Below are 72,089 nucleotides of genomic sequence, written 5' to 3'. Positions count from 1 at the left end.
TGGGTGATAAGTAGCTAGGAGGCCTTAAGGAGTCTTGATCTAACCTCCTACAAGCTTGATCTTTCAAAGAAATCAAGAACACAAAAAATAGTTTCAAGAAATTACTATTCACCATCTCTTTCCTTGATTTACTGGAAGAGATTTATAAGGAATTGAAAACTTAAACTCCTAGGATATACTTATCTAATCATAAGGAAGCGTACATAATTACCTTGGATTTGATTATGGAGTGAAATTTGGAGTTTGCAATTTTTTTTCTTCCTTGAAGCAAAGGGGCCGAGAGCTTGTTCTTGGAAAACAAAGTCAACTTCTAATTTTTTGTGTTATGATATTTTGATTGCTTGCTTCCCTTTTTGGCTTGGCTAATTTTTTTAGAATTTACCATGGTAACTTTTACTTGGCCAATAATCATCCAACAAAACAATTCTACTTGTCATGCTTATATCATCATGATTATGTCATCTTTGAACACATATCTTCTCCTTATGGTGTGATGACATCATCATCCACTAACCTCTTTGATTAACCCTTAATTACTTGGCTAATGACCGCTTATTTGTTATACGGTTCGCTTAACTTTCATTCTCGTTCGTCGTTTGAGGGATCATATCCGGGATCTTATTACTTGGGTTCCCCTAAACCTTTCTCAATATTTTATATTCCTTTTATTATCCTCTCTTATAATCCTTAAATTTAAATCCTTTTAATCATGTTACCTTATACTCAATTCTTTCGGTATCTGGTGGATTTTTGGGAAAAATCAAAGTGTTCGAATTTGGATTCTGAAGATCTTTACATACACTCATATACTCAGAATATCAATAAAAGAACCCCTACATAGTATGGCATGAAAAATTTCTTTAATCAGCATAATCATCAAATTCAGTATTCATAAGGATTACAAAAAGTCCAAAATTTTTGGGGTTATTACAGTTGCCATAAGAGTACTTACAGTTGCTCTTCTTGTCTTTACACCATCATCAGGATTTCCAATGATCAGATCAGGAGTATGATCTTTAGTCCATTTTCTGGTACTGGGAAGTGTCCTTCTGGAGCTAAATGCTCCTCTGAATTGTATGCCTCTTCAAATGCATTTGAGGCTCCCCTTGAATCTGTTGTGTTAACTCCTGATGAGATATTGGGACTTAACTCATGTTCATCTGATGTTGAATCAACATTGGATTCTGAGAGATTAGATTGAGAAGAATCTTGAGATGATTCTTTAGTGTTAGTACCATCAGCCGACCCTTGCTGTTGGTCCCCCTCAATATGTGCATGTTTATTAGTAGAGTGATTATCTTTAGAATCTAAAGTAGTGTCAGGATTTGGATCATCAGGATTTGACAGTTCATTAAAGTTTGATCCAGATTTCGATAATGCATTTTCATTTGCAAAGATTAAGCTTTCATGAGTGTCTTCTTCAAAACCAGGAATCTTTTTATCATCGAAGGATACATTTATGGAGACTACTACAGTGTGTGTTCTTAGATTGAACACTCTGTAAGCTTTTGATGGTGAGTATCCAACAAAGATTCCTTCATCAGCCTTTGATTCAAACTTTCCAAGCTGATCAGTATGAGTTCTCAAAACAAAGCACTTACATCCAAATACATGAAGATGTTTGAGACTGGGCTTCTTTCCTTTTTATTTGATAAGGAGTAACACCATGTCTGTTTATCAAAGTGATATTCTGAGTATAATATGTTGTGTTTACTGCTTCAACCCAAAAGTAAGTGGGTAGTTTTGCTTCCTCTAGCAGAGTTCTGTCAGCTTCAATCAAGGTTATGTTCTTCCTCTCAACAACACCATTTTGCTGAGGTGTACCAGGAGCTGAAAATTGTTTCTCTATGCCTTTGTACTTGCAGAATTCCTCCATCTTTGAGTTCTTAAATTTAATGCCATTATCACTTCTCAGGATTTTCACTTTGTGAGTAGATCCATTTTCAATTTGCCTTATGTGGTCCAGAACAATTTCCGGAGTTTCATCCTTCTTGTGAGAAAATAGACCCATGTATATCTAGTGAAATCATCAACAATTACTAGTTAGTACCTTTTCTTGTTGGTGGACATTATGTTCACTGGTCCAAGAAGGTCCAGGTGCAGCATGTGATATGGCTCAGAGATAGAGAATTCTGTTTTGCTTTTGAAAGATACTCTTCTTTGTTTAGACTTTTGGCAAGCATCACAAAGACCATCACTTGAGTATAGCATGTTTGGAAATCCTCTTACAAGCTCCTTCTTGGTAAGTTCATTGATTGAATTGAAGTTGAGATGTGAGAGCTTCTTATGCCAGTTCCAGCTCTCATCTACTGATGCCTTAGAGATAAGGCAAGTAGCTTCCTTTTCAAGACTTTCATGTAGCCTTGCTTTATAAATGTTACCATATCTGTATCCTATCAAGACAATTATCTTTGACTTGTTATGAACAACTTCACAGTGTGAGTCATAGAATACCACATGATAACCTCTGTCATTGATTTGACTGATGCTCAGAAGATTATGCTTCAGTCCATCCACCATAGCTACATTCTCTATCGCCACTTTTCCAATTATCAAGTTGCCATATCCCAGAGTATGTCCTACATTTCCATCTCCATAAGATACATCTGAGCCAACCTTCTTCTCAAATTCTGAAAGCAAGGATTTATTTCCAGTTATGTGTCCTGAACATCCACTATCCAGGATAAATGTATTTTTCTTGTTACCCTGCAATCAGAAGAATAATTAATTAGAAGAATTTTTAAGGACCCACGCTTGTTGGGCCCTCTTTTTGGACAACTTAAGCCTTTGTGTGTCAGGAGTACTTTTGACAATTTTTCCTTTGTCAGGATTTGTCTTGTTAGAAGAAAATTTAGTAAAACCAACAGAATTAAGCACACAAGCAACTTTATTAAACTTAGGCAAAGGTTCATAGTAATTGTGATATAACTTGCGATAAGAACTACAAGTATAAATCGAATGGCAACTACTACCACAATGAAAATAAGGATTTTATGGTTTATAAAATACTGATCTACCCTTAACATTAGACTCAGGAATAGTAGTTTTCTTTTTCTTATTCTTCTTGCAATCAATAGAAAGATGATTAGTATTTCCACAGTTAAAACAAGTTTTACTAGGAGCATTGGGAACAACCTTGTAATTTGAATCCTTAGAAATACCTTGCTTACCATTTCTGTTTCTTTTAGGACTTTTTACTTGAGGTTTGTCAGTATCCTCAAATATTTTCTCTTTCAATTGTCTTGCTGACAAAAATCATATGTTCTTTTCTTTCTTAACAGACATAATGGTTTCCTTGCTTTCCTTTCTTAGAGTTTTATCACTTACCAGTTTTTCTTGTGATACTGATGTTGAACCCTTTTCAAAAGTGGATTTGGGTTCATCAGCTTCTGAAGAGATAAACTTAACAGGAGTTTTAAGAGTAATTTTATTTTCAGTGTCCACATCCTTAACTCCATCTTTATAGCCTAAGCATTCTTTCCAGTTTTTCTTTGAGATTATCTTATGAACCTTTTTGCCTAAAACAGTCCAGGCTTTAAGAGTTTATTTCCTAGATCCTTTTCTAACATACTGTATCTAGCCTCAAGAATCTTAACTGAATGTTTAGCTCTCTCACATTCTTTCTTCAATTCTATCTGATTTATTAAGTCAGACTCTAACTGTTCATTCCTAGACTTCCGGATCTCAATTTTAGTTATAAGTCTATCATTTTCTAGGGTCTTATTCTTAAAATTACCATGCAAAGATTGAAGAATAGATTTCAATTCAGATATGTTTTCAGTATCAAAAGAGATGAAAGGAGTTTGTACCTTAGGCTCAGAAGCAGCAGGATCATCAAGACTGGCCATCAGTGCATATCATGTGTCTTCATCTTCAGAATCAGAGGAGTCCACCCAATTCTTGCTTGATGTGATCAGGGCTTTGCTCTTCCCTTTGTCATTCTTTATTTTCTTGCACTCTGTGGCAAAGTGACCAGGTTCATCACAGTTGTAGCATTTAATCTTTGTCCTGTCTACCTTCCCAGCTCTAGAGTCCTTTCCATCTTTTCTCCCAGTTGGCTTCCTTTCACTTCCAGTACTTCTTCCTAAAGCTTATGTTGTTTTTAGACTTCCTGAATTGCATCCTCCTGAAGCCCCTAACCAGCAATGCGGCCATTTGCATGACATTAGAATCCTTCATGTTCTCATTAGTTTCAGAATCAGTATCATCATCAGGATTTGATAATGAATCATCAGTATCCGATTCTAGCAAATTGTTCTTTCTTGCAGCTCCAGCAGACTTTTCTCTTGAAGCTTTATCATTCACTTTCAAAGCAACAGATTTCCCTTTGTTACTTTTCCTCTCTCTCCTTTGTTGAACTTCCAAATCATGAGTTTTCAGCATGCCATAGACTTCATCCAGAATAATTACTTCCGGATCATATTGTTGTCGTATGATTAAAGTCTGAGTCTCCCATTCTTCACTCAAGGCTCTCAGAAACTTAGTGTTTGAATTTTCTCGATCATACACCTTTCCCACCAAAGACAGATTATTTAGCAGGGTCAGATATCTGTCATATATGTCAGTGAGACTTTCATCAGGCTTGGCCTCAAAGTGTTCATATTCTTGAATCAGAACAGCCCTTCTGTTCTTCTTGATGGCCATGGTTCCTTGACATTGAGTTTCAAGAGCATCCCAGATCTATTTGGCAGTCTTGTAGGCTATAACCCTGTTTGACATCAAAAAATCAAGACTGCTATATAACGACTCGTGTATTTTCGAATTATTTAAATATGTAATTGTGGAATATTAATTAAATAAAATATGTGTCTTGGTTTTGGCAGCAGTATGTTGATATATACTATTTGTCTGTGATTTATGGGTGTAAAGGATTGGAATGTGTAGATAAAGACTGAGATATATTGTTATGTTTTACTTTTAAAGGTGATTTTATTACAGTTTTAAATCCGTAAATATTTGGATTCTCTCTAAAATTAGTTTTATGACTTTATAATTTCAATAATTATTTTTGGGATTTTACAAAATTTAGAAATCAATATTTTATCAATTATTTAACCCTGTATGATTTTCTGATTTCATTTATTTGTAAAACCTATATTTAATTCCAGAATTCTTCAAAAATTATGAAACTCGTATTTATTTAAGTTTGGAATATTTTGAGAATTTTAAAATTATTTTGGGAATTTTGGGATTAATCTCACCCGCGCGTTGTTTCGTTTATTCGTTAAAGGCGGGTATAAATTGCAATTCAGGAAATATTTTTAAAAATTATGAAATTTATGTTTTTATTAATTTCAGGATATGTATGATATTTTAAAATTAATTTGGTAATTTTCTAAAATTGTTTAAAACGCGACATGATTCGTTACTTGCGAATTTTGTGTTAAATCGGGCTGCTTTATTTTGGCTACGTGTCTAAATTATATGAATGATAGTACACGTGTAGTTCTATTGGAGGGAAACTGCAGAAAATTTATAATAATAAAATAAGATAAACATAGACCCAATTGAGCCTGTGTTCATCTCCTACCCCAATTAATCTCTCTTGCCCTCTCTACACTCTTAATCTCTCACAACCTCCCCTGTTATTTTCTTTTCTCATTCCTTGCTTCTCCCGTTTTTCTTTTGTTTACTCACCCCGTTTCACATGTTTCTGGTTATTCCGGTAAGAAGAGAATCGCCGCCTTGGTTCTTTAATTTCCGGTCTGTTCCCGGTTGTTACCCATGACTGGCTTCTTGTTGTCTTTTTCTTCCCGTATATATATGTATACTGTATATATATATGTGTTTATATGTGTAGCAATTGTGTAAGTGTGTGTTTTGTGTGTGTTGGCGGTGATCTGTTGCCACTCTGCTATTGTTTCCGGTGCCTGAACTTTTGTTTCTGCCGAGCTGCCGCCGGTTTTCCGGTGAGGTGGCCTGTGTAGAGGGTTGCGTGACATACACGCGCGTGTGGTGTTCTATTTGTGCAGGGATGTATTGTGTTAGTTGCTGTCTCTTGTGATTCTGCTTATTCTGAAATTTAATTTTTATTTTGCAGGATATTGTTTGAATAAATTTCATGATATAAAAGAATAAATAAATATTCCGTACCAGGAAATTTATTTAATTGGTAGAAGTTGCGTTGGAAACCCGAAATTTATTCGGGTACCCGCGAATTTTACCGCTGTCGGCAATGAGCCTCGGCGAGCCGACGGTGGGCGGTGATGAATTTATTCTGAGTCCTAATTTTATAAAATAAATTAATAAAACGAGTCATGTAATTAATTTCGTATGTGAATAGTTGTGGAACTGTGAAAGAAATTGGATTGTGATTTGTTGTTATTGACGTCGATTGATGTTTCGACGGGTAGTCCGATAAACAAAGGAGACGCTTCCCGATTTCCGGGAAATCAACTATGGAAATGCGGGAGCATATCCGATAATTATCGGGACGTCGAATGAATATATATACCTATACTTTATACGAGCGTGATTGTATGTTGGGATAAATGTTCTGTCCAAAACTCAGTAACCCTAATTTCGTAAAATGACAAGTATACGTATTTTATGAAAATGAACACTGAACCGATTTCGAAAATGTGAACTCTAATTGTGGTTTGAGTTATTACAATATGAATGATTACGAGTCAAAATATACTATCGTATGGATAGGTGATTAGCGAGGATATGTCAAGCATAACTGGGTATCTAATATAGAGTATTTCGACCCTGTAGGTTCTAGTCGGAAAACCGAAAGTGGACAATGGACTAGAGATAACCTAGTGATTAGTCGGCAAGCTCAGTAGAGTTTTAACAGAAATTCCTGAGTGTGGAAGTCGAATCCAATGGGATCTAGTGGTTGGACGTTAGAGCCTGATCAACAGAGTCGGCTCAGAGTTGATCAGTAATAGTTGTAAAGCCTTGTAAGGCAAGTATTCTGAACTTTTCTTCAAGATATATTACCAATGTTTTCGAACTGTTTCATAACATGTTGCTATTATTAAACATAACTCCTGTTTTATAATGCATATGCTTCAAACTATTTACCCTTAAACCCTGATTCTTTATTGATCTTGAGCCGTAAACCTTATTCTTTGCAAACCGTCATTTGTTGATCCTCAGACACCAAACCATACAAATATAATACTACTCTTCAATAGTATAACTACCAAACACTAAACACTGAAAGAGAATGATTTGAAACACTGAAACTTTTATATTTCAATCATTCTTTATAACATCAAAGAACCATATCCTGAAAAATCATTATTGGTCTAATACCTGATCCTTGTACAAACTGAAAACCGTTTCTCATACATACCTTGATATACCCTTGAGATATCCATGAGATTCCTTACGTTTTTATTCAAGTATTTAACCATCATTGGTTATGATTTTGTTTTATCGAATTATATTGTTTATCATATTGAACTGCTTTAGGATTGGATAATTTTTATATATGAGAACCAGATTCGTGGTCAGACCATACCAATGGTCAAGTTAGGCCAATGTGTGCCTTGGATCCAGTAATTAGAGCAGTGCTGTGTGCTTGCTCGGGGTTAGTGCGTGACTGATCAGCAGCCTAACCTTGATTTTTTTTAAAACTTAAAATGGATATCCAATTCTAATGATTAGTTAAAAAGAAACTTGATTCCTTTGAATCATCTCATTTGATCATTTTTTAACCTCAATTATCGTTATCATGACTTGCTGAGCTAGTTAGCTCACTCTTGCAAATCTTTTTATATCTGTTACAGTTGAAAATGATATGGATGATAGTGAAGTTCCTCAGTCCAATGTGCGAGCTAAGGTTCCAGTTTCAGTTGGAGCGAGCTAGCATGATCTTCATTCAGTTAAGATATAGTAAGATTGTAAGAATCATTTGTATTATCAGTTGTAAGTTAAACTAGTTGGGATTTGGTACGTTGTAATAAAAGTTAAGGTTGTGGCTTGTTTTCATACTTTAACCTGTTGCGATCCGTGGATTTATGAAGCAGGGTCATTATAAATAATATTTCTTATATAGGTTAATATATTGTGTATATGTTGTGGACCCCAAACTTCTGACCCAGGTTTGGAGGGCGCCACAGGTTGGTATCAGAGCTACAGGTTATAAGTCACTGAAACAAGCCTAGATTGTCGGGATTGGGTAAAGGGTTAGGAATAGGAAATAGAAAGATAAGTCATCGTGAGGTTGAGTGCAACTGTACAGTAGGTCTCCGGCACGGTTCGTGTTGTGATTCAGGACTCTTAATTTACGACGTGATTTCCAGACAACGGCAATGGCAGATCTTGATTTCTCCGTATCATCTGATCGTTTGGATCTTTCCATTTGAGGATCATCATCTTTTCTCAAATATGATTTGTACCATGTTCGTCCATCAGTATTAATGGTACTACCTTCCGTTATGACAGTTGCCCTTCTTCAAGCTGTTTTACGCTATTTTATCACTTCTTGATACGAGACTACCTATTCAAGAACCTCCATTTGCTTATTCTTGTTTTTCTGTACATTTAACTATGAAGGTATCTTTTCAGTTTACCCTATACCATACATATTCTATGCCCTCAGTTTAAAACCCATCTTATGGAGCAATAGTATTCACGAGGATGGATTCGATAGCTACATCAAATGGTAAGTGCACGAGATATTAATAAAGGCGAGAAGGAGTTTAGAAAGAAAATTCACGTGTTTTGGAGGATAGTCTCTACCAGACTTAAATGGAGCCACGAGTGAATAGATAGACCACCTGTGATTAGCTTGTGGATGGATTGGATGAATTTTGAAAAAAAAAAAAATTTAGAAAGAAAAGTGTAAATCTAGAATTTTCGTAAAATTAGATGATGGTGCTATGATAAATACGATATGTAAAGTATTGATGTGATGTGATATGAGCAAATTTTGTTCTATGAAATAGATTTGTTGACTATTGAATAACCTGTTCTACTTAACGACTGCAAAGTGGATGACGGGAGTATTGCCAGGATGGAAATTTTGATGTGAAGCTGTGAATACAATAACATGTAACGCCACTTGAAGTGATCGTCGATTAAGGAAGGCAAATGGACCCAGTCAAGGAGGGAAGGTAGATTGAAGTGAATGGACCTTTATATGATCGTTCCATTAATTTGGTACCTTGTTATAGGTCGGAAGGACAACAACCAACTCATATAGTAAGGACAACCAGATTCTGTGATTTTCAATTTTTTTTAAACAAGTTTTTCGAAAAAGATTTTCCCTTATAAAATTTCTAAAAGCCTTTTTGAATAAAATAAGTTTTAAACATTGGTTGTCAAGTTACTACTTGAGTTTCTTGTTTGTTAAAAGACCCGGATTACCTGGAAGAATACTTGTTTCAGACTTAGTATTGTTAATTCAGAGAACACAGTAACCCGTGATTATGAAGAAGTTGATTATTCCTAATGGTAAGGTGTAAATATTGTTTGACAAGGTTAATAACAGAATCCGCGTATGGAGTAATTATTCATTCAGTTGCAGAGACCATTAAAGTTCAAGGAATTCATTGATTTAACAGGAGCCTGGGTATGACCGAAGAAGATTGGAAAGATTCCCAGACTTTTCTAAAAGAAGAATATTATTAGCAAAAGGATCGTTATGCTAAAATGATTTGTGGTTATTCTAAATTAAAGAGAGGAAACTCAAAGTTATTTGGTAGGAACGCCAGTATGATCAAATTGTTAAAGTATTATACATGTAGGTACGATGTTAAAGACGTAAGACTTAACAAGTAAGAATCTACCATAATGCTTAATTTGCAAAGGCATTTTAGCGCACCTTCTAAAGTTATTATATGACACGATTGAGATATGATCGAACAAGCTCAAAAGATGAATACAAGTGAAATGTGGATGGTGACCAATGGTATCATTCTTGTCTTCAATATTACAGCGTATATTCCTTTTTGATTCTTAAATAAGTATGAACTTCTTTTCTTAAATAAACTCTTTGCTATAACCTCGATAAGGAGGATATTGCATTCCTTTCAAATTTAATTATTTCCCTCAAGTTTTGCTTTCTGATTGGGACAAACAGTGTTATGGTGAGACACTTTGTCAGAATGACGAAGAGTCGGGTGGGACACCACCTAATCATGTGTTGTATGCCGTATGGTATGAAAGACTGGCCATCTTAAGTACCAATGTGATTGTCTCATTCATATTCAAATCCTTGTTTCTTCTTTCTTTTCAACTCTAATTTTTGTTGAATTATGAATCCTTCTAGTTGTTTCGTTGTACTGTCATTCTTTGCAAGAGTTTTTCCCAACAGAAATCAACGTAATATGGACCAAGCGGGAAAAGTTCCATCTACCTCTTACGCATGGAAAGCAAGCAAAGGTATATGACAAGAATTGCAAATCATTAGCCCCAGTCAGGGATGCACTAAACGCCAATGGAATCTACTCCAATGAGGAATACGTCTCCAAGAATGAGAAATTACGATTTTCCTGTGAAATATGTTATCCAGAACACGGGGGTGGTGATGTGAATGATTATCGTGGATACTTTATACGTTAAAGTATTAAAAGATGCGAGAGCAGCTTGATTGTTTAGCTCCCAAGGTTTTGTTGATAAGATAAATTACCCTATTGAATTGATAAGATTATGATTAAAGGACTAGCAAGTCAAGAACGTGTAGTTGTTAAATGAGTGAGTATAAATAGTGGAATTGAGATTTCTGGCAATAAGTTGTGAAGAATTGATACCATGGAAGATAAGAGGACTTGACCTTATTCTAAGGAATGGATTAAATATGGAAGTATGATGCCCAGACGAACCGTCGTGATGAAAAGATAGTCCTGAAGACGTTAATGAGGACATGATGAGGCATAAAGGAAAAAGAAGAGTTAAGAATTTGTTAACGATGATTACGGCGACCAAAAGGTAAGCACTATGGTGATTATGGATATAAGTCAGGAGTAAATAGAATTTGAAGATTTTATAGTTTCAAGATATGTTTCTAGACGAATTACCAAAATTATCTCCAGATAGGGAAATGAAGCTCGCGATTGACTTAGCACTTGAAACGAAGCCAGTGACCAAGGCCTTCCACAAAATGGCACCAGTTAAAATGAGGAAATTAGCAAAGAAGATGCAAGAGATGTTAGAAGAAGGAACAATTAAACCTAGTGTACCCATAAGGTGCACCGGTATTAATTATTAATAAGAAAGATGGAAGTAAGAGATTATGTGTCAACTAGCGGAAGCTCAACAAGTCTACTATCAAGAACAAGTATCTGTTAGCTCAACCCAATGATTTGTTTGATCAAACGAAAGAAGCAAAGTACTTTTATAAGATTGATTTAAGACTTGGTATTTCACCAATTGCAGATTAAACCTATGGATATATCAAAGATAATTTTCAGAACTAAGTATTGTTCTTGAATTGCCATTTGGATTAACCAATATACCAGTAATATTTGAACTTGATGGATAGAATCTTTAAGGAACATCTGGATAGGCTATAGTCGTGTTACTTAAAGTCAACAGAGGAAGCATAAATAGTCATGGAGGAAAAGGCAAAAAGGGAATCTAACCGGGATTAAAGTTACTATGAATGAAGAAAGGCCAAAAGCACCAACAAAAGTAAGAAGTTTTACCCTGAACCGATTATTATTGAAAATTTGTGCAAGATTTCTTGAAAGTTGCAATACCCTTGATGAAGCTAACCAGGAAAAGCAAGAAGTTTATATGAAGTGGAGAAGGGTGAAGAAAGTTTTGTGGAGTTAAATGAAAGAATGGTTACGTCACATGTTTTATCACTTTGAAAGTATCAAGGAGATTTTGTAGTTTATAGTGATACTTCTCATAGGGGAATAGGATGTGTGTTGATGCAGCACAATAAAGTTATTGTATATGCATCCAGACAACCGAAACCTTATGAGCAGAAGTACCCTACTCATAATTTGGAACTAGAAATAATAATACTCGCTTTGAAAGATTGGAAAACATTATATGTATGGAGAAAAGTGTAAGATTTATACGGACCATAAAAATTTGAAGTATGTATTCACGAGGAAAAGCAAATGTAGTGGCAAGCGATAAGCAAAAAGGAGAGAACGAACATAGAGACTGCACCGGAAGAATTAACTATAGAATTCTAGAGATTGAAATTGGAAGCTAAAGTTTATAACCCAAAAGGAACAAGGATGGATAGTATGACCTTTCAGTTGAGGTTGTGAAGAGAAAGATAAGATGTCAAGAGAAGATAATGGATCACGATGTTAGTAGTTAGTAAAAGGAAATTTATGCGCCCAGGAGAACGATCATGATATCTCCAGATTTTCCCAAGCACTTGGATGCTACAAGTAGAAGAATTAAGAAATGAGATCCCACATGGAATTCACAATATTAAGTATTTAAGTTATTGAAGAGATGCCAAGATATACGTAAATTTAAAGAAAAATAGTAACGACCAGGTATAAAAAGAAAATTTCAAAGATGGATTAGGAAGTGTTTGATATGTCAAAGAATTAAGGCGAAGCATTGGAGGCCTAGTAGATAAGGCAGACCCAGGGAGTGGTTTTACAAGAAGTGAATCGTGAAGGTTACCAGTGATGTTCATGGAGAAAAGGAATGAAATTATGAGACTATGTACTGATTATCAGGAATATAACAAAACAATGAATAAGAAGAAGTGAGACCCTATAAAGAATTGATTACTTATGAGACCTGATTCAAGAAGTGTGCTATGTATTAAGAATTAACTTAAGATCCGACCCGAGGACATAACAGAGATTACGATTAAAATAAGTTATGAATATTGCAAGCTCCGGTGATATTATGTGAAATAACAAGTGTATCAATTGTCTATAAGGAATTAAGGAACATGTTGTATAAGGAGTACTCAGATAAGTGAATTATATTTATTGATAACATCTTCAGCTATTTAGGGAACTATACGTTGAGTCTTCAAGAATGAAATTTTGACTAAGATTAACAAAAGATTCTGAATTGATCCATTAACAACTACCTAAGCAAAGCTGTATGGTAATAAATGCATTATGCCGACATAAAGGATTGGATGTAATTAAGACCACCGAGGAGTTAATAAACGAATTAGAAAGAGTGAAATCTGAAGTTCAAATACTTAAAGGTGATAATACGTGAATCTATGGGATTACGTTTTAGCCTTAACTGATAGAAAAAATTAAGAGATGTTTAAATGTTTGGAAATCAAGTTGAAAACGAGCACTGCCTACCATCCTTAAACGGAGAGTCAAAGTACGGAAGTGATTCAGGAAATGTAAGATATGTGGAGAAGTTGAATTTTATGGAAACACTGGAATGATCATTTATCATCGATGTCAGCACTGGAATGCCACTTTATTAAGCTTCATGTGAACGCAATTGTAGATCCCCATTTCTATTGAGATAAAGTGGGAGAAAGAAAGTTGTCAAATCCTACGTTAATTCAACACATCAAGGGCATAATGATATTGATTGAAGCAGCTCGGAGTGGACAAAGAAAAAAAAATGGATTTGTATCGAGAGAGAGTAAGAGTATAGAAATAGGACCAGTAGTGTTAGTACAAGTTTCATCTTGTAAGAGACTGAATAAGTCTGAATAGAAGGGACATGTTAAGTCCTAAAATTTATAAACCATTCGGGGTATTGATAAATATAAGTAAAGTTATTCATGAGTTGATGTTACCGTTATAATAGTGTGTAAATATAACATGTTTGACCTGTTAATGTTAAAGCGATATGTATGTGATTTGAATTAAGTGACTGATTAAGAGCCAATGGGCTCTTGTCCAAGCGTGTTCTGCATATAGTGATCGATCCAAATTCTTGATCGTTAAAGACAAGTTCTTGAAAATGAGAGTATATCCATAGTAAGTACGTTTGAAACCCTCGAGTAGAAGAATCTACTTGGGAACTAGAGTCAGATATGCTTGACAAATAACCTCACTTGTTTAGTTAGACCAGATTCTGAGGACATAATATTTTTAAGGGGGAAAGGATATAACGACTCGTGTATTTTCGAATTATTTAAATATGTAATTGTGGAATATTAATTAAATAAAATATGTGTCTTGGTTTTGGCAGCAGTATGTTGATATATACTATTTGTCTGTGATTTATGGGTGTAAAGGATTGGAATGTATAGATAAAGACTGAGATATATTGTTATGTTTTACTTTTAAAGGTGATTTTATTACAGTTTTAAATCCGTAAATATTTGGATTGTCTCTAAAATTAGTTTTATGACTATAATTTCAATAATTATTTTTTGGGATTTTACAAAATTTAGAAATCAATATTTTATCAATTATTTAACCCTGTATGATTTTCTGATTTTATTTATTTGTAAAACCTGTATTTAATTCCAGAATTCTTCAAAAATTATGAAACTCATATTTATTTAAGTTTGGAATATTATGAGAATTTTAAAATTATTTTGGGAATTTTGGGATTAATCTCACCCGCGCGTTGTTTCGTTTATTCGTTAAAAGCGGGTATAAATTGCAATTCAGGAAATATTTTTAAAAATTATGAAATTTATGTTTTTATTAATTTCAGGATATGTATGAAATTTTAAAATTAATTGGGTAATTTTCTAAAATTGTTTAAAACGCCACATGATTCGTTACTTGCGAATTTTGTGTTAAATCGGGCTGCTTTATTTTTGGCTACGTGTCTAAATTATATGAATGATAGTACACGTGTAGTTCAGTTGGAGGGAAACTGCAGAAAATTTATAATAATAAAATAAGATAAAGACAGACCCAATTGAGCCTGTGTTCATCTCCTACCCCAATTAATCTCTCTTGCCCTCTCTACACTCTTAATCTCTCACAACCTCCCCTGTTATTTTCTTTTCTCGTTCCTTGCTTCTCCCATTTTTCTTTTGTTTACTCACCCCGTTTCACATGTTTTCTGGTTATTCCGGTAAGAAGAGAATCGCCGCCTTGTTTCTTTAATTTCCGGTCTGTTCCCGGTTGTTACCCACGACTGGCTTCTTGTTGTCTTTTTCTTCCCTTATGTATATGTATACTGTATGTATACATGTGTTTATATGTGTAGCAATTGTGTAAGTGTGTGTTTTGTGTGTGTTGGCGGTGATCTGTTCCGCCCTGCTATTGTTTCCGGTGCCTGAACTTTTGTTTCTGCCGGGCTACCGCCGGTTTTCCAATGAGGTTGCCTGTGTAGTGGATTGCGTGACATACACGCGCGTGTGGTGTTATATTTGTGCAGGGATGTATTGTGTTAGTTGCTGTCTGCTGTGATTCTGCTTATTCTGAAATTTAATTTTTATTTTACAGGATATTATTTGAATAAATTTCATGATATAAAAGAATAAATAAATATTCCGTACCGGGAAATTTATTTAATTGGTAGAGTTGCGTTGGAAACCCGAAATTTATTCGGGTACCCGCGAATTTTACCGCCGTCGGCAATGAGCCTCGGCGAGCCGACAGTGGGCGGTGATGAATTTATTCTGAGTCCTAATTTTATAAAATAAATTGTGGCGCCCTCCAAATCCGGGTCAGAAGTTTGGGGTCCACACACACACCTTAATTATAACCTGCTTATAACAATAATAATGATAATAATATATGCAGTGACCCTACTTACCAACCACCACGGACCGCAACAGGTTAAAGTATGCACACAAGTCAAACACACTAATATATTACAAACCGTTCAAATCCCAACTATTTCAAATTCAAACTGAGTATTAAACATTATTACAAACTTTTACAAACTTAAATTATTCCAAAAGAAGCCTACTAGCTCCGCTTTCTCAACCTGAACCCCTAGATCTCGCGCTGGACTGGGGATCCTCTTTACCAATTGGTTCCTTTTTAACTAGAAAGAATATAAAAACATCGCATAAATGAGCTAACTAGCTCAGCAAGTCACAATGACAAAACTGAGAATAATGATCATCAGATGAATATGGTTATGATATCAAGTGAACAATGGATTATGATTTAGAATTGGATATTATACTTTTAATTTAAAAACCAAGGTTAGGCTGCTGATCAGTCACGCACTAACCCCGAGCAAGGCACACATCATTGCTCTAACTACTGGATCCAAGGCACACATTGGCCTAACTTGACCATTATATGGTCTGACCACGAATGTGGTCCACAATTTTATAAAAACAATCCAATTCTAACATAATAACAGAATATGCAATAATAAACAATAACCGAAATCATTAATAACAATAAATGTTTAACAATGAAAGGGTTTCAATCCTTGTAAGGATCAATAAGGCAATTTAAAAGCTTGGATGCTGGGTAATGAAAGAATTGGATAACAAAGGAATCAACATTTTAAGGTTTCAAGGATTTGGTCTTTCAAAGTATAAGATACCATGGGTTGAGTATATAATAGTTCATTTCAGTGTTTGGTATTTAGTTTGTATGTATTTGTGGAGTAGTATCGTAGATTTGTGGTTCTTGTTTGGGTATACAATAATCAATGGATTAGAAAGAATATGATTCATGGCTCAAGAATAATAACTGAAATTAGGATTTAGGTTTCTGTGCTTCAAAGCACTTGCAATATCACAGGATTATCAAGTACTACAATATCTCGAGAAAGTTCAGAACACTTGCCTGATATTAGCTTACTACACTGCACTCGTTTCCAATCACAACCGTCTTACTCTTCAACTATCTGTTTCCTTTTTTTACGTCTTGCCTCTTCTGCTCACATATCATAAGCATCTATCAATAATTTACTCATGGAATTCTATTCAACACATACTTCTATCTACCCTTCGTTTTACCCAAATCCGATTAACGGATTGAAAGTTATGCAATAATCAAGTAAACACTGAATATATAGACCGATAGTCAATTAACAAGTCACATATAGCACATAATACATCACGTAATCAATGATATATTATTTATAAAGAAGTCTCGGGTCATAAATAGGCTTTCTGGTATTTAAAATGATTTTTAAAACATTTTTCGGAATTAAAACGGGTCGTTGGATCAATTTCGGGTTAATAAACAGGGTTCGGTTGACCAATTCTGGCTCCGAAATAATTTTAGAATAATTATCGAGCCTTGGAAATAATTTAGAATAATATTTTAAAGCGCGAAACTATTTTTCAGAATTTTTAAATTATTTTTAAATAATTAATTCTAATTAAATAATTAATTAAAATTAATTTTCGAATTAATTGACCAATTAATCAATTATAAATTAACTAAAATTAATTAACTAATTAATTTAGATTTATTTGTGAATTAAAAATAATTTTCAGAATTAAAATAATAATTTTTAGAATTTTCAGAATTTAAAAATGAATTTTTATAATAAAAATAAATAGGAAATATGATTTTTAAACATTTTATAAACAGGAATCCTAAATTTGCAAAGTCTGGAAACTTCAGGGACCTAACTGCATCGTTTTCAAAAGTTGGGGTATTAAACTGTAATTTTCCAGCCCTTCGCCGGAAAACAGTCGGGTTCGCCGGAGAACACGTTCCCGGCGTCCTCACCCCACCAACACCTCCAGATCACATCTACACAACATCAGGAACACAACCATGCAATCAATTCATCCTAACAATCCCTGAGTTGGCCGGAATTTGGCCGTGAAGTTTTCCAGTTTCCGGCGAACATCGGAAAACTTCAAAAAACACAACTCCCTTCTCTACAGACCTCGTTGGTTCATGAAACTTATACGACTAGATTGCAAATTTCACAGAGAATACAACCCACTATTACACAACATCAATCTATCACAGAATAAGAAACCCCCAAATTTCAATTAAGAACATTCATACGGGTTCGCTTAAATGCGGTTTACCTTGGTTCACGTGGTTTGCAGGCTATTACGTGAACCCGTAGGGTTTACCCAGTGCGCACCCGAAGGGTAGCGGCTGCGGGTTACCTACGATAAAAAAAAAACATTCATACGGGTTATAAACCCTAATTTTAAAATTTGAAAATCAAACTCAAATTTGAACATGTTATTGAACTCCAAATCAGACGTATGACATATGAAAATCATCAGGAAAACAAGCTCTACAACATGCAATCATCAAATCATACAAACAATCATCCGAACAAAAATTCAATTTTTAATAAAATAAATTCGAAAATAAATAAATTTTTAGAAAAATAACCTTGATTTCTGCAGTGAAACAAAGCTCAGAATCTGATAGAACACTTCAAATCCTTCGTTTTGGTTACTCAAGCTTTGAAAACAGAGATCGGTAACGCCTTCGTTTTGCTGTTTGATTCTTAGAACAGTTTATGTAATTAGGGTTTTTCTCTGAAAATTATATAATTAACTATCTGCAAATGATTTTGATACGAAATAAAATACGGTAAAAGGCTATTTATAATTACGGAAAATTTGTATCCCGTTGGATCATTCCGGATATAAAACGGTACGTTTATTTGTAAAAACTGATCCAAACGGTATCGGTTTTCGGGATAATTATCCAAATCAGTACAATTTGTACTGCGGTCTTGGTCTCAGCGCCTGGTTACATGTATTACGAGGTGATAATTGTGATAGTTTAATAAAAAGCTCCCGTTTATCGAAAATACGGGTTTTATTGATTTACCGAAACGAATATTGTATCGAAAATGTTGCGCCGGGACCCGCGCAGGACAAACCGTACGCCGGATCGAAAAAGTCGAAACATGGAATATGCTCGGAATATTATAATTAGGTTATGAAGGAGTTCTCGAAAGAGTTTCGGGTTCCAAAAACGTAACAACGGGTGACGTCGGTTGGTTCCCGTTTTTATAAAATAGACTTTAATTACCCGGAAAAAGATTTTAGAAATTTCATATGATTCTTATAAATCCATAAACCAACATAAAAATAATTAAGAAGATATGACAATTATCTATATTTTATTTTGGACATATAAAAATTAAAATACTCAATTAATATTATTTTTGAATATTCAAGTACAGATAACACTTAACAATTAGCTCACAGAATAGATACTGAACACATATAATAATTATATAATAGCAAAAATAATTACACGATATATCCCGGATATTACATAAATTAATAAAACGAGTCGTGTAATTAGTTTCGTATGTGAATAGTTGTGGAACTGTGAAAGAAATTGGATTGTGATTTGTTGTTATTGACGTCGATTGATGTTTCGACGGGTAGTCCGATAAACAAAGGAGACACTGCCCGATTTCCGGGAAATCAACTATGGAAATGCGGGAGCGTATCCGATAATTATTGGGACGTCGAATGAATATATATACCTATACTTTATACGAGCGTGATTGTATATTGGGATAAATGTTCTGTCCAAAACTCAGTAACCGTAATTTCGTAAAATGACAAGTATACGTATTTTATGAAAATGAATACTGAACCGATTTCGAAAACGTGAACTCTAATTGTGGTTTGAGTTATTACAATATGAATGATTACGAGTCAAAATATACTATCGTATGGATAGGTGATTAGCGAGGATATGTCAAGCATAACTGGGTATCTAATATAGAGTATTTCGACCCTGTAGGTTCTAGTCGGAAAACCGAAAGTGGACAATGGACTAGAGATAACCTAGTGATTAGTCGGCAAGCTCAGTAGAGTTTTAACGGAAAGTCCTGAGTGTCAAAGTCGAATCCAATGGGATCTAGTGGTTGGACGTTAGAGCCTGAGCAACAGAGTCGGCTCAGAGTTGATCAGTAATAGTTGTAAAGCCTTGTAAGGCAAGTATTCTGAACTTTTCTTCAAGATATATTACCAATGTTTTCGAACTGTTTCATAACATGTTGCTATTATTAAACATAACTCCTGTTTTATAATGCATATGCTTCAAACTATTTACCCTTAAACCCTGATTCTTTATTGATCTTGAGCCGTAAACCTTATTCTTTGCAAACCGTCCTTTATTGATCCTCAGACACCAAACCATACAAATATAATACTACTCTTCAAAAGTATAACTACCAAACACTAAACACTGAAAGAGAATGATTTGAAACACTGAAACTTTTATATTCCAATCATTCTTTATAACATCAAAGAACCATATCCTGTAAAATCATTATTGGTCTAATACCTGATCCTTGTACAAACTGAAAACCGTTTCTCATACATACCTTGATATACCCTTGAGATATCCATGAGATTCCTTACGTTTTTATTCAAGTATTTAACCATCATTGGTTATGATTTTGTTTTATCGAATTATATTATTTATCATATTAAACTGCTTTAGGATTGGATAATTTTTATATATGAGAACCAGATTCGTGGTCAGACCATACCAATGGTCAAGTTAGGCCAATGTGTGCCTTGGATCCAGTAATTAGAGCAGTGCTGTGTGCTTGCTCGGGGTTAGTGCGTGACTGATCAGCAGCCTAACCTTGATTTTTTTAAACTTAAAATGGATATCCAATTCTAATGATTAAACTTGATTCCTTTGAATCATCTCATTTGATCATTATTTAACCTCAATTATCGTTATCATGACTTGCTGAGCTAATTAGCTCACTCTTGCGAATCTTTTTATATCTGTTACAGTTGAAAAGGATATGGATGATAGTGAAGTTCCTCAGTCCAATGTGCGAGCTAAGGTTCTAGTTTCAGTTGGAGCGAGCTAGCATGATCTTCATTCGATTAAGATATAGTAAGATTGTAAGAATCATTTGTATTATCAGTTGTAAGTTAAACTAGTTGGGATTTGGTACGTTGTAATAAAAGTTAAGGTTGTGGCTTGTTTTCATACTTTAACCTGTTGCGATCCGTGAATTTATGAAGCAGGGTCATTATAAATAATATTTCTTATACAGGTTAATATATTGTGTATGTGTTGTGGACCCCAAACTTCTGACCCGGGTTTGGAGGGCGCCACATGTTATGCAAAATGTTTCTTACCTTTGCATCTTTCAGCACAGCTACTTTCTCTTCTGGTGTCCATTTTGTCTTCTTTTTCAGTTGATAATGTTCAGCAACAGTAGGAGTTGCAGGCACCGGTTTTGTTGGCATGAAGGGTCTATCATTGATTACGTCTAGATAATCTGGATCTGTAGCTTCCAAGTACATGAGCATCTTCACCTTCCATGTTGGATATACAGTCTTTTTTAGAATGGGAATTTTAATGCTTTCATACTTGTTCAGAGACATGTTTAGATCGTTTCTGATTGTAAATTCATCAGTGAGCTCTGATACCAATTGTTGCCCAGTAAAGATATAATTGTTTAAGGGGGTTGGATACAATTGTATAAATGTTTTGAACAAGTAATAAAATATAACAACTTTTTATATTTATGATAAAAAACTGGTACAAAATCCTCTCAAGAAATACTGATGTTCTTGAGAGCTGCTATTGAATGATCCTCGAGTGTTCTACCTAAGTGATAACCTAAACTGTGTTTATATACTACACAGCTACAACAAATTTATCTAAGATATGCATCATCAAAAACTAACTGAAACTGATACATATCTTAAACTAAACAGATAAAGTCTTATAACTCAGACGTAACAGATATCTACTCCACATTATAAGGAACAGAACAAATCCTCTAATGCTAACTGTCTTCAAATACTGATGACATTCAAATACTGATGACATGCCAAATCCTGACGGTACATCAGATCCTGATGACACCCGAACAACCAGATCCTGAGCTTCTTCTGATCATTGAGAATTCAATATGTAACATAAAGTCTACAAAATAGCAGATCAAAAAAAAGTAGTTCTGTTTATCTTCTTCTCCAACAAGAGAGCTGATAAAATAGAAGCAAAAATTTTCAGAGAAGCTCAAGCAAATTGTATATCCATTTAACTTCTCACCGGAATAACGTTATAATGCCTGGTTTAACTCTTGTATATTCATAGGGGTATTATAAACGTTACCCGATAATTAAATTCTTAGATAAACAAAAGCTAGATCATTGTATAGGATTTAATTTATTGATCCTTGTAGAAGCTAGGAACTTTGTTGTCTTAGATTGTAGCCGATTAATTTATTTACTAGAGTGTAGCAACATACCCTTGGGATTTATATATAAATAAATATTTCCCCCAATATCTTGTGTTCCTCGTTTTATATTTCCAAACACGAATCACATCAAGAACACGGAACCACTAACCAAGCACTAAATTTTCTATCCGTAAAAGATTTGAAATAATTTTTTATTTAGTGAGTATCGTATTCAACCCCCCTTTCTACGATACTTTGGGACCTAACACTTATTCACTGAATAGTTATCGTACAATAAATTCCTTATGTCCGACAATGTCCTGATTAAAAACAAGACATGGATCTCTTGTCAAGCCTATCTAATTTAATCATATTTTTTCCTCTTCACTATGCCTAGTTTTTGTTTAATGAAAAATAGAAACTTCTTTCTAATTTCATTCACTCTGGCGAGAGATTCCCGAACTAGCATAAGTGGAATAGAATAGGACATTCCTGAACTAGTATAAGTTGAATAGCATAGAAAAACTTCTTCTTTTTCTTCTTTTTCTTCTTTTTCTTCTTTTTCTTCCTTATCTTTATTTTTATCTTAACTTCAATACATTAACACCACACAATACAAAAGCAAAAAGGTGATGGGTCCATTTTTAAATCTATACATTTTTTCCCACCAAAATTGGCAGGAAAAACCTTTCAGTTGGAGGACCTTGTTGGATATTAAATGCAACACAGGGAGGTGAATGTGTTGCTTGGATTTTTAGCCTTTGAAAACTTGTTTGAATATTGTGTGAACAAAGCAGTGTGTATTTGCAGAGATATTGTGTTAGCAGAAATAAATCAACAAGCACAATATTTCAAAACTCACTTAATTTATATTTATTAAGTTTGTTTTGCTACAAATTCTGTGTTCTTAGAAATATAAGAACTCAGATTTTTCCTTGAGAGAATATAAGAAAATATGTATCTGTTTGTTACTTATAAATGAAGGACCAGTGCATGCTTTATACACTAGCAGCACGGGTTTACAAGACTTGCACTAAAATGTACTAAACTACTTTCTAAAGGAACTTTTTTCTATTTCCATTTCTAGCTTATCAAATCTGTGCAGAATCTTGGCCCTTGATCTTGTATTCTCCCACCTACTTTGTAAAATTTTCAATCTAGTGAAAAGATCATTTGTTGACTGATAATCTTGAATCTTGAATTTGTCTGCATTCTGTATTTGAGAGGCATATCGAGATCTCCAGTTTGTTCTATAGAGAAGTGACATCTCGATAACTATAATGTCTTATCGAGATCTCTCAGTTCTCTATAGGTATATTTGACTTTTCGAGGTCTCTTGATCTTTGCATGTGAAATGACTTGTCGATATATCTAAGATCTCTACATGTAGAAGTGACCTGTCGATATCTCTGAGATCTCTACATACATATTTTGACTTGTCGATATCTCTGAGATCTCTAATGAGAAATTGACTTATCAATATCTCCAATTCTTCACATCTTCATTTGACTTGTCGATATCTCTGAGTTCTCTACATGCAGAAATGACTTATCGATATCTCCAGTTCTCTACATCTTCATTTGACTTGTCGATATCTCTGAGACTTCTCTATAAGTCATTTTGGACTTCTCGATAAGTAATTCTGGACTTCTCGAATGACTTCTCGATATTACTTGATATGTGACTTGTAGATTTCTTCACTAAAAACATTTTTCCTAGAACATATTTATTCAACTCTAAGCTTCTACACTTTTCTCTGAGGCATGATCATCACTTGATCTTCTTCCAAAGGTTATTCCTTAGCTTGAATCTGTTCATAGAAAAATCCTCCAGTCTAATCTTCTAATCCTTTTTACAGACCCAGGAAATATAATAGAGAATAAAAAATTGATTATCAAATAACTAAATCTCAGGGTTGTCAATGTGGCTTAGTCTTGTTATTATACATGCATGTCTTGCACAACAGACCTCGTTTCCTACCAATATCGGTAGGAAAAAATGCTGAATTATTAAAAAATTCCCATGTCGAAAAAATAATCTTTATTTTGGATAATATGTGGACTGTTGATATGAAGGGTGGGGTCATATCACTATAAAGATTTCATCATTTCCTCCTTATATCGGTATGTGTTAAGTTCTTACCAAATCTGGTGGGAAATATCTCTAAAATGATTAATTTTAAAATAAAGTTTAATTGATTTAAAAAGGTGAGAGCAAATGATATGGATGGTGGGGCCATTTTGGTATCATTTTTTGATCAAAACCTACCAATATTAGTAGGAACTGATCTTTCTACCAGAATTGGTAGCTTTTGGTGCTTGCGTGTACAAGGTCTGGTCCCCACTGGGAGCAATTCCTACCAGAATTCCCCTTGGTAGGAAATAATGGAGCAATTCCTACCAGAATTCGCTGGTAGGAATAAGTTGGTAGGAAACAACCTTTTTTCTCGTAGTGATAATTTGATCTACACTCGATTAATTTTCTATAAAATGAAAAAAGCATAAGAAACTTTACTAAGAATGATTATAAGTTAAACATGGTAGTAACGTTGACTTCCTGTAAAACTTGACCATATCTATGATCTGTAACAATTTAGCTAAGGCAATGGCCAAAAAATTCGCAGTTACCGTTCTGGTTTTTCTCTTAGTTACCCTAAAAGCCCATGGGTTTCTTAAAAAATACCTTAGACTGTTAGGTGGTTTGTACATAATTGGGAACATTATTGTATTTTATTGGCCGTATAAGTGTTACTGGCACCGCAACACCAATACTTTTATGTGGTGATTGGTGAGCACTCATCTTATGCAGCAAATAATATCAAATAAAAAGTATAAAAAGTAAGATTACGCTACAGATAATGCTGTATAAAAATTCAAGTAATATCAAAAGGGAAAAAAGAACTAATATTTGATGGAGATTTCTTTCTAAAAAGCCAGATATTATTTTCTTAATATAAAGAATCTAAGATTTTTAGCTTAAATGACTATACGGAATTTTATACTTTACGTTCTTGATTTTAAATTTTAAATTTTATGGTTAGCTGGCCAAATGAATATAGAAATTTAATAACGTCAGATAATATATTTTATTTTTGAATTTTTCAGATTCCTAGGCCAAAATGAGGATATGCAAACTTCAACCAATATAAATAAGATGTTAGGGGGTGTAGTTCTTTTGCTCATAATATTTCTACAATATCTTCTCATATACTATAGCTTATTATTATTCACAGAGATAATATGGGTCGTAGAGGAAAGGTTGTTTTTGCAAGAATCACCGATGAGAAAAAGAGAAAAGAAAGCTTGAGAAAAAGAAAGGAAGGACTATTAAAGAAGGTGAGAGAGCTTACCATTTTATGCGGTCTCGAGGCTGCGGTTATCGTGAATAATCGTGAGGATAATGAGCCAACTTTCTGGCCATCAAAAGAAGAAGCAAAAGTGACAATTAAAAAATTTCTCAATAGATCAATAGTCGAAAGAAAATCACGTTCACACAATACCAAGAGCTTATTTACACTAAAATGTAAGCGGTTGAAGAACAAAGCTAAAAGACTTAAAGAGAGGAATGATAGAAGAATTTTACAAGCACAGATAACATCAATCTATGATGGGAAAACAAGGATTGAGGATCTTGACGCAGAACAGAGAAAAAAGTTGAGTGATTTTGCTGACAAAAGGAAAGAGGAACTTCAAAAGTACGCTAAGAGGATTAAACGGAAGGAGCAACAAGCCGCTAATCGGGCCCAGACTGGTTCTTTAGTCCTGCAGATACCACGAGAAGCAGCAAGTGGCCGAAATAGAGATGGTCTCTCTGTTGGTAGAAATTCTGCACCGGCCCGTTGCCAACTGATGAATGACAAAGGTATGACACAATTAGCCCCTTCTCTTTCTTTACATCTAAAAGCTCCTCATCAACTTAATGTGCCTCATTTTAAAGCAATAGAAAACAGACGCCGCATGACTGGAAAAATGGCAAGTGGCATAAATATTAATGCTCTTGTTGGTGGCGGAATTGTTTCATCATTTGCAGCGGCGACCCAAGGCCAACTGATGAATGATCAAGGTATGACACAACTAGCTCCTACTCTTCTTTCTTTATCTCTACCAACACCTGATCTGATTATCATGTCACATAATACTTCAGTAGGAAATGGAGTCGACATGAACGAAAGATTTTATGAACAAACAAATACTGGAGGTGTGATGCAACAGGATCCGTCTTCTTCTTTATTTATGCGACCAACAGCTCCGTTGGCTAACCCAATTCAAGCTCCATATCCAGATCAGGCACCTCCCAATTTGACCAATGATGGCTTTATTAATGCATGCGGTCTGAATTCGACCAATGATGGCTTCATTAATGCAAGCGGTCTGACTTTCGCTAATGAAGACTTCATTAATGTAAGTACAAGAACATTGACTAGAGATGGACATTTTAACGAAAGTATTCAGCGTGCATCTCCTCCAAGGTTGCCTTTGGAACTCCCTCGCCGGTTAGGTCTGCCTCCGGTGCCTCCGGTGCAGCATGATGCAAGTGGTAGAAATATGCTCAGTCATGAGAATAGTGGAAATATAATTGGATCTATAGAATCTGGAACCACGTTGCTGGACAAAAGTAGTTTTGGTGCTGAATGTTGCAATGTAATTGAGTTTCTAGAACCTGCAATCCCAGGCCTTAATCAGAGCAATATTGGAAATGGTATGGATAATGGAATGTGGGATGATCTTGATGCTGCATTATCGTACTTCATTGGTGGATAAGTGATACCGATGCTGAATCTGGACTCCAAGTTGAAATGTCCCCTCCTAAATTTAAGTGATAGGTCAGCCATTTACTTTGTTGGTGTTGGTTTTTGCATCTGCATTGAACTAGATAAATTATTGTCTAATTGACGACACATTGATTCGTGTAACCATCAATTTAAAAGCATATGAATGGAAACATTATTTTCTTTTGGAATTTTATTACCAACAATTAGCAAATAGCTGTTAAAATTTAAACTTAATTTCAAAATCCATAGAAAACACATAACTTGATACAAAAAATGTGAGACTCCTTAATTTCAAAACACCTGATCTACTAAAACTACAAGAAAAATGTTAATTTTCGACCTACAAAATTGATCGCTTAAGATTAATTTTGGTTGGAAAAATGACCATTAACATATCTCAGTCCCTACTGACACGTGGATACCAAGAGGCAAAAGTGGGAAGCGATCAATTTTGTCAAAAAAATGACTGTTAAAGCATAATAGTCCCTGTTGACACGTGGATGCCAAGAGGCAAAAGTGGGACCACTATGTGGTGACATGGAGATATAAAATTGACCAATTTTTTGGTGGTTGCTGTAATGTGGCACTGACTCATGTGTGCCACATAGTTGCCACGTTATTATACTTCAATATAGAAAGAAGATATGGATAACATGAACGTTTAAGTGTTGGCAGATGCTTTTTGTAACTACTGGGATTTCGTAAATTATTTTGATATGAATAAAATATAAATTATGTGACTTGTGTGTAATTTATGTAAAATAGTAAATGAATATTTAAAAATATATTATTCCAGTTTGACAAGTCAGTAATAGACTGGAGTTTATGATGCGTGAAACTGATAGAGTAAGAATGACTATTTGGTCGTTAGTTGAGACGCGGCCCGTAAAAGACGGTTTTGCGATAAGTGGATTTAATGATAATTGTTGAAAGGAGAAATGATGGATTATATAAAAATATGTAAGGTAAAGAATTCTACGTACATATGTGAATAATTGAATTTGAGTGTGGGAAGTCTTATCGTTATCTGGATCGACGATTATTTGATAAGTGTGTAAATAGATATAAATAAAGTTAAATGGAAATATACACGGATATGAAATTTGCTTGATTAAGATATATATATATATATATTATTTGATCCTTACGTGATTGAATTGTTCTTATGGAATTTTTAAATATTATTAAATGATCAATCGAGTGATAAATAATGGTTATTTGACCTTTAAATATTTTTACAAAATCATCCAAATATGATTGAATGATGAACCTTGTTTTTTTATCTCTAGAATAATCATAGAGACTTTTTAAAATGAGAGTTGAAATTATTTTTATGTCTGACTATTTTAAAATGATTTTTCAAAAGTTAATTCTATTTTCTAAGTTATTTTGCAAAATTCGCAGAAAATAATCCGTTTACTAAAATATTGTTTTAAAAATATCTGGAGATAGATATTTTTATAAACTTCATTTCAAAAATGAGTTTCAAATTTAAAATCTCATTACCATATTCATTATTAAATTTATAGATTATAATTGGCCTTGTTTTTATTAAATCGGAAAATTTATTTTAAAAATTGATTTTGTGCAATTACCAAATTGCCCTTGGGCATATAAACCCAGAAGAAGCCCTATCCCCCTCTTTCTTTTCCCTGCTCGTAGTCTCTCTCTCTCTCTCTCTCTCTCTCTCTCTCTCTCTCTCTCTCTCTCTCTCTCGATTCGGAAAGCGAAGGCATTTGATCTAGGGAAAGAAAAGAAGTTTTAGGTGGCAGTAACTCAATCCCTGTGAAAAAGGAAAGATTTGTGAAACAAGTAACTCCGCCGTTCTATTATAATTTCTAAATGATAATGAAATGATAAGAGGAAGTGTTTATGATATGAAATGATAAAGAAAATGAATCTAGTGATCTTGTTTTCGATCTTGTTGATAAACCCTGTTATTAGCCTGATTCTTTCCAGCTTCGCTTATCTTGTTTCATATTGGTATTTTATTCTTGTAAATAACCATATTCCCTGTGCTCATTGATGAATCATTTTTCCCGATTATTAATTTTGTTAACCTAGATCCCCACTTTGATAATACACATTCTTTGTTAACACCCTGATTCAATAATACTTTGTTTAACGTACATTGCTAATACCTATGCATACCTTGATCATACTCTAGTTTGCATTCTTTTATTATAACCTTGTTTAACCCATTTGAATGTCCTGAAATGAAACTAAGAATGATTTTCGACTTGAAAGAGTCCGAATGATTTCAAAGGTTGGTAAATATTAAAAAATGGTAGTAAGTTTTAGAAAAACAAATATATTTCCAATATAAAGGTTTTCACTGAATTCCTAGAGATTGGATATTGGGTAAGAGGCTAGCGGGGCTAGCCCAGCTGAATAAGAGGCTAGAGGGGCTATTCCACTATTAAAGGACAATAGAGTGCCTTGGGTACCTTATGACCGGATGAAGGTCAGTACGGGCTGATCACCCGTATTATTATCAAAAGATGGATGTACAAATCGTGGATTTGATTATTATGAAAAAGGAAAAAAATAAAGGTTTAATTTGTGTTGTAAACACTATTTCTATGTCATATTTTTACTTGAAGTTTGAAAATAAGTAAGTTGAAGCTTTCCAAAGTCCTGATGGATCCTATTCGTAAAACATTGATTATTTCAGTTACTGAACTATTTAGAACTAAAACCTTGATACCTTGAAACCCTGATAAAAAAATTTGTTCTAATAATGTTAAGTTACTGCCACACGTACAATTGATAACTAGAACTGTTTATATTAGTTACTTGTTGAGCCTTTTAGCTTATATTATTTGTATTGATCTAGCCTTGGTAGTTAAGCAAGAATATGGCCACACTTAGATGCACCGTCCGTAAGCATGTCCCTAGCTGTCCCTTCCGCAGAGTTAAATTCCAGGTGCCAGATGAGGTAGAGGATAGTGTGAGGAAGCGTTGGTTGACATTTGGAAAATATAATAGTTGTGATCAGATACAATCAGGTAATCTGGCAATTCCAAGTCGGAATTGTGTTTTAAATAATTTGAAAGTTTTTTGTACATTATTTCTTATCCTGGTTGATAGTTGTAATCTTATCTCATACTTTATCCTGTGTAGATCCTTGTAGTTTTTGAAGTTTATTGTATTTTTATTATTGTATGTTAGCTATTATAAAGGTGTCGTGGGTCCTCATTCATAACCCCGAGTTTGAGGGCATCACGCTTTTGATAGTGGGACAGTCTTCTCCTTTCACTTATCATTATTCTTGTTATTTTCATGGTTGTGTTTGGGGTCATTTAGAGGCTATGAAAATCATTATGGGAATCAAAATTATGAAAATCTCGGGGTAAGTAAGAGCATTCGACTGAAATATGCTTTATCATAATTAGTTCATATTATGCAAAAATACCAACTAATTTTACCCTAATTATGCGATATTCTCATAATTAGTACCCTTTATGTTTAGTTGTGTTATGACTTGATTTCAGTTTGTAGCGATTATTGTAGTATTAGTAACTAGGTAATAGTTTGGGGTAGATAGGGGGTATATTCCAGCTTTTCCTTCATTTAACCCGACCCCTTTTGTTGTACTTTAATTTCAGAACTTGTTGTACCTTTAAATCTTTGAATTATCTATCTACATACCCTTGTGTATTCATTATGGCTTCTTAAATTTTACAACTATTTATATAGTATGTTTACCTGGTATTCTTGCTTAATACCTCTGAGATACCAACCCTAACCGATGAGCGAATTATGTAGTAATAAGATTGCATGTGCGAATGGTTAAAATTTTGGAAAGAGTTTTATAAATCAATTAGCTTAAAGAGTTTATTGTTAACATAAGTGCCATGCTATCATATTTCTAAATGATTGCTCATCAGGTTTGTAAAATGGCTACTTCACCAAACAACCTTGAAGTAGAAGAAGCTCAAAACCAGGACCAGAATCAAAACCAAGACACCCATGTGATGAATAAACTTCTCCAACTTCTATAACAACAAAAATCCGTGTTTGCTCAACAACAACCCCAAGCACCCAGAATTGGTAATTTCAAAACCTTCTAATCTGCTTATCCCCCAGAGTTTGTACGGTTATAAAATCCAATTAAAGCATAGTTTTGGTTAAGAGAAATGGAGAAAGCCTTTGAATTATCTAAGGTTAAAGATGAAAAGAAGATGAAGTATGTGAGTTATTACCTTAAAGATGTAGCAAGCTTTCGGTGGGAGTCTTCCAAAGCATTGCAATAAGATGAAGTTATAACGTGGCAGAAGTTCACGGAATTATTTTTAGAAAAGTACCTACCAAGATATATGCAAGAGCAGTTAAAGTTAATATTTATATAGTTGACATAAAATAATATGTCGATATCCGAGTACGAAGTTAAGTTTTCTAAATTGGCAAGGTTATGTGAATACCGAAGCAAATAAGGCAAAGAGATTTCAAGGACTTAAGTCGTGGATTCGAAGTCAAGTGGCTCTTCTTGAGATACAAACTTATGCTGTGGTTGTACAGAAAGTAATGATTGTTGAAGGAGAAAGAGAGGAAAAAAAGGGAAATTAATGGAAGAAAAGGAAAATAGAAGACTCGGATCAAGATCGGGGAAGTTCGAAATTCAGAGGAAAGTTTGCAAGGATTGTTGGGAATCAGAGTCAAAAGTTCCATAAATTTAAGCCTGGAAATGGAAATCAAAAGAACCATTTTCATAGATTAGGTCAACCAGTGAGAGACAATAGGCCTCCAATTCAAGATTTGAAGGTTTGTGGAAAGAGGCACCCCGGGAAGTGTAACAAGCTAAACATTACTTGTTTTAAGTGCAATCAGAAGGGCCATTGTTCATCCGAATGTACTAATATCGCGGGAAAACTAGAGGTGACTTGTTTTAAATGCGGTTGGTCATATAGCGAGGAATTATAAGGAATCTATTAAAAGGCCAATGTTCTTAGGATTGCTGGACCACGACCTCCACCAGTCCAATCAGTCCAACCAAGGGCACGAACTTTTAATATGACAATGAAAGATGCTTTCTAGGACATGGATATGGTAGCAAGTACGCTTGCTATGAATTCTATAGAGTCCAAAGTATTAATGGATTCTGGAGCTACTAGATCTTTTATATCTGAAAGTTTTGTTGATAGATTAAAGTGTGATACATATCCTTTAGAATCTAATTTGGTTATTGAAATTGCGAATCAGGAAAGAGTTATTGTCAATATGATTTGTCCTAGTTGTAATGTCGTAATAGAAGGTTGCACTTTCCTGCCAACTTAATACCTTTTAAGTTTGAAGAATTTGACGTTATACTAAGGATGGATTGCTTAGCTGACCACGATGCGCATATTGAATGTAAGAATAAAAAGGTGAAGTAAAAATCCAAAGACAATATTGAAGTAATATTTAGAGGAAAGAAGTAGGATAAAAAGTTTTTAACGACAATTCAGACAAATAGATTATTAAGACAAGGATGTGAAGCTTATTTGGCTCATTTAAGAGATGTTGAGAAGGAACCCCTTAAGATCAAAAATATTCCTGTAGTTAAGGAATTTCCTGACATATTTCCCGATGAATTACCTGGACTACCTCTAGATCGTGAGATTGAATTCACTATTGATTTGGCTCCAAGGACGGAACCAGTTTCGAAAGCTCCCTATCGTATGGCACCCGTTGAGATGAAGGAATTAGAGATGCAATTGCAAGAAGTATTAGGTAAAGGAGTTATTCGAACGAGTCTATCACCATGGGGTGCACCGGTGCTGTTTATAAAGAAGAATGATGGAAGTAGGAGATTATGTATCGATTATCGCGAACTCAACAAGTTGACTATCAAGAATAAGTATCCTCTACCACGAATAGATGATTTGTTTGATCAATTGAAATGATCTACGGGTTTTTCAAAAATTGACCTAAGATTTGGTTACCACCAATTAAAGATTAAGGCGGAGGATATATCCAAAATGGCATTTTGCACGAGATATGGACATTATGAGTTCTTAATAATGGCGTTTGGACTAACAAATGCACTTGATGTATTTATGGATCTTATGAATTGAGTCTTTAAAAAATATCTGGATAAGTTCATGATTGTATTCATCAATGACATTTTAATTTACTCCAAGTCAAAACGGAACATGAGGAACATTTAAGGATCGCTTTGGAAACCTTGAGAAAAGTAAAGTTATACGCGAAATTTTCAAAATATGAATTTTGGTTAAAGGAAGTTCAGTTTATTGGACATGTAGTTAGTAGTGAAGGCATTAAAGTGGATCCCGCCAAAATCGAAGCTGTGATAAATTCGGAAAGGCCTAATGCTCCAACGGAAGTAAGAAGCTTTCTAGGATTGGCTGGTTATTATCGGAGGTTTGTGCAAAATTTTTCTAAGATAGCCGTTCCATTGGCTAAATTAACAAGGAAAAATGAGAAACTTGCTTGGACATATAAGTGCGAAGAAAGTTTTCAAAAATCAAAGAGAATGCCGGTTTCTGCGAAAGTGTTGGTTCTCCCCGACGAAAAGGGTGAGTTTGTGATCTATAGTGATGCTTCTCATAAAAAATTAGGGTGTGTGCTGATGCAACATGGAAAAGTGATAGCATATGCTTCTCATCGGCTAAAATCTCATGAGCAAAAGTACCCTACGCACGATTTGGATTTGGCAGTGATTGTGTTCGTACTTAAGATTTGTAGACAGTATCTGTATGAAGAGAAGTGTAAGATTTATACGGATCATAAGATTTTAAAGTATATCTTTACTCAGAAAGAATTGAATATGAGATTAAGGTGATGGTCGGAACTAATCAAGGATTACGACAGTACGATAAGTTAACATCCAGGGAAGACGAATGTTGTGGTAGATGCGTTGAGCCGCAAAGAAAGATTGAACATGTTAATCATGTTAGTGGAGTTGGAAGAAGAATTTGATAGAATGCAAATTGAAATATGAGTAACTGAGTCAAAAGATGATATGGTTTACTCAATGACATTTCATCCTAAAATGCTATGAAAAGGATAAACGGTCTGGTGAAGAAATCAAAAAGGATGATAAGGGTATATATAGATTTTGTTCACGCATTTGGATTCCAAATTTTATAGAGTTAAAACATGAGATTTTTCACGAAGCGCATAACTCAAGTTTTTCAATTCACCCCAAGAGTACGAAAATGTACAAGGATTTGAAAGAAAACTACCGGTGGCCAAACATGAAAAATGAGATTGTCGAACGGATAAGTAAGTGTTATACATGTCAAAGAGTGAAAGCAGAAAATCAACGACCAAGTGGGTTACTTCAACCACCGGATATTCCCGAATGGAGTGGGAGCACATCACAATGGATTTTGTGGTAGGATTGCCAAAGAAGAAAGCTAATTTTTGATACAATATGGGTGATTATTGATCGACTGACTAAGTCCCCTCATTTCTTACCAATTAACGAAAGATTTTCATTGGAAAAGTTGGTCAAGTTATATTTTAATGAAATTATGATGTGACATGGAGCACCAGTTTCTATCATATATGATAGAGATCCTTGATTTAATTCAAGATTTTGGCGACATTTTCATGATCATTTGGGTACGAAGTTGAAAATGAGTACTTCTTATCACCCACAAACAAATGGAAAAAGCGAGAAGACTATTTAGACAATCGAGGACAAGCTAAGAATCTATGGAATGGATTTCAAAGGAAATTGAGACGACCATCTGCTATTGATAGAATTCTCGTATAATAACAATTATCACGCAAGCATTGGCATGCCATCTTATGAAGCATTATATGGAAAAAGATGTAGGTCTCCTGTGTATTGGGATGAGATTGGTGAACGCAAAATATTGGGTCCAGAATTGGTTCAACAAACAAAGAAAAATGTGGAATTAATTCGCAAAAGGTTGATAGCCGCTCAAGACCGACAAAAGAAATATGCAGATCAAAATCCGAAAGATATGGAATTCAAACCCGGAGAAATTTTTTTAATAAAGATATCTCCATGGAAAGGCTTATCAAGATTTGGAAAGAAAGGAAAATTAAGTCCCAGATATGTTGGACCATTTGAAATATTAAAGCAAGTTGGAAAGGTTGTGTATAAACTAGTTTTATCCCCGCAAATGCAACATCTTCATAATGTGTTTCATGTATCATTACTGAATAAGTATAATCCAGATGCCAGTCATGTAATAGAATTGGATCCCGTGGAAATACAGCAAGACCTATCCTATATGGAGCAACTAACTCAGATATTAGATCGGAAAGAAAAGATGCTTAGAAATAGGATAGTACCATTAGTAAGAGTTTTGCATAAAATTCCTAAGGTCGAAGAGTCGACTTGGGAACTTGAAAGTGAATAGTTAAAAAGTATCCCCATTTATTTCTTAGGTGAGATTCTGGGGACAAAATTTTTTTAAGGGGTAGATTGTAACGACTTGGATTTCAAAAATTATTTTTATGTGAATAAAATATAAATTATGTGACTTGTTTGTAATTTTTATGAAATAGAAAGGAATATTTAAAAATATATTATTTCAGTTTGACGAGTCAGTAAAAGACTGGAGTTATGATGTGAGAACTAAAAGAGTCAGAATGACTATTGGGCCTTCAGCTGAGACGCGGCCCGTAAAAGATGGTTGTGCGAAAAGTGGATTTAATTGTGACGCCCTCAAACTCGGGGTTAGGAGTGAGGACCCACAACACCAATAAACTAACATAATAATAGCAAAATATGATAAACCCTGAAACTAACATGATCTAAACAGGATAAATTATGCGACAAGATTACAACTACCAACCTGAATATAATATTATTATAACCCAAAATATGAATAAATTCAAATTATTTGATTCCGACTTGGAATCGACAGATAACCCAAAAGTATCTGATTTAGCTAATACACTACCCACCAACTTATTATCGCTTGCTCACATAGCATCTACCCGCTCTGGCATCTGAAATCCCTCAACATGATAGGGACCGCCGGGAACGCTCTTGCGAGCGGTGCGCCTAAGCCTGGCCAACTTCTTGCGTAACTGTCATGATTAGATCAAAGCAAATAAATGAGAAAAAGAAGTTTAGCATGTAACTATATAACGATTCTAAATATCAACATAGTAAAGGCATTCTACCTTCAAGACTCTAGGTGGCAGTATTCTATTAATGGCTAGGTAAAGGTGTTGGAAGTGGTTTTCGGGATTTCAAGATTCAAAGTTGAAAGAAAGCCAACATTTATCAAAATCAATAATTGTGGCGCCCTCCAAACCAGGTTCAGAAGTTTGGGGTCCACAACACAAACACAACATATCAATCTGTATATGAAATATTAATTTCAATGACCCTGCTCTATGTAACCATGGATCGCAACAGGTTCAAGTATGAAAATAAGCCACAAACTTAATTTTTATTACAACGTACCAAATCCCAACTAATTTGACTTACGATTGATAATAAAATCATTCTTACAATCTGACTATCTCTATACCGTATGAAGCTTCTGCTAGCTCGATTCAACTATACTGGAACCTTAGCCCGCACTTTGGACCGAGGAACTTCACTATCATCCATATCCTTTTTAACTGTAAAATATATAAAAGAATCACAAGGGTGAGCTAACTAGCTCAGCAAGTCATAGTAGTGATAACTGAGGTTAAACAATGATCAAATGAGATGATCCAAAGGAATCAAGTTTCTTTCTAACTAATCATTAGAATTGGATATTCATTTTAAATTAAAAAAAACCAAGGTTAGGCTGCTGATCAGTCACGCACTAACCCCGAGCAAGCACACATCACTGCTCTAATTACTGGATCCAAGGCACACATTGGCCTTATTTGACCATTGGTATGGTCTGACCATGAATCTGGTCCACATATATAAAAAATATCCAATTCTAAAGCAGTTCAATATGATTACAATAAGATTCAATAAAACAAGATCATAATCAATGATGGTTAAACAATTGCATAAAAACGGAAGGGAACTCATGGATATCTCAAGGGTATATCAGGGCATGAATAAGAAATGGTTTTCAATTTGTACAAACATAAGGTATTAGTTCAGTAATGATTGTTCAAGGTATAGTTCTTTGATGTTATATGGATTGGTTGGGATATAAAAGTTTCTGTGTTTTTAAACAATTTTTCTTCCAGTGTTTGGTCTTTGGTAGTTATACATTTGAGGTGTAGTATCATATTTGTGTAGTTTGGTGTTTGAGGATCAACAACAGATGGTTTACAAAGAATAAGGCTTACGGCTCAAGATCAAGAAAGATCAGGGTTCAAAGTGTAAGTAGTTTAAAGCACTTGCAATATAAAACAGGAGTTATTTTGAATAATAGCGACATATTATGAAACAGTTCAAAAATATTTACGATATATCATAAAACAAAGTTCAGAATTACTTGCCTTACATGGCTCTACAACTATTACTGATCAACTCTGAGCCGACGTTGCTGCTCAGGCTCTAACGTCCAATCACTAGATCCCATTGGATTCGATTTCGACACTCAGGTCTTCCTGTTGGAACTCTACGGAGCTCGTCGACTGACCGCTAGGTTATCTTTAGTACATCGTCCACTTTCAGGTTCCCGACTATAACCTACAGGGTCGAAATACCCTACGTTAAACGTTTAGGTATGCTTGACATATCCTCAATACTAATTTTTTATTCAATGATATTCAAACACAACTCATAATTATATGGATTATTATAATATAACAACATACCCAACAGTCAGGGTTCATATTCTCGAGAAATCGGTTTGGTGTTCGCTTTCCGAAAATACGTATACTTGTAATTTCACAAAATCAGGGTTATGGATTTTAGCAAATTATTTCATCACATCGTGCAATCGAGTTCCATATAGAACACATATATATCTATATAACCATTCGACGTCCCGATAATCGTCAGATACGCTCGCGTATTTTCGTAGGTGAATTTCCCGGAAATCGGGCATCGTCTCTTTTGTTTATCGGACTACCCGTCGAAACGATTCGACGTCAAACCAATCAACAATACAACAATCACAACTCCCGTCAACTCAAATTCATAACCCAATCACAATTAAATACGCAATCCAAGTCTCAATACAAACTCTAAATATCGGATAAATATTTCTCGAACTAAATTAATATTTTAAAATTTTAGGACTCAAATAATGATGATCACAGTCCACCGTCGGCTCGCCGAGGCTCATCGCCGACGGCGATAAAATTCGCGGGTTCCCGATTAAATTCGGGTTTCCAACGCGAATTCCACCGATTAGTAAAAAAAAATTATATTTTCTTCGCACGGAAAATAATTTATATCACGGACATTAATCATTTATTTTCCTGCAAAATTAATAAATTTCAGATTAGGATTATTTCGAACCACAGCAACACAACAACAATTGAATCACACGAATTCACACGCGCATCCACGCGCCACTACCCACGCATGCCTAAACACAATACAAACACACACACACACAAATTCACATACATCATACACAATATTACACACAACGGGTACATATACATACGGGGAAAATAAGAAATGAACAACAGGAAGCCAGACTCGGTGATAACAACCGGAAACAAATCGGAAAAATAAGGAACCAAGGCGGCGTTTTTTATTGTACCGGAATAAATAGGCATAACAGGGGCGAGACGGATAATAGAAGGCGGAAATAAAAGAAAGGAACAGGAAGCAGAGATATAGAGATATGGCATGAAATAAACGAGAGAGGAGAGGAGAGATCGAGTGCTGCGAGAGAAGATAGAAAAATTTGAGAGTGAATCGGGAGTGAAGGAGAGACTAAGTCGAGATGCAGGGCTGTATTTGTGTTATTTTGTTTTGTTAACGGGGCAGCTGACACGTATCCTGCAATTAACGAGAGAGAGACACGTGTATGATTAACACCCGACAACCTAATTTTGTACCGCATTCCGCAATTTATCGAACTAAAGTGTGCATAAAACAATTTCATAAAGTTACGAAACAGTCTTAAAATATTACAAATATCCCGAAGTTAATAAAAACATGACTTTTGAAATTTTAAAACGATTTTTAAAATGCACTTTATATCCGCTTTTATCAATGAAGCGAAACAACGAGCACGTGAAATTAATCCCGAAAATTTCCAAAATAATTTTAAAATTCTCAGAATATTCCAAACTTGAATAAATATGAGTTTCATAATTTTTGAAGAATTTTAGAATTAAATATGGATTTTACAAATAAAAGCATTCAGAAAATCATTTAAAGATAAGTAATTAATAAAATATTGATTTCTCAATTTTATAAAATTCTAAAAATAATTATTATAATTATAAAATCATAAAAACAATTTTAGAAACATTCCCAATATTTATGCAAATAAATTTGCAAAAAATCCACTTTTGAAAATGAAAACAATCCAATACAATTCCATAATTAATCGCGCGGACAACCCGGTACACTATAAATCACATATGAATAATAATCAAACAACACATAGCAGTCAAAACCAACACACATATTTTATTTAATAATTTCCATAATAATCACATATTTAAATAACTCAAAAATACACGAGTCGTTATAATATCGGAGTTCTCAGAGAGTTTCTCATTTTAAAGAAGCAATCATTCATGCTTCGAGTATCAATAACAAAGTAAAGTGACAGGGTTCTCGATCAATTTCATAACTTTAAAGAAGATACAATTCAATATGTTTCATTTCAATTAAAAGAAGCAAACTGCTTTATCAAAGATATACATTTTCTCTATTAAAAGCAATACTAAAGAACCCTTGATTGGAATATCCATCTTTTAAGTATAATACGGGCGATCATCCTGTATTGACCTCCATCTGGTCATTAAGGTACCTATGGCATTATTTCAGCCTTTATATTGGACTAGCCCCGCTAGCCTCTTACGTGACTGGACTAGTCCCACTAGCCTCTTACATCTCTATCCAATCCATCAGGAATTCATTTGGAAAACCTTTATGTTAGAAGTATAGAAGATTGACTAAGTTCATTTTAACATTACCAAATATGTGAAATCATTTGGACTCATTCAAGTCAAAAATCATTCTTAGGTTCAATTCAAGAATTCAAAGATGATAATCACATGGAAAAAGGAATCATCAGTTAAGGAAATGATCTATTGATAAACAGGGTATCACAATGCTGTTATCAGGATAGCTCCAAAGAACATTATATCTGAAGGCACAAATGTATTATTATAGGAGTCTAGGTTAACAAGGTATGAATCACGAAAGGTTCGTTAGGTCTCTTAGTGTCAACGGATCATAAAGATAGCAACGACATGGAAATAAGGTAATAAGTAGTTGAAACAAGGGATTACTAACAAGGTTTATCACAAGGAAACAATAACATGTTTATCACAAGGGATCAATAACAGGTTAATCACAAGGAATCAATAGCAGGTTTATCAAAAGGGATCAATAACAGGTTTATCACAAGGAATCAATAACAGGTTTATCACAAGGAATCCACAACAGTATTACAGAGATTCTATATTCTATCAGTGCATAACATCAATAACCTCTCTATAATCAATTCACAATAAAAGATAGAGTTACTTGCCTCAGATAGCTTTCCTTTTTCAAGGTATACGAGTTACTGCCACCTAAGACCTCTTTCCTTTTCTAGCCTGAATGCCTCCGATTTCCAAATCTACAGTTAAAAGCGAACCCTAATTAGAAACTTGATCGATTCCCAATGTTTCTCAGAACGTCTAACTTTCGACCCCAATCGCAATATCTGTTTATATTATATACCCATTTATAACACGTAACACATAATAAGATATACCTTTATACTCTTTATGTCACCAACTATCTCAATACTTTACATATAGCAAGTAAACACATAGTCTCATAATCCGACACCAAATCTTATTAAATCCTATCAATTAGACCCATTATACTTATCTATATACTTCTTTCTCACTAATTGGGCATGATGTATTCGTAATTATGCTAACCCTTATCATATTAATTAACCAGAACAATTAATCATAATCGAATATTCATAATTACTTTTAACATTTGACTTTTAACACAAATCAAGCATCTCAATTTTATACGATTAACAACTATTGACTTAACATAACGAATTGAACTATAATACAAGACTCAAATCCTTAGTTCTTTTAAATTCGAATACAAATCCTTTCGATTAACACAACATTAAGCACTTATCACTTTGCATGCAAATCAAACTCAGCATATCTCATAAATCACATAATCATTCAGCACTTATCATGCAATTCGACTTCTTAAAACCAAACAAGCTACCATACATGATTCAAAACATATGTAATTCTAACCATCCTTAAAACTATTTTTTTCACCATTTTTTATAAAAATATTATATTTATAGACAAAATTTTCAGTTAATTCTTTTTATAAAATTATAGACACCAAATTTTGATTAATCTCATTAATCCATTAATTAACAATTAAAAACCCATTTAATCATTAATCCCTTTTTCTAAACTCTTTAGAAAATAATTCTCTTCATAATTTAATTTCATAAATTAAATTCTTAATTATTAAATATTTAAAAAGTATCTTAATTATTTTATAATAAATTAAATAATATTTAATTAATTATAAAAACTGCTAATCAATTATTTATTTCATAAATAAAAAATGATCAACTATTATTAATTTAACTCCTCCATCAATAAATCATTCTCTTTATGGTGTGACTCTGTAGGTTTGTTAGATATATTTGTGATGTCATGTCTAATCTGATTTGTTTAGTTTCAGAACTTAATATCAGGACTTATCAGGACTTACTGGAAATCAGGATTTACTGAAGACAGGAAGATATCAAAACTTAAGATATCAGAACTTGTGATATCATAACTTAAGGAAGGATATGCTTCAGAAGTAAAGTGCGGTTGATTTCTAGGAGAGGGTCTGGATTAAATAAAGGAAGATATGCTTTAGGAGTTGGACAACTAAAGGACTACAAAAGATAATATCTGATTGATATATTTTAGGAAGAGATATATTTCATATCAATTAGAAGATATCTTGTAACTGTGTACTATATAAACACAGCTTAGGGTTTACACTATAGGTGTTATCATTTACGAGAATATTATTCTTTGTAACCCTAGCAGCTCTTAGTGATATTGTTCATCACTGAGAGAGTAGTTTAACCTACTGTAACAGAGTTTATTACGATTGAATAAACTACTACTTTGTGTTCTAAATCGATTTGATTGTATAAACACTATATTCAACCCCCTTCTATAGTGTTGTGTGACCTAACAAGTGGTATCAGAGCATCTCTGTTGATATACAAACAGTGAGATCCAGTTTACAATCATGTCTGACGAAACACAAACTCAACCTAAGCCCACCAAAACTCAAGATACTCAAAACAATCAAACCCACAGTCGATATGAAAGTATTAGGGTTCCCATACTGAGAGCATCTGAGTATCCTATATGGAAGGTAAAGATGGCTATGTTTCTGGAAGCCACAGATCCAGAATACCTTGATAGAATTAATGATGGACCATATAAGCCTACCAAGCTTTCTGTTACAGTTGCTGATCAACCAGTAAAGACCATACCAAAATAGAAAGGTGATTACACACCTGAAGACATCTCATCTATTGCCAAGGATGCAAGGGTAAGGCATTTACTTTATAGTGCAATTGACAATGTCATGTCAAACAGGGTAATTGGATGCAAGACTGTAAAGGAAATATGGGATGCTTTGGAGACAAGATGCCAGGGAATCGAAGCCATCAAAAATAACAGGAAGACAATACTCACACATGAGTATGAGCATTTTGACTCAAAATCTGATGAGTCACTAACTGATTAATATGATAGATTTGCCAAACTCTTGAATGATCTGTCACTGGTGGACAAGGAATATGATCTTGAAGATTCAAATCTAAAATTTCTTTTAGCTCTTCCTGAAAATTGGGATTTGAAGTCTACTACCATAAGAGACAACTATGATCTTGCTGAAACTACTCTTGATGAAATTTATGGTATGCTCAAGACTCATGAACTTGAGATGGATCAAAGGAGCAAAAGGCATGGAAGAAAGTCAAAGACAGTTGCACTTAAAGCTGAGGAGGAATCTCCTAAAGTGGTTGTCTCAAAGAGGGGCAAAGGAAAGGTTCTCATCATACAGTCTGATTCAGAGTCATCATATTCTGATGATGATGATTCAGAATCTGAAAATTTATTTGAAGTGGATGTTGATTCAGAGTTGATGCAACTGCGTGCTCTTATGGTGAAGGGTATCACAAAGATAGCCTACAAGAAATTCAGAAGGGTAAGAAGTTTTACAGGAAATGTGGAAGTTCTGAAAAGAAAGGGTTCAGAAAGACTGAAGGCAAAGGAGGAAAGTCTGACAGAGGAGACAACTCAAATGTCAAATGCTACAATTGTGTTGAAAGAGCTCACATCTCTCCTGACTGCAAGAAAGGAAAAGGTGATAAAGGCCAGGCACTTATCACAAAGAAAAAAAAAGTGGGCAGACACTTCAGATTCTGAAGAAGAGGTGAACTATGCTTTGATGGTAAATGCTGATAGCAGTTCTGGAACTGCTGAATTGAAGGTACCTCATTCAACTCTTGCTTTTCATACTGATGATATTTCTGAGCTAAGATTATATCTTAAAACCATGTTCATTAGTTTTAGAGATCAGACTTTAGAAAATGAAAGATTAAAATCTGAAAGTCTTGCTCTTAGAAAAAGAAATGACTACCTAGAAAAAGAGTTAGTTATATTTAATCAAACTCAGAAAGAAAGAGATGAGGCTTTGTATGTTAAAGATGAACTGCTAAAACTGAATAAATCTCTTAAATCTGAACTAGAAAAGGAAAAGGAGATAATCAAAACTTGGACTAACTCTGGAAAAATAACTCAGAAAATCTTAGAAAGTGGAAATTGGAAAGAAGGACTAGGTTACCTAGATGATAAAGAAGAAAAGGAAACTGTGTCATCTAAACCAAACTTTACCAAGAAAGCTGAAAAGCCTAAAGTTAATCCTGTCAAGTTTGTGTCAAATTTAGACAAGTCAAAATCTGAAAAGATGAAAGACTCTAAAACAAAAGTCAAAGAAAAGTCAAAGTCTGACAAATTAAAACAGGATAAACCAACTGTAGTAAACATTGGCTTAATGACAAAGAAGTAGCTTAAGTATAAGCTGAAAGAGATTAGAAAAGTGAACAAGGTAAATGAAGCTAGGAAAAATAGGAATGGGAAGGAAGGTGTGAATAAAAGCAATAATTATATGCCTGTTCTTAATGCTCCTAGAAAGAAATGTTATAATTATGGAAACTCTAACCATCTTGCTTTTTTTGCAGGAAAAATAAAGATATAAACTATTTACCTCCTAGATCAGGAGTTAAAAGTCAGTCTCTTAGGTTTAAACCACAAAATCCTTGTTTTCATTGTGGTAGTTTATGGCATTCTATTTATACTTGTAAGGAATATCATAGTTTGTACTATAATTATTATCTAATAAAACCTTCTTTAAAGAAAGTTAGTGTAATTCCTTCTAGTGTAAATTTTGATGCAAAGTCTGATATAAAGTCTGATAAAAAGCATGTTAGCATAAACTCTGAAACTAAATCCATTGCAAATGCTAACAAACTTAAAAAGGCCAAAGGATCCAAGCAAGTCTGGGTCCTTAAAACTAACCAATAGTGGTCTTTGTGATTGCAGGGCAACAGGAAAGACATCCTGATTTTGGACAGTGGATGTTCAGGACATATGACTGGAAATAAAGCCCTGCTATCAGACTTTGTGGAGAAAGCTGGCCTAGGAGTTTCTTATGGAGATGGCAACATGGGAAAGACTCCGGGATATGGCAATATTAATCTTGGGAATGTCATAATTGAATCAGTAGCTCTTGTCTCAAGACTTAAACACAATCTGCTAAGTGTGAGTCAAATATGTGACAGAGGTTATCATGTGGATTTCTTTGAAGAACACTGTGAATTTTTAAGTAATTTTACAGGCAAAGTGGTTCTGAAAGGTTACAAACATGGTAACATATATGAAGCCAGACTTTCAATAAATTCTGATGGTTCTGCAATCTGTCTGTTAAGCAGAGCATCAATTGAAGAAAGCTGGAATTGGCACAAGAGATTCTCTCATTTAAATTTCAACGACATAAATGAGCTAGTAAAGAAAGATCTTGTGAGAGGACTGCCAAAATCAGTATTTTCTCCTGATGGTCTTTGTGACTCATGTCAAAAGGCAAAATAAAGAAAATCTTCATTCAAGAGCAAAACCGAATCCTCAATTCTTGAGCCTTATCACTTACTGCATGTTGATCTATTTGGTCCAGTCAATGTCATGTCCATTACAAAGAAGAAATATGCTATGGTTATAGTGGATGAGTTCACAAGATACACTTGGGTGTATTTCTTGCACAAGAAGAATGAAACTGCAAATACTCTAACTGATTATGTCAGACAGCTGGATAAGTTAGTCAAAGATTCTGTTAAAATAATAAGAAGTGATAATGGCACTGAGTTCAAAAATTCAATCATGGAAGAGTTCTGCAAAGAGCATGGAATAAAGCAGGAATTTTATGCACCTAGAACTCCACAGCAGAATGGAGTTGTAGAAAGAAAGAACAGGACTCTTATTGAAGCTGCACGAACTATGCTTGATGAAGCAAAGCTACCAACCTATTTTTGGGCTGAAGCTGTGCAGACTGCTTATTTTACACAGAATGCTACACTCATAAACAAGCATGGAAAAACACCATATGAGATGGTGAAGAAAAAGAAGCCAAATATGAAATACTTTCCATGTATTTGGATACAAGTGTTTTGTTCTTAAGACTCATCATGAACAACTATCAAAATTTGATCTAAAAGCTGATAAAGGAATTTTTGTTGGATATCCACTTTCCACAAAAGCCTTCAGAGTCTACAATTTAAGAACAAGGGTTGTCTTGGAATCTATCAATGTATTTTTTGATGATAAAAAGATTACTGGACTTGAAGATTTGAATAATCATGATCAGCTGAGATTTGAAAATGAAGATATAAATTCTAATTCTATAAATTTTGATGACCTAAATCCTGATCCTGTAAGTTCTGACTAGTTAAATTCTGATATCATTGAAACTGTGGTAACTACTCCAAAGGAAAATGCACCTGTTTAGGGAGAGCAAGCTGATGAACATACCACATCTCAAGACTCTCAAGAAGCATCAGAACCAGTCACTGGCTCTTCAAGTTATGATTCATCAAGTGCTGATGAGCCAAATTTTGAAAATTCTGGAAACTCTGATTCTTCAATTCCTGAAGGATCCAACTCAAATTCTGGAATTTCTGAGAGCATAACTTCAGGGGGAGCATCAGAAAATGCTGATGGAGACAACATGGATCATGGGGGAGGATCCAGTTCTAAAGATCAACTTCCATCTGCAAGAAAGTGGACTAAATCACATATACCTGACTTAATAATTGGAGATCCTGAAGCAGGTGTCAAAACTAGAACAACAACATCAAATGAATGTCTCTATCTTTCCTTTCTATCTTAAACTGAACCAAAGAAAGTGGAAGAAGCTCTTCAAGATGCTGATTGGGTGTAAACAATGCAGGAAGAGTTAATTGAATTTGAAAGAAATAAAGTATGGACCCTAGTGCCAAGACTAAAGGACAGATCCATTGTTGGTACAAAATGGGTGTTCAGAAATAAAACTGACAGTGATGGCATAATTACAAGAAACAAAGCAAGGCTGGCTCTCAACAGAAGGGTATTGACTATGATGAAACATTTGCTCCAGTTGATAGATTGAAAGCCATAAGAATCTTTTTGGCTTATGCTGCTCACAAGAAGTTCAAAGTATTTCAAATGGATGTGAAAAGTGCTTTTCTCAATGGAGAATTAGAGGAAGAGGTATATGTTGAACAACCTCCAGGATTTATAGATCCAAAATTTCCAAATCATGTCTATAGGCTTGACAAAGCACTTTATGGGCTTAAGCAAGCTCCTAGAGCATGGTATGAGACTCTGACTCAATTCCTTCTGGAAAGTGGATTTCATAGAGGCACATTTGACAAGACTTTATTCTACCTCTACCATGGAAAGGACCTACTTTTGGTATAGATATATGTTGATGATATCATCTTTGGCTCTACAAATATAAAACTTTGTGAAAGATTTTCCAAATTAATGTAGTCAAGATATCAAATGAGTACGATGGGAGAACTTAGCTATTTTCTGGGACTTCAAGTCAAGCAAACTGAAGAAGGTACTTTCATAAATCAATCCAAGTACACCAGAAATTTACTCAAGAAGTTTGGAATGCAAGAAAGTACTAATGCATTAACTCCCATGGCAACTGCCACCAAGTTAGATAAAGATACTGGAGCATCAGTAGATATTACTAACTACAGAGGTATGATTGGCTCTTTACTCTATTTAACTGCAAGTACACCTGATATCATGTATGCTACCTGTCTTTGTGCAAGATTTCAGGCTGATCCAAGAGAACCTCATCTAATAGCTGTGAAAAGAATTTTCAAGCACCTCAAGGGTACAGCTGATCTAGGATTGTGATATCCTAGGGAATCAGATTTTAAGCTAATAGGTTACTCAGATGCAAATATTGCAGGATGCAAAATAGACAGGAAAAGCACTACTGGAAGCTGCCAATTTCTTGGAGGCAGATTGGTTTCTTGGTTTAGCAAGAAACAGAAATCAATTTCCACATCAACTGCAGAAGCAGAATATATTATTGCAGGAAGCTGTTGTGCACAGATTCTTTGGATGAAGAATCAGCTACTGGACTATGGGTTAGAATTTTCTAAAATACCTATTTACTGTGATAATTAAAGTGCTATTGTTGTGAGAGGAAATCCAGTTCAACACTCAATGACAAAGCACATCAGCATTAGGTACAATTTAATAAGGGAATATGTGATGGATGGTACAGTGGAATTGCATTTTGTTCCAACAGATCAACAACTAGTAGATATCTTCATAAAACCACTATGTGAAGCTACTTTTACAAGACTAGTAAATGAACTTGGAATGGTTTCAGGTTCTTTCTCAAAATTTGTTTAGTTTTTGTTCTCATACATCAGACTTTATGATCAGTATTTACAGATTTTCTTATCTCAATGTAATATGTGCTTAAATTGTTACATATTAAACACTGCTTGTTATTTGATGTGATTCTATAAACTCTGAAAGTGTTTTGAATGTTCTGTGACTATTCGATCCAATGAGGATTATCTTGTTAGATGCTGACTTAGTAGTCTTTAACAAACTATGTATCCCATGTTTGAATTAGTTGTTTATGTGGAAATCAATAACACAAGCAAATTATGATTTTGATCTTAGTCAAATTTACTTTGTGTATCTTATTACTAAGTCACAAACTAGATTATTGCTTCTTATCTGTCAAATTCTAATGTCAGTAAATCTTAAGGATGAAATACATGCTTGATAAGCCTCACTTATCTGAAGAAAATAAAAGAAAAGAAAAATTGAAATCAGGTACTCCTTTGAGATCTAAAGTAAATATGTGAGAGGGAAGATCCAAGTGCATTGCTGGTATTAAGTTATATGCATTAGAAAAGCAAATTGATTTTTCTTGGTGACTTTTCACATTCTCTGATTACTGGAAAAATATTCTGATAACAGCATAAATTCTGATGGCAGTTGTAACTCATTTACACTAAGAAGCCACTGTCTAAAGAATTTCAAAAGATGCATAAAATAAGCACAAACAGTTGAGGTGGATTCTTGCATCACTTTATTCTACAGTAGACTTCACAATTCAAGACAAATTTTAAGCATTTTTCTTAATTATGCCTTATTTCTAAGATATACTGAAGTTTATCGAACTTTAATCCTTATCTGATCATTTGCACATATACACATTATCACTCCATATGAATGATGAAAATTACCGTGGTGATTAAGTTGTTTCTGATAAACAGTTAAGTATTATTTGCATAAAATTTTGAGGACAAGTTCTGATTATGTTCTGATGATTAAACTCTGAAGATACCAGTCAGTATTTGTGTGAAGAATCACAGAAACAGTCATTCACTTTTTGAGTACAAAAGCCATGTTCTGATGACCGTTAAATTTTGATAAGAGTCAAGTTCTGATGCAAAATCTGATGCTTACGTGTCACATTTTAATTACTTGACTTATTTTTAGTATTTACTGTAACGGTTATATTTCACAGGAAAGTAATTAAGTGAAGATAAAAGCAGTGATAATCATTTGGTTAATGGGTTGCATGTTTCTTTTGGTAACTGCATGTGAGCAATAATTACTGCACGTTTACCGTGCCAACTAATAATGTTTTGTCTGTTTACATGCTGTCAGGTGTAAAATGTTGGTTTTACTTCCAAAAAGAGCCGTTGAGTGGAAAGAGTATAAATATTAGAGATAAAACATTATCAAATCTTTTAACTTCTCCCTTATCTTATCTCTTATTTCTTTTACTCTCTCTCTCTCTCTCTCTCTCTTTTTCTCTCTATTTTCTGACGGACTTTATTACAAGCATTTTATCAAACACCTTGCAAACACACAATTTTTCACTTAGTTTCTCACAGAAATAGCACCAAAGGACCTTATCTATGATGGAGCCAAGTTTATCCCAACAACTACATGGCTATTCTCAACAAGGACGAGGCTCCTTCAGAACTTCACTTCATTCAAGATTTTCTTGCTCGAAGTGAAATTGAGTATGCTCTGACCCAACCACAGACTCTCTCAGGCAAGCAAATTCTGGAGTTTTGGAGGTCTGGAGTCTATGATGATGGTGGTGAAAATGGGTCCCTAAGCATTATTTTTACAACAGGGGAAGATGAGCACTTGGTCACCTTGTCAATTGTTCGACAAGCATTACATTTTCCAGAAAACTGTACTTACAGTTCACAAGTTGGAGAGTCAGTACTTCAAAACATGATGGCAAATCTTGGCTATGAGAAATCTTTGTCCAAGCTGGGACAACTGAAGAGGTCCTACATCAAGAGGGAGTGGAGCTTCTTTTTTGACTGTATTACCAAAGCCTTTGCCAACAAATGCTCCAACTTTGATGTTATTCCAATCATGAGTCAGCAAATTGGGTATGCTCTTCTTAATCAAACTCATTTTGATTATGCTAGTGTTGTGCTAGGTTTTATTGGGGATATGATGAAAGAGGACCCAAATACTGTTTATTTTGCTAGGTTCTGTCAGCTTATTTACAGTTTTTGTTGTTCTGATAAGCCCCAAAACTTTAGTGAGACAATTGAACCCTTTAAACTTCATAAAAGGGCTTTTAAAGACTTATTATCTGCTGATAATAAGAAGAATATTCTAAGACCCCTCCAAATTCCTCAATTTATAAAACAGTGCTTAGTAAATTCTGATCCTCACACATACACAACCATATATTTCGATGCTGCACCTACACAGCCTTCTACTTCTCAACCTCCACCAACACAGCCTTCCAATACTCAACCACAACCTACTATCAGAACCTACTATCAACTAGCACAATCCTCTCAACCACAACCATCAGCACCTACTACCAGAACCTCACCTCTCAAATCCAAAACCAAACCAACCTCTGGTACTTCTCAAAATGTGCCAGTTGTAAAATCTGACACATCCTCTAGGCACAAAACCAAAAGGACTATCTCTGTGCCTAAATATCCACCAAGGAGAAGAAGGATGATTCTGAGAGATAAATCTGATGAGGATGAACAAGTCCAGACTCCTGCATCATAACCTATGACAGTAGAAGGTGAAGAGTCAACTCTTCAGAAGGAGAATGAAGCTGAGGGTTCTAGAATTTTGAAAAGGAAAAGACCTTCAAGTTCTGATACAGATAAAGTCACTCCTCCATCTAGAAGATCAAGGAAGACTAGAGCAGGTGTGAAAATTACACAATCTCAATATGAAGATGCTGAGGAAGGGGATCAGGAATCTCTGATCTCATCAGAACCTATTGTAATTGAAGCCCTTCCGGCACCTGAAGATACTGTTCAAGACACAGTGATCACACCTCCTATCTCTCCATTCAAAGAAACAGCTGTAGTTGAAGATTCAGGGTTAAGTCCTGAAATTGACATTCACAGGCTGAATATTCCAAATATCTTGTATCTGGAAGCACCACCAGCAACAGTGTCAATTCCACCTATTTCTCCAATGCTAAATGCTGAAGTTCCTACTACACCAATTCTGGATTTGGAACCTGAAACAGATGAAGTTGTTCCAGAATCTCCTTCAGTTACACACACTCTGGTGTTATCAGATGATGATGAGATTTTATCAAGTTCTGGAGACAGTGCTCCAGCAAGTGCTCCAGTCAGTGCTCCATTTCTTGGAAAGGAGGCACTACTTAAGTTTGTTGAAGAAGATGCTCATGTTCCTTAGGAAGAGACCTTTAGAGGAGTTGAATGGACAAAGAAGTGGAATGAACCTGACTTCATTCCCAGCTCAAATATTCTGTCAGAGCATATTTCAAAAGCTGATGAGTTGCTGACAAGTTCTGATTTCAAGCACCAACTAAAAGTCACAGCTCTCAGTACTAAATCTCTTCAAGGTCTACACTCCAAGACTCATGAAAAGGTTGATAAACTTCAGGAATCAGCTGATAAGCTAGACCTGATGCTCAAAATAGAAAAGAATAGGTTTATCAGACCAATTCAAGAGAAAGTTGAAGCTATTGAGCAGGTTCAAGAAAAGCAGCAGGCCCAACTGGATGAGGTCATGCAGAATCAAGCCTCTCAACAAACATAACTCAATGAAATCCAATCTTCAGTGGAACTCCTTCTTTCTCTAATCCTGCCAGATGATACCAAAAAGGGGGAGAAGGTAGTTAAGTCCAAATGCTCAATTAGCAAATCACTGAAGAAATAGGATGATTCTGAAGATGACCAGGGAAACCCTAGCAAGGGCAAAGGTCAAAGTCAAGGCAAGCAAAGCAGTAAAGTTTCTTCCTAGAAACTAATTTTTGATTCTAGCAAATCTTCTACACAGAAGAATACAAGTTCTGAAGTTATGAATGCTCAAACTCTGATATCAAGTTCTGATATTCTGATTCAGTCTGGAAGTCAAGACTCTCAGAAGTTTTTACAAACTTTGAAGCTTAAGGAAAGGGAGACTACTGTCTACTATAAGTATCCCAAGATTCAGACTCTTGATGAAGAAATTGCTAAAAGATTGTTTCGCAAGCATAATCCTGGAATGGATTTAGAGACTCTAAAGGAGGAAGAAGCTAGATTTGCTGCTGAGAAGATGAATCCTAAATCTAAAGCTTCTAATGCAAAGAAGCCTCCCAGACCTAAGGAGAAAGGTATAGTGATAAAAGAAAGATCTGCCACAGAGATTCCTACATCAAGGACTAGATCTCAAACTATTACTGATCCTAAAGACAAGGGAAAAGGAAAAGTTGGGGAGACAGTCAAGAAGCAGAAAATGAAGATTCCTTAAATTCTGATGGATCCTATGTGCAAGATGTTTCAAGTCTTTGATGATACAAGTGCTGAAGATGAAACTGTTGAAACTTTGAAAAGAAGAAAGATGATAGAAGAATCTAAGACAACCTCTGACATAGCTCAAGTTGTTTAGAGTGAAGAAATTTCAGAACAGCAAGCTACAGAAGAATCCGCAAATCCTGAAAAAGTCATCAAGACATCAACCTCTGACAGAGCTCAAGTTGATTTGAACAAGATGACAGTTTCTGATAAGAAGAAACTGCTATGGAAAATGTTAAACCATCAGATCCTAAGAAAAGTCAACTGCTATCTGATTTCATGACTGTTGGATTGAATGCCAGAGAAGCAAGAGACAGATCTGGGTTAGGATCAAGTGAAGCCAAGATCAAAACAGGAGTTGAAGTAACTATCAAAGATCCATTTTTATTAACTGATAAACCCCTTGAGGAAGTTACACAGAAACACCTTGACAAGGTTATATCTGTTCAAGTGGTACTGGATACTCATGATAAGAGTAAAGTCAAGGAAAAGCTGATTCTATTTATTAAAGATGGAAGAACATACAGAATGTCAGAATCAAATGTGCTGAACAAATCTCTTAAAGAACTTCAATTCTTTTATTATCTTTTGGAGATAAAGTCAGAGGTTACCAGAAGATGGTCAAATTTCATCATGAAGACCATAACGGATAAAGCCAGAATCTCTGGATCAAGGGATGCAGAATTTATTCCAAAGATAGTTGAAGATGATGGAAGAGAAATTCCAATGAAGAAGAATTCTGCTAAGATGGAAGTTAGAAAGAGAAATGTCTATGCAACAATGAAGACTCCTCTCATCCAAGGGTAAATAGACTTGGTGATGGATTGGAAAGAAATCACATTTCAGCCCTGCCATCTACCAGATTGGAAGTCAAGATGAAGAAATAAAGCAAGTCAAGGCTACATTAGCACAAGTCCTGAGAAATACAGAAGAGAAGCTGATATCAAACTTTGTCAAGAATCATTTTGGATTCAGATTGATTCAGTAAGATTGGTAAAAGCTGTAAGGACTGTAAGTTGTAGTTAGTTGTCTAAATAAACTCTCATTGCATTTGTACTTAAATGTTTTTGACATCATCAAATTTATTAACTTGTATATTTTTCATAATTTACAAGTTGGGGGAGATTGTTAGATATATTTGTGATGTCATGTCTAATCTGATTTGTTTAGTTTCAGAACTTAATATCAGGACTTATCAGGACTTACTAGAAATCAGGATTTACTGAAGACAGGAAGATATCAGAACTTAAGATATCAAAACTTGTGATATCAGAACTTAAGGAAGGATATGCTTCAGAAGTAAAGTGCGGCTGATTTCTAGGAGAGGATATGGATTAAACAAAGAATATATGCTTTAGGAGTAGGACATCTAAAGGACTACAAAAGATAATATCTGATTGATATATTTTAGGAAGAGATATATTTCATAGCAATTAGAAGATATCTTGTAACTGTGTACTATATAAACACAGCTTAGGGTTTACACTATAGGTGTTATCATTCACGAGAATATTATTCTTTGTAACCCTAGCAACTCTTTGTGATATTGTTCATCACTGAGAGAGTAGTTTAACCTACTGTAACAGAGTTTATTACGATTGAATAAACTACTACTTTGTGTTCTAAATCGATTTGATTGTATAAACACTATATTCAACCCCCTTCTATAGTGTTGTGTGACCTAACAAGGTTCAATATTAAAGACGGTAGTAGAAATAAATAATAATAAAACCATTTTATTATTATTAATATGAGTTCTTTAATTTATTAAATATAATAAATAAATATTCATATTTATTCTACATCGTGAGGGATACTTCTCAATATATCGTGACTATTGGGATAATATGAATTCACTGCTTATTATACGAAGAACCTATTCAGTGAATAGTTACCGTACAATAAATTTATTCTGCCCTACTATGTCCCAATTAAAAACAAGCCATGGATCTCGTGTCAAGCTTATCTAATTTAATCATATATTTTCCTCTTCACTATGCCTAATTCTATTTAATGCGAATTAGAAACTTCTTTCTAATTTCATTCACTCTGGACATAGATTCTTGAACTAGCATAAGTGGAATAATATAGAACATTCTCTTCTTTCACTAGAAAGAGCAGATCCTTTATTGATCGATCATTCACTATCTTCGTGTTCATATTCTTACACCTAGAAAAGCCCTTATTCTTTTCCCTAGAGACTGAGAACTAAACCAAAGTATAGTTCAGTGTACATAAGATGACTGTGATGACCTCAAGTCTAAGGACACTTGTACAAATATTAGTCTATCACTATATGAATAACCACTGACACGTAAGTAAATTCCATCAGTTGTTCAACTGTGCGAGTCATGTTCAGTGAACTTATTCTATAATAAGAACCTACATACTAGCTATAGTGTCAACTATAAATGTCTATAAGAATAGACATCCTTCATAATTAAGCAAGCATAGTATGTAACAATCTTTGCCGATTACTAATTACCAATTAGTAATCCTACGACTAGGAACTATTTAAGTTAAGAGTTATCATCTTTTAGTTATCATTATTATAATCTCATCATAATCCATAAAAGATTTACTCTAAACTATGGTATATCTTATTTAAACACTTAAATAGATAAAGCCCGTAATAGAAACAAAACAAGTCTTTTATTAATATAATTAAAGTCAAAATAGATTACATAAAAGTTATTCCTAAATCATCATACATGACTGGACTTAGGACACATCTCTTTCAATCTCCCACTTGTACTAAAGCCAATCACTCTGATATCTAATACCCATCTTATCTTCATGACGATCAAAGTGACTTTGTGAAAGTGACTTTGAGAAAGTGGCTTTGTTGATGGGTCTTCTATGTTGTTATGTGTGTCAACTCTCTTGATGTTGACATCTCATTTCTCAACAATCTCCCTAATTAGATGAAAGCGCCGTAGGACATGCTTGGAATTCTTATGAGATCTTGGTTCCTTAGCTTGTGCTATTTCTGCATTATTGTCACAGTACACTTGGGTTCTTCTATTTTAAGATTAACTTCCAACTCAGAAACAAATTTCTTCATCCAAACTGCTTCTTTTGCAGGTTCACTTGCAGCTATATACTCTGCTTCCGCTGTGGAGTCAGCTGTCGTTGACTGTTTGGAACTCTTCCAACTAACTACCCCACCATTCAGGGTAAATACGTACAATATGGAAGTTATAGCCTCAAAAATATTTTTATAATTTATTTATATTTAATTCACAATTAAATTGATTATAGCCCCAAACACGAATAAATCGATAATTCCTCTAATTATTTTGATTAATCTCATTAATCCATTAATTAATCTCATTAATCTCATTAATTAATATTTAAAATTCCGTTAATCATTAATTCCTTTTCTAAACTCTTTAGAAAATAATTATCTTCATAATTTAATTTCACAAATTAAATTCTTAAATAATAATATTATGAAAGCATCTTAATTATTGTATAATAAATTAAATCACATTTAATTAGTTATAAAAACCGCTAATCAATTATTTATTTCATAAATAAATATTGACCAGCTAATATTAATTTAACTCCTTCACCAATAAATTATTCTCTTTATGGTGTGACCATGTAGATTCAATATTAAAGCCGGTAGTAAAAATAAATAATAATAAAACCATTTTATTATTATTTATGTAAGTTCTTTAAATTATTAAATATAATTATTAAATTAATCATATTTATTCTATATCGTGAGGAATACTTCTCAATATATCACGACTACCCGGATAATATGAATTCACTGCTTATAATACCAAGAACCTATTCAGTGAATAGTTACCGTACAATAATTGCATAGATATTGTGTTAATAGAAATAAATCAACAACCACAATATTCCAAAATTTACTTAATTTATATTAATTAATTTTGTCTTGCTACAAATTCCGTGTTCTTAAAAATATAAGAACTCGGCTTCTTCCTTGAGAGAATACAAGAAAAAATGAATTTGTTTGTTACTTCTAAACTAAGGACCAATGCATGTTTTGTACACTAGAAGCATGGGTTTACAAGACTTGCAGTAAAATGTACTAAACTACTCTCTAAAGCAACCTTTTTCTATTTCCATTTCTAGCTTAGCAAATCTGTTCAGAATCTTGTCGGTCTGTGGTTGGTATTATCTTGGTTGTTGTTGTTGGTTTCTTCATTCTGGGTATTGATGCGGGTATTTCTTCTGGGAGGCATTTTCTGTAAAGAATCAAACAACTTATTTAGCCCTTAAATCAAATTCCTTGCATAAAAGAAAAGTTTTGTAAAATAGAAATATCTCTTTTTTGAAAACAGTTGTAACAATTGAATTAAGTTAATTGCATGCTTCTTTATAGAATGTAAACAGTTAAAGGGGTAGGGTACATGGTATCACAAGAGGTATAACCGGTGCAATAAGTAAAGTAAAGTAAAACAGGTGCAGTAATGTAAATGACAATGCTGGAAAGGAAAAGGTACTGATATATATATAGATCCAAAAGTTTTAGGTAGTACAAGCGTAAAGACGCTTCACATGTAAAAGAAAAAGGGTACAACAACCTACTCACTAGTCAGCAGATCTAGTCTATAAATATAACCCAAAAGTCTACTGATACATACTACACACTATTGTACATAATACGCAACTACAACAGCACTGTTCGGCATCTCCATCTCTGTGTCTCTATCTCTAACTCCAAGGAAACTCTGGTCCGCCCAGCCTCTCGAGGTCCTCCATCACCTCCCTGGCCCATCCCATAAATGCATTAGGGCTGGCCAATGTAGCTCCATGTACTCTGGCCTCAAGAATCCTGTGTGTCACATGGATCTCCTCTCGGAGCTCCCTCACACTACGATCAACATCTGTAATCCTGATGATATAATACAGCTCTCGGATCTGTGCCAACAAGGAATCACGCTCAGTAGAAGAGCCTCATACCGGTAATAAGGAACAAGATGTAATGTAGACTGGAATGGGGCACCCACAACTAAATGCCCAGTGGAATCTGAATCGGCAGGTGGGGGTCCTCTGATATGTGGCCTCATGCCTGGGGTGGAATGGCCTGCAGTGGTACATGCTGCAACACAGGTGGAGGTAAAATAGCCAACACTGGTGGGATAACAGGATGTGGATCTGAAGATGGTCCTCCAACCGAGGGCTCTGAGTGATCAGCGGATACGGGGATGAAAGAGTCGGCCATCGCTGCTATCTGAAATCATATCGCAAAATAAGAATCTCGAACCACAACGTGAATCATACTAATACCTGTTATACCATCGCACTCAACTTCTCGATGTTCTATCTCCCTACTTCCTTACTTCTAATCCTAACCCTCTACCCATTCCCGTCAATCTAGGCTTGTGTCAGTGACATATAACATGTAGCTCTGATACCAAACCTGTGGCGCCCTCCAAACCCGGGTCAGAAGTTCGGGGTCCAGCTACGCACACACACCTTATTTTTAACCTGCTTATAACAATAATAAAGATGATAAAAATATGTAGTGATCCTACTTACCAACTACCATGAACCACAACAGGTTAAAGTATGCACACAAGCCACACACACACACCTATATTACAGACGCCCAAATCCCATCTATTCAAACTTATAACTGAATATTAAACATCATTACAAACTTTACAAACTTAAACTATCTCAAAACCTGTCAGCTAGCTTAACTCGATCAACTTGGACCCCTAGCTATCGTACTGGATTGGGGATCCTCGCTACCAACAGGTTCATTCTTAACTGGAAAAGAACATAAACAAAATCGCACAAATGAGCTAACTAGCTCAGCAAGTCACGTTGACAATAATGAGAGTAAAATGATCAAGTAATATGAGTTATGGTATCAAGGGAACAATGAATAATGATATATAATTGGATATTATATTTTCATTTTAAAAACCAAGGTTAGGCTGCTGATCAGTCACGCACTAACCCCGAGCAAGGCACACAGCTCTGCTCTAATTACTGGATCCAAGGCACACATTGGCCTAACTTAACCACCAATCTGGTATGACTACGAATTTGGTCCACAATTTTATAAAACAATCCAATTCTATCACAATAACAGAATAAACAATGTAAAGCAACAAACAGAATCATAATCAACATGGGATATTTCAATCATAAGATGGGTTTCAATCTTCATAAGGAAACAAAATAGCAATTCCAAAGAATGGCTATCAGCTGGTGAAAGAATCTGATAACAAAAGAATCAAAGTTTCAAAGATACAAGGATTTGGTCTTTCAATGTATAAGGTATAATGGTTTGAGTATATAAGCAAATCTTGGTTCAGTGTTCGGTATTTAGTTTATATGTATTTTGGAGTAGTATCATATATCTGTGGTTCGTATTCGGGTATTCAATAATCAATGGTTCAGAAAGAATAAGGTTTACGGTTCAAAGATCAATAACTGGAATCAAGGTTTAGGGTTCGGTGCTTCAAAGCACTTGCAATATAAGACAGAACTATCAGATATTCACAATATATCTCGAGAAAGTTCAGAACACTTGCCTGGTATTAGACTGCTATACTTCACTAACTCCCAATCACAATCTCTTACTCCTCGACTACTTGCTTTCATTTCCTATGTCTGGCCTCTTCTGTTCATATATCATAAGTATCTATCAATACTCAACTTATACGATTCTATTCGATATAAGCTTCTATCTACCCTTCGTTTCACCCAAATCCGATTTACGGATTAAAAGATACGATCAAAATAGTCATATAACATACACATACGCCTTTAACACATTATTCAATGCACATATAACACATTACACGTAAGATATTTGATTGGAAATACTTTTCAAAGAAGGTTTGATGATAAAAGGATTTTTTTAGATATTTAATATGAATTTTAAAACATTTTTCGGAATTTAAACGGGCCTTTGAACCATTTTTGAAACAATAAACAGGGTTCAGTTGGCCCAATCTGGCTTCAAAATAATTTATCATAATTATCGAGCCTTGAAAATAATTTAGAATAATATTTTAAAGCTCGGAACTATTTTTCGAAATTTTTAAATCAAAAATATATAATTAAATCTAATTAAATAATTTATTAAAATAAATTAATAATTAAATCAATTAATCAATTAATTTTCGAATTAATTGACAAATTAACTAATTAATTATTAACTAAAATTAATTAACTAATTAATTAAGATTTATTTTTGAATTAAAAAATAATTTTAGGAATTAGAATAATAATTTATGGAATTTCTAATAATTAAAAATAAATTTCTGTAATTAAAATAAATAGAAACTATGATTTTTAAATAATTTATAAATAGGAATCCTAAATTTGTAAATTCTGGAAAATTCAAGGACCTAACTGTTTCTTCTCCAAAACTACGGGTACCAAACTGTAATTTTTATAGGGTTCGCCGGAAAACACCCCTGTCTTGCCGGAGAAGACGATCCAGGGATGCTCAGGCCACCACCACCTCCAGATCACATCTCCTCACCACCAGGAACTCAACCATGCAATCCAATCATTTTAATAACCCCAGAACTGGACAGAAATTGGCCGAGAAGTTCGCCGGTTGTTTGCTTCGATTTGAGCAAACCAGGAATCGTTAGTTATTGTAATATACATGAATCGATTGAAAATTTAACAAGGAACACGAAGCCATCAACAGAAACATCTAATAACCCCTAGAACAGAAACCCCTAAATTTCAATTAAGAACATTCATACGGGTTATAAACCCTAATTTGAAAATTCGAAAATTAAACTCAATTTTAAACATGTTATTGAACTCCGAATCAGTCATATGACATATCAAAATCATCCAGAAGAAAAGCTCTACAACATGCAATCATCAAATCATCCGAACAAAAATTCATAATTTTAATCCAAATAATTTGAAAATAAATAAAAATATATAAAATAAACCTTTGATTCTGCAGTTCTGAAAACTTGAAGAAACTGATAGTACTCCTTAAACCCTTCGTTTTGGTTACCAGAGCTTTCTAAACAGAGATCAATAACACCTTGATTTTGCAGTTTGATTCTTGAAAGGTTTTATGAATATAAGTATTTTCTCTATAAAATTTTATAAGTTATTGGCTGCAAGTGATTTTCTGTACAAAATAAAATACGGTAAGGGCTATTTATATTTACGGAAAATTAGTATCCCGTTGGATCATTCCGTATATGAAATAGTACGTTTATTTATAAAAACAGATCCAAAACGGTATCGGTTTTCGGGATAATTATCCAAATCTGTACAATTTGTACTGCGGTCTTGGTCTCAGCGCCTGGTTACACGTATTACGAGGTGATAATTATAATAGTTTAATAAAAATATCTCGTTTATCGAAAATATGAGTTTTATTGATTTACCGAAATGAATTTTGTGTCGAAAATATTGCGCCGAGACCCGCACAAGACACACCGTACGCCGAATCGAAAAAGTCAAAACATGGAAAATGCTCGGAATATTGCAATTAGGTTAGGAAGGAGTTTTCAGAAGAGTTTCGGGTTATAAAAACGTAAAAACGGGCGAAGTCGGCTGGTTCTTGATTATATAAAATAGTTTATAAATACTCGGAAAAAGAATTTATTAAATCCATAAATTTCCTATAAAACCATAAATCATCATAAAAATAAATAGGAAGATATGACAATTATTTATATTTTATTTTGGATATATAAAAATTAAAATACTCAATTTATATTATTTTTAAGCATCCAAACACATATACCACTTAACAAATAATTCATAGAATAAATACTGTATATGCATAATATTTTTTTATTAGCAAAAATAATTAGACGATATATCCCATATATTACATCCTTCCCCCCTTAAAAGGATTTTGTCCTCAGAATCTCCTAAGAAAACAAATGAGGGTACTTTTCTTTCATATCACTTTCTAACTCCCAGGTTGATTCTTCAACCTTTGGATTTCTCCACAGTACTCTTACTAACTTTACCACTTTATTTCTTAACACTTTCTCTCTCTCTTCCAGAATCTCTATCGGACTCTCTACATGCGACAAATCTGCTTGAAGTTCTATTGGCTGGTATTCGATTGCATGCATGGAGTCTTGATTATACATCTTAAGCATCGATACGTGAAAAACATTGTGAATGTGCTCCATGTGCGGGGGTAACGCCAATTCATAAGCTACTTTTCCAACACGTTTTAAAATCTCAAAAGGTCCGACATATCTAGGGCTCAGTTTTTCTTTCTTCCCAAATCTTGTCAATCCCTTCCACGGTGACACTTTCAGCAATACTAGATTTCCTTCTTCAAATTCCATATCTTTCCTTGATTGGTCTGCATACTTCCTCTGACGGTCTTGTGTTGCTATTAATCTCTTCTGGATAACTTCAACAACTTCCTTTGTCTGTTGCACTAATTCAGGTCCAAGTATCTTACGTTCTCCTACCTCATCCAAATATACCGGAGATCGACATTTGCGTCCATATAGAGCTTCATATGGTGGCATCCCAATGCTGGCATGATAACTGTTATTGTAAGCAAATTCTATCAAGGGTAAATGCTCATCCCAACTTCTTTTGAAATCAATAGCACAAACACGTAACATGTCTTCGATTGTCTGGATTGTTCTTTCACTCTGGCCGTCCATCTGTGGATGGTAAGCCGTATTCATATTTAGTTTCGTTCCTAAACATTCTTGAAAACTTTTCCAAAATCTCGAATTAAATCTCGAATCTCGATCGGATACGATAGACATAGGCACTCCATGACGAACTACGATCTCTTTCAGGTACATATGGACTAACTTGTCTAGTGAAAATCTTTCATTTATAGGCAGAAAATGAGCTGACTTGGTAAGTCTGTCCACTATAACCCAAATGGCATCGTGATTGGCTTTTTTCCTTGGTAATTCGACTATGAAATCCATGGCAATGTGCTCCCACTTCCATTCTGGAATCTCTAATGGCTACAACAATCCACTTGGTCTTTGATGCTCTGCTTTAACTCTCTGACATGTATAACATCTGCTAACCCATTCTACAATCTCCCTCTTCATATCTGGCCACCAATAATTTTCCTTTAAATCTCTATACATCTTGGTACTCCCGGGATGGATTGAATACCTTGAATTATGAGCTTCCTGTAAAATTTCATTCTTCAACTCCGTTACTGGGGGAATCCAAATTCTAGAAGAAAACCTAAGAATACCTTGATCATCCTTTTGCATGCACAATTCCTCACCTACCAAACGATTAATGTCCTGATCCATTATCTCCTCTTGACACTTCCTTATCCTCTCTAACAACTCTGGCTGGAAAGTCATACTATACACTTTTGCTTCATCAGGCTTGCAAACTCTAATTTCCAATTCTAGTTTTTGAAATTCCTTGTATATCTCTTCAGCAACTAATAACACATTTAACTTTTCTTTTCGACTTAACGCGTCTACCACAATATTTGCTTTGTCGGGATGATAGCTAATCGTACAATCATAATCTTTAATCAACTCTAACCATCTTCTTTGTCTCATATTAAGCTCCTTTTGTGTGAATATGTACTTCAAGCTTTTGTGATCCGTATAAATCTCGCATTTTTCTCCATATAGATAATGTCTCCAAATCTTCAAAGCGAATACTATGGCTGCTAGCTCCAAATCATGAGTAGGATACTTTTGTTCGTGTGGTTTTAGTTGCCTTGACGCATACGTAATAAACTTATCGTGCTGCATCTGAACACATCATAATCCTTTATGAGAAGCATCGCTATAGATTATGAAATTCCTTTGGTCATCTGGAAGTGATAAAACATGTGCTGTAATTAATATTTGCTTCAATTCCTGAAAGCATTCTTTACATTTGTCGTTCCATATAAACTTTTCATTCTTCCGTGTAAGCTTCGTCAACGGTGTTGCAATCCTTGAGAAGTTTTGAACAAATCGCCAATAATATCCTGTTAATCCCAAGAAACTTCTTACCTCTGTTGGTGTTTTTGGTCTTTTCCAATTTGTAATTGCTTCAATCTTCGCTAGGTCCACTTTGATCCCTTCATTGCTGACTATGTGTCCTAAGAACTGAACTTCTTGTAGCCAAAACTCACACTTCGAGAATTTAGCATATAACTTTTTCTTCCTTAAAATCTCCAAAGTTGTCCTCAAATGTTCTGCATGATCCTCTTCTGTCTTTGAATAAATCAAAATATCATCTATAAATACAATAACAAACTTGTCCAAGTATTCCTTAAAAATTCTGTTCATCAGGTCCATGAATGCTGCCGGGGCATTGGTTAATCCAAAAGACATCACTAAAAATTCATAATGTCCATACCTTGTTCTGAAAGCTGTCTTTGGTATATCCTCTGGCTTAATCTTTAGCTGGTGGTATCCCGATCTCAGATCAATCTTGGAGAAGTACTTGTCTCCTTTCAACTGGTCAAACAAATCATCAATTCGAGTTAACAGATACTTTTTCTTGATTGTAAGCTTGTTGAGCTCCCGATTATCGATGCACAGTCTCATGCTCCCATCTTTCTTCTTGACAAATAGCACCGGTGCACCCTACGGGGATATACTGGGTCTGATTACTCCTTTCTCTAACAACTCTTGCAATTGTTTTGCTAGTTCCTTCATCTCGACGGGCACCATTCTATACGGGGCCTTGGATACTGGTTCCGTTCCAGGTGCTAAGTCGATCGCAAACTCAATTTCTCTATCTGGAGGAAGTCCTGGTAACTCATCGGGAAACACGTCTGGAAATTCATTGACTACCAGAATATCTTCAAGTTTTGCGGGCTCCTGGCTTTTATCAATTACATATGCAATAAAATGCTCGCATCCTTGTCGTAGCAACCTTTTGGCTTGAATCATCGTTAAGAACTTCTTTGCTTGCTTCTGGCCCTTAAATTTTACTATCCTTTCGTCTGGCGTCTTCACCATTACCTTCTTATTTTGAAAACCTATATGGGCATCGTGCTTAGATAACCAATCCATTCCTAAGATAACGTCAAACTCTCCTAGCTTAAATGGTATCAAATCCACATAGAACTTATTACCAGAAATCTCAATTTCACAATTCCCACAAACTTGATTAATAGATACACGTTCTTGATTTGCTAATTCCACAATCATTATCTCATATAAATACCCAACTGGACAATTTAACTTACTAACAAAATCTTGAGAAATAAACGATCGAGTTGCTCCCGAATCGATTAACACTTTGGCACATAAAGAATTCACATTAAGCGTACCTGCCACGACATCAATATCCTGGATAGCATCCTTCACGGACATGTCAAAAACCCTAGCCCTTGGAGTTTTATTCACTGCTGGAGTAGATCACATTATTCTCAATGCATTACTAACTGGGGCTGATGTCTTGCAATCTATGGCTATATGTCCTGGCTTCCCACATTTAAAGCATGTAAATCCAATAGCTAGAACCTTAACTGCTAGATTTCGGGTAGGCTGATCCTTGCTCACTTGCTTTATTGCTAGCTGGTTGCGGCAGTCCCTTGAATAGTGCCCATTCTGATTACACTTGAAACAAACCACGTTCAACTTATTACAAACTCCTCCGTGCTTTTTCCCACATACCTGACAATCTGGAAAAGTTAACCTTAACTGATTCGGCTGGTTCACATTGACTGGACGGTTGCCTTGACCTCCGTCGCTTGCATTTTGTTTCTTGACATTAAAATTTCTCCCTGGCTGGAACTTTCCCTTCTTGAAATTTGGAAACTTCCCTGGTTGTGACTGTCCTTCATTCCCTTCAAACTCCCTCTTCTTACTTTCCTTTTCTTTCTGTGACATCTCAATCTCAGTTTCCTGCAATCATGGCCTTCTGTACAACTCCTGCATAGGTATCCAATTCAAATATGGCTACCTTCCCTCTGATCCATGGCTTCAGACCTTGCTGGAATCTCTTAGCCTTCTTCATGTCAGTGTCTATATATGATGGCACAAACCTTGACAACTCTTCAAACTTACTCTCATAATCAGCTACCGACATATTTCCTTGCTTTAACTCTAAAAACTTCAGCTCCATCTGATCCTAAACAAAATGGGGAAAATATTTTTCTAGAAATAATTCTTTGAACCTCTCCCAAGTAATAACATCTATACCTTCCAATATCTTCACAGTTTCCCACCAATAGGTGGCCCCATTCTTCAAATAATAAATTGCAAACTCAACCTTCTGTTCTTCCTTTACCTTAACTAAAGCAAACGACTTCTCTATTTCCTTTAACCAAACATTCGCTTCAATTGGATCTAAGGAACCCTTGAATTTTGGTGGGTTCACCTCCTGAAAAGTTTTGAAAGTTACCTGAGGATTGGTCTGCCTTTGTTGTTGTTGAGTCAGGTGAACTGTTTGTTAAGCCAAGATATGAAGAATCTATGCTACTGCTCGCTCTATGGGTCCTGGGTTTGCATTCTGGTTGGTATTATCTTGGTTGTTGTTGTTGTTGTTGGTTTCTTCATTCTGGGTGTTGTTGCAGGTATTTCTTCTGGGAGGCATTTTCTGTAAAGAATCAAACAACTTATTTAGCCCTTAAATCAAATTCCTTGCATAAAAGAAAAGTTTTATAAAATAGAAATATCTCTTTTTTGAAAACAGTTGTAACAGTTGAACTAAGTAAATTGCCTGCTTCTTTACAGAATGTAAACAGTTAAAGGGGTAGGGTACATGGTATCACAAGAGGTATAACTGGTGTAATAAGTAAAGTAAAGTAAAACAGGTGCAGTAATGTAAATGACAATGTTGGAAAGGAAAAGGTACTGATATATATAGATCCAAAAGTTTTAGGTAGTTCAAGCGTAAAGACACTTCAAAAGTAAAAGCAAAAGTGTACAACAACCTACTCACTAGTCAGCAGATCTAGTCTATAAATATAACCCAAAAGTCTACTGATACATACTACACATTACTGTACATAATACACAACTACAACAGCAGTGCTCAGCATCTCCATCTCTATGTCTCTGTCTCTAACTCCAAGGAAAATCTGGTCCGCCCAGCCTCTTGAGGTCCTCCATCACCTCCCTGGCCCATCCCATAAATGCATCAGGGCCAGCCAATGTAGCTCCATATACTCTGGCCTCAAGAATCCTACGTGTTACGTGGATCTCCTCTCGGAGCTCCCTCACACTACGATCAACATCTGTAGTCCTGATGAAATGCTGCAGCTCTCGGATCCGTGCCAACAAGGAATCACGCTCTAGTAGAAGAGCCTCATACCGGTAATAAGGAACATGATGCAGTGTAGACTGGAATGGGGCACCCGCAACTGAATGCCCAGTGGAATCTGAATCGGCAGGTGGGGGTCCTCTGATAGGTGGCCTCATGCCTGGGGGTGGAATGGCCTGCAGTGGTACAGGCTGCAATACAGGTGAAGGTAAAATAGCCAACACTGGTGGGATAACAAGACGTGGATCTGAAGATGGTCCTCCAACTGAGGGCTCTGAGTGATCAGTTGATACAGGGATGAAAGAGTCGGCCATCGCTGCTATCTGAAATTATATCACAAAATAAAAATCTCGAACCACAACGCGAATCATATTAATACTTGTTATACTGTCGCACTCAACCTCTCGACGTTCTATCTCCCTACTTCCTTACTTCTAATCTTAACCCTCTGCCCATTCCCGTCAATCTAGACTTGTGTCAGTGACTTATAACCTGTAGCTCTGATACCAAACCTGCGGCGCCCTCCAAACCCGGGTCAGAAGTTCAGGGTCCACCCACGCACACACACCTTATTTATAACCTGCTTTCAACAACAATAAAGATAATAATAATATGCAGTGACCCTACTTACCAACTACCACGGATCGCAATAGGTTAAAGTATGCATACAAGCCACACACACACACTTATATTACAAACGCCCAAATCCCAACTATTCAAACTTACAACTGCATATTAAAGATCATTACAAACTTTACAAACTTAAACTATATCAAAAGCTGTCAGCTAGCTTAACTCGATCAACCTGGACCCCTAGCTCTCACACTGGATTGGGGATCCTCGCTACCAATAGGTTCCTTCTTAACTGGAAAAGAACATAAACAAAATCGCACAAATGAGCTAACTAGCTCAGCAAGTCGCGTTGACAATACTGAGAATAAAATGATCAAGTAATATGAGTTATGGTATCAAGGGAACAATGAATAATGATATAGAATTGGATATTATATTTTCATTTTAAAAACCAAGGTTAGGCTTCTGATCAGTCACGCACTAACCCCGAGCAAGGCACACAGCTCTGCTCTAATTACTAGATCCAAGGCACACATTGGCCTAACTTGACCATTAATCTGGTCTGACCACGAATCTGGTCCATAATTTTATAAATCAATCCAATGCTATCACAATTTTATCACAATAACAGAATAAACAATATAAAGCAATAAATAGAATAATAATCAATATGTGATATTTCAATCATGAGACGGGTTTCAATTTTCATAAGGAAACAAAATAGTAATTCCAAAGAATGGCTATCAGCTGGTGAAAGAATCAAATAACAAAAGAATCAAAGTTTCAAGGATACAAGGATTTGGTCTTTCAATGTATAAGGTATAATGGTTTGAGTATATAAGCAAATCTTGGTTCAGTGTTCGGTATTTAGTTTGTATATATTTGTGGAGTAGTATCATATATCTGTGGTTCATATTCGGGTATTCAATAATCAATGGTTCAGAAAGAATAAGGTTTACGGTTCAATGATCAATAACTAGAATCAAGGTTTAGGGTTCGGTGCTTCAAAGCACTTGTAATATAAGACAGAACTATCAGCTATTCACAATATATCTCGAGAAAGTTCAGAACACTTGCCTGGTATTAGACTGCTTTACTTCACTAACTCCCAATCACAATCTCTTACACCTCAACTACTTACTTTCCTTTCCTATGCCTGGCCTCTTCTGTTCATATATCATAAGTATCTATCAATACTCAACTTATACGATTCTATTCGATATAAGCTTCTCTCTAGCCTTTGTTTCACCCAAATCCGATTTACGGATTAAAAGATACGATCAAAACAGTCATATAACGTACACATATGCATTTAACACATTATTCAATGCACATATAACACATAACACGTAAGATATTTGATTGAAAATATTTTTCAAAGAAGGTTTGATGATAAAAGGATTTTTTAGATATTTAATATGAATTTTAAAACATTTTTCAGAATTTAAACGGGCTGTTGAACCATTTTTGAAACAATAAACAGGGTTCGGTTGGCCGAATCTGGCTTCAAAATAATTTTATAATAATTATCGATCCTTGAAAACAATTTAAAATAATATTTTAGAATTAAATCAAAAATAAATAATTAAATAATTAATAAAATCAATTAATAATTTATTAAATCAATTAATCAATTAATTTTTGAATTAATTGACCAGTTAACTAATTAATTATTAACTAAAATTAATTAACTAATTAATTAAGATTTATTTTTGAATTAAAAAATTATTTTTGGAATTAGAATAATAATTTTTAGAATTTTTAATAATTAAAAACAAATTTATGTAATTAAAATAAATAGAAAATATAATTTTTAAATAATTTATAAACAGGAATCCTAAATTTGTAAATTCTGGAAAGTTCAAGGACCTAACTGTTTCTTCTCCAAAACTACGGGTACTAAAATGTAATTTTTACAAGGTTCGCCGGAAAACACCCATGTCTTGCCGGAGAAGACGATCCAGGGATGCTCAGGCCACCACCACCTCCAGATCACATCTCCTCACCACCAAGAACTCAACCATGCAATCCAATCATTTTAATAACCCAGAACTGGCCATAAATTGGCCGAGAAGTTCGCCGGAACCGGCGAACTTTGTTTGCTTCGATTTGAGCAAAACAGGAATCGTTAGTTGTTGTAATATACATGAATCGATTGTAAATTCAACAAGGAACACGAAGCAATCAACAGAAACATCTAATAACCCCTCAAACTGAAACCCCTAAATTTCAATTAAGAACATTCATACGGGTTATTAACCCAAATTTGAAAATTCAAAAATTAAACTCAATTTTGAACATGTTATTGAACTCCAACTAAGTCATATGACATATCAAAATCATCAGGAAGAAAAGCTCTACAACATGCAATCATCAAATCATCCGAACAAAAATTCATAATTTTAATCCAAATAATTCGAAAATAAATAAAAATATATAAAATAAACCTTTGATTCTGCAGTTCTGAAACTTGAAGAAACTGATAGTACTCCTTAAACCCTTCGTTTTGGTTACAAGAGCTTTCTAAACAGAGATCAATAACACCTTGATTTTGTAGTTTGATTCTTGAAAGGTTTTATGAATATAAGTATTTTCTCTGTAAAATTTTATAATTTACTGGCTGCAAATGATTTTCTGTACAAAATAACATACGGTAAGGGCTATTTATATTTACGGAAAATTAGTATCCCGTTGGATCATTTCGGATATAAAATAGTACATTTATTTATAAAAACAGATCCAAAACGGTACCGGTTTTCGGGATAATTATCCAAATCTGTACAATTTGTACTGCGGTCTTGGTCTCAGCGCCTGGTTACAAGTATTATGAGGTGATAATTATAATAGTTTAATAAAAATATCCCGTTTATCGAAAATACGAGTTTTATTGATTTTCCGAAACGAATTTTGTATCAAAAATTTTGCGCCGGGACCCGCACAGGACAAACCGTACGCCGGATCGAAAAAGTCAAAACATGGAAAATGCTCGGAACATTCCAATTAGGTTAGGAAGGAGTTTTCGGAAGAGTTTCGGGTTATAAAAACGTAAAAACGGGTGAAGTCGACTGGTTCCCGATTATATAAAATAGTTTATAAATACTCGGAAAAAGAATTTATTAAATCCATAAATTTCCTATAAAACCATAAATCATAATAAAAATAAATAGGAAGATATGACAATTATCTATATTTTATTTTGGACATATAAAAATTAAAATACTCAATTTATATAATTTTTAAACATCCAAACACATATACCACTTAACAAATAATTCATAGAATAAATACTGAATATGCATAATATTAATTTATTAGCATAAATAATTAGACGATATATCCCAGATATTACACTGTGACCATCCTTTATCCAGTTAATCTTAACCCTTGATCTTGTATTCTCCCAGCTACTCTGTAGAATTTTCAATCTAGTGAATAGATTATTTGTTGACTTGATAATCTTGAATCTTGAACTTGTCCGCATTCTGTATTTGAGAGGCATATCGAGATCTCCAGTTTGTTCTATAGAGAAGTGATATCTTGATAACTATAATGACTTATCGAGATCTCTGAGTTCTCTATAGGTATATTTGACTTGTCGAGGTCTCTTGATCTTTGCATGTGAAATGACTTGTCGATATGTCTGAGATCTCTACATGTAGAAGTGACTTGTCGATATTTCTGAGATCTCTACATACCTATTTTGACTTTTTAATATCTCTGAGATCTCTAATGAGAAATTGACTTATCAATATCTCCAATTCTTCACATCTTCATTTGACTTGTCGATATCTCTGAGTTCTCTACATGCAGAAATGACTTGTCGATATCTCAAGTTCTCTACATCTTCTTTTGGCTTGTCGATATCTCTGAGACTTCTCTATAAGCCATTTTGTACTTCTCAATAAGTAATTATGGACTTCTCCAATGACTTCTCGATATTACTTGATATGTGACTTGTAGATTTCTTGACTTAGAACATTTTTCCTAGAACATCTTTATTCAACTCCAAGCTTGTACACTTTTTTCTGAGGCATGATCATGGCTTGATCTTCTTCCAGAGTTTATTCCTTAGCTTGAATCTGTTCATAGAAAAATCCTCCAGTCTAATTTTCTAATCCTTTTTACAGCCCCAAGAAATATAATAGAGAATAAAAAAATGATTATCAAACAACTAAATCTCAGGCTTGTCAATGTGGCTTAATCTTGTTATTATACATGCATGTCTTGCACAACAGACCTCGTTCCCTACCAACATCGGTAGGAAAAATGCCGAATTATTAAACAATTCCAACGTCGAAAAAATAATATTTATTTTGGATAATATGTGGATGTTGATATGGAGGGTGGGGTCATATCAATATAAAGATTTCATCATTTCCTACCAATATCAGTAGGTTTTAAGTTCTTATCAAATCTGGTGGGAAATATCTCTAAAACAATTAATTTTAAAATAAAGTTTAATTGATTTAAAAAGGTGAGAGCTGATGACATATATGGTGGGCCATTTTGGAATCATTTTTCGATCAAAACCTACCAATATTGGTAGGAACTGATCTTTCTACCAGAATTGGTAGGTTTTGGTGCTTGCGTGTACAAGGTCTGGTCATCACTGGGAGCAATTCCTACCAGAATTCTCCTTGGTTGGAAATAATGGAGCAATTTCTACCAGAATTCGCTGGTAGGAATAACTTGGAAGGAAACAACCTTTTTTCTCGGAGTGAAAATATGATCTACACTCGATTAATTTTCTATAAAATGGCAAAAGCTGAAGGAACTTTACTAAGAATGATTGTAAGTTAAACATGGTAGTAACGTTGACTTCCTGTCAAACTTGACCATATATATGATCTGTAACAATTTAGCTAAAGCAATGGCCAAAAAATTCACAGTTACTGTTCTTCTTTTTCTCTTAGTTACCCTGATGACAGATTTAGAAGCCCATGGGTTTCTTAAAATATACCTTAGATTGTTAGGTGGCTTGTACATAATATGGAACATTATTGTATTTTATTGGCCGTATAAGTGTTACTCGCACCGCAACGCCAATACTTTTATGTGGTGATTGGTGAGCACTCATCTTATGCAGCAAATAATATCAAATAAAAAGTATAAAAAGTAAGATTACTCTACAGATAATGTTGTATAAAATTCAAGTAATATCAAAAGGAAAAAAAAGAACTAATATTTGATGGAGATTTCTTTCTCAAAAGCCAGATATTATT

This window comes from Apium graveolens, chromosome 10, assembly GCF_009905375.1.
Source record: "Apium graveolens cultivar Ventura chromosome 10, ASM990537v1, whole genome shotgun sequence".
Taxonomy (NCBI): domain Eukaryota; kingdom Viridiplantae; phylum Streptophyta; class Magnoliopsida; order Apiales; family Apiaceae; genus Apium; species Apium graveolens.
This window is presented reverse-complemented; position numbering follows the sequence as displayed.